At 46.9% G+C, this 61750-nt stretch overlaps 1 protein-coding gene and 2 pseudogenes across 1 annotated transcript; 2 read left to right on the forward strand and 1 right to left on the reverse strand.

Annotated features, from left to right (window-relative positions):
- Positions 1-517: 517 nt before the first annotated feature.
- On the reverse strand, positions 518-47646 carry ANKDD1A (ankyrin repeat and death domain containing 1A). The gene is made up of 15 exons (XM_066273714.1): positions 47604-47646; positions 44259-44362; positions 42267-42365; positions 36505-36603; positions 33096-33200; positions 32341-32439; positions 28206-28304; positions 27557-27655; positions 24646-24744; positions 10700-10795; positions 8883-8981; positions 7858-7953; positions 5120-5324; positions 3097-3228; positions 518-1433 (listed from the first exon to the last, which is right to left on the reverse strand). The coding sequence occupies exons 1-15, from the start codon at positions 47635-47637 to the stop codon at positions 1372-1374; spliced, it is 1527 nt and encodes a 508-aa protein (XP_066129811.1). The 5' UTR covers positions 47638-47646; the 3' UTR covers positions 518-1371.
- LOC136333886 (small nuclear ribonucleoprotein Sm D2 pseudogene) lies at positions 15781-21392 on the forward strand (annotated as a pseudogene).
- Positions 22432-23048, forward strand: LOC136335257 (nascent polypeptide-associated complex subunit alpha pseudogene; annotated as a pseudogene).
- Positions 47647-61750: the final 14104 nt, after the last annotated feature.

The following is a 61750-nucleotide window of genomic DNA, read 5'->3' on the forward strand; positions in this document are numbered from 1 at the left end:
ATTAAATAAAATCAAATAGTTCCTCAGTCCTACTTGCCACACGTCAAGTACTCAGTAGCCACAGGCAGCTAGTGATACACATGCTGTGTAGCACAGATCCAGAACACTCCCAGCATCGCAGAACGTTCGGTTGAATAGAGCTGCTCCAGAGAGGTGAGGCTTCACATGGGGCTGTAAAACTGAGGACGATGCCCTTCTGCCGTGGCAGCCATTGAGGAGCAGGGGCCACTGCCGTGGGCCTCAGCAAAGGCCACAGGTGACCAAGAGCGTGAGCAGGCTGTGGCACAGCCGCCGTGGGCACCTCACTAAGCACACCAAGTTCTGTGGGATGTGATCCCAGAGGTGTGTGGCTTTAACCCCTATGAGCGTCATGCCATGGAGCTGCTCAAGGTCTCCAAGGACAGGAAGGCCCTGAAATTCATCAAGAAAAGGATTGGGACACATATCTGTGCCAAGAGGAAGAGAGAGGAGCTGAGCAATGTCCTTGCAGTCATGAGGAAGGCAGCAGCCCAGAAGCGCTGAGCCCCATCCCCTGGGTGTAATAAAACCTGCTCAGAAACTTGAAAAATAAAGAAATGAGAATGACAACTAAATGCGAGGTGTGTTGCTGGACTGCATCCTGGTCCAAAGAAAGGACATGGATGGCTCGACTGACTCAATCTGACTAAGGTCTGAAGATAAGCTGACAGCATTGTATCTGTGATCATTTCCTGGTTTTGGAAATTATGCTCTGGTTATGTAAGCTGTTAATACTTGGGGAAGCTGTACTGCGAAGAGTATTTGGAAATCCTTTGTATTATTTCTGCAACATTTTTGTAAGTCCGGAATGATTTCCAAAAAAAAGTTTTAAAACAAAAAAAAATTTTAAACAAGAGAGAAAAAAATGAGGGTGTGTGCCTCTTGGAACTGTCAAAGTGTACAAGTAAACTTGGGAACAGAAACAGCTGTAGAGTAAGCACAGCATTCCTAAAAGCCAGTGAATGAGTTAAGGGCAGTCCCTTTTTAAGTGATGGATGGAGCCCTTCACCAGCCGGGGAGGCGGGAATGCTGGGTTTGGCCCCTGACCTCACCACCTGATTAGCAGCTTATCCAGCCAGACCACATGTCCTCTCTGAGCTGGAGGCTCTGAGATGATGCAGATGAATGAGCTGAGAGAAGTGAAGGACCATACCTACGGGTCCAGGCCCCCAGACCAATCACTGTCAAAGAAATTACAAACATTTGCCTGTTGGCCCTGCATGACTAGGTGTTTCAGTAAAAACAGCTGGAGGTTTGTTAACAGTGATTTTTTTAAGCCCTTAAATGGTGGTTGTCTTCGGTTCGGTGGTCCCCACTCCAAGGTCCAGGCTCCTAAAGGTCCAGCCCCTCTGGTTACATGGCTGTACACCTCCTTGGGGCACTTGGGTCAGCATTTGCTTTCTTCCTGATGCTTTCTGCAAAAGACAAGACTCCTTTGGCCTCATGTTGCCTAAGCTCTGCCCTACAGGGCTGGTTTTAGGTTTTAATTGGCTGCCAGAATTTGTGTTAAAAGAAGCAACAGCAAAATTTAACTTTTGGGAAGGGAAAGTTATGCCCAATTTCTCCACTCTGAAATGACTCTGTTTTCCTACCTGACCTGTGGCAGATGTGAAATAGCCAGCCTGTCAGGGGCTTTCCTTTTTCCCTCAGTAACACGCCATCAATGTTTTTCCTTGTTGCCACATGACTAATGTAGCCTCCATTACTATTGGTGACTGCCAAATACCCCTTCCTGTGGTTGTTCCATAAAGTACCATGCCAATGAACATTATGGAATTTAAGGATTTGTCACCAGGAGCTGACCTTGTTGTTTGTTTTTTTCTTTTCTTTTTTCTAGTGAGAGAGAGAGAGAGAGAGAGAGAGACAGGAAAGGAGAGAGACAAGAAGCATCAACTCATAGTTGTGTCACTTTAGTTGTTCATTGATTGCTTCTCGTAAGTGCCTTGCCTGGGGAGCTCCAGCAAAGCCAGTGAGTCTTGCTCTAGTGAGAGACTTTTGGGCTGAAGCCAGTGACCATGGGATCATGATCCCACACTTAAGCCCGCGACCTCAGGGTTTCCAACCTGGGACCTCAGCGTCCCAGGTCAATGATCTATCCACTGCCCCACCACTGATCAGGTGAGCTGACCTTGTTTTTAATGAGGGATTAGTACTACAGCCTTTTATCCCTCTTGCCTGATGGTTCCATGGGATGACCTGAATACCAAACCAGGCTTTTGGGATTGACAATTTTTTTCTTTCTTTTTTTTTCTTTCTTTTTGTTTGTTTGTTTGTTTTTCTGAAGTTGGAAACAGGGAGGCAGTCTGACAGACTCCTGCATGTGCCCGACCGGGATCCACCTGGCACACCCACCGGGGGGTGACGCTCTGCCTATCTGGGGCGTCGCTCCGTTGCGACCAGAGCCACTCTAGTGCCTTAGGCAGAGGCCATGGAGCCATCCCCAGCGTCCGAGGGGAAGAGAGAGACAGAGAAGAAGGAGAGGGGGAGGGGTGGAGAAGCAGATGGGCGCTTCTCCTGTGTGCCCTGGCCGGGAATAGAACCCGGGACTCCTGCACGCCAGGCCGACGCTCTACCACTGAGCCAACTGGCCAGGGCTCTTTTTTTTATTTGCAAAATCCATATATTTCATTCTTTTTGTTTAATAGCTGGAATTCAAAAGTTGTGATGGCCTTGGAAAGTTTGAGATCTGACTGGTTCAACTCATATTAAGCCAGTTCTAGCTCATATGTCTTAATGTTTATGAAAAAGAAAGTTTCAGCTTTATTCTAAACTGAAAAGAAAAAATCAAAGTAGAGAGAGCTAGAGATGAAGAGATTGTAGTGTCATTAGCTTTGGGGCTGTGAATATCATAGGGATCAACTGGGCCAACATTCTCCTTGCACAGATGAGGAAACCAGGGCCAGGAAGGGCTGTGATTTGCCCAAGGCTCTGCCTGAGTTCCAGATAGAGGCAAGGCTAGGACCAGGAATCTAGAAAGTTCAGAGCCAGTGCCATGGCATGGTGGTCTGAGCAGCCCTTGGAAAGTCCTGCTGCTCTGACCCTGGGGCTCGGCTCTTACCAGCCAGGGGGCACTCTTACCAGCCAGGTCCCTCCTGCCAATGGCCACGAGGCCCTCGAAGAGCGCTTTGCTGGGGTTCTCACCCACCGTGACCACGCCATGCAGCCAGATGAGCAGCATCCGATGGCCATGCTCCTGGTAGCTCTTGGTGCCTGAGGACCATGAAGAAAAAAGAGAGAGGGAGAAAGCATGAGCCAGGTCTGAGCACACATCTATGCTGCCCTGTAGTGCCTCCTGAACACCAGGCCTTTCTCTGTGCTGTAGCAGAGTTCAGCCCAGAGATGGGCAGGGGAGGGGCAGAGCAGCCTCAGATGGGGTGGGGCTGGAGGTTTTGTGTTGGGGACCCTTGACCTCCCCAGCCCCAGTCTTTCTCCTAAGCATCTACCACACATACTCTTGGTGTCACTCTTAAGAGAAATAATTGGCACCTGTTGTGGTGGTACCAGTGCACATGGCTGTACCCTTCATCTCTGGCTGCTGAAGGTAATCTGTGCCTTGCATGACAGTGACCCTGTTCTGCAGATGAGAAGACGGCTTAGTCAGAGACACAGTTGGCCAGGTTCTTTCCCCTGTACAAGTGGTTCTTTGGTTCTTGACCATAGGTACCCACTGGGAACACTTGGGAAGCTTTAGAAAATACTGACACCTAGGTCCCTCCAGCCCCCAGAGATTACGACAAACTTGGTTCTGGATGCAACCTAGGCCCCAAGCAGTGTTAAAGCTTCCCAGGTGATTCCAGTGTACAACCATGTTTGGAAAATAAGTGTTCACACTTCTCAGTGCCATTGGTGGGGTACACTTGTTATTAAACTGTGATTAGGTCTACTATCCCATCTGGGGACACCAACACTCAGGCACAGCCATCGGGTCCAGGTCAGTCCTTCAATGTGTCCTCTGGCTGTCTGGCCCCTTGTGGGCCCTCTGGCCGCACTTCCGCATGGTGCTGCCCTTGGTGGGCAGTTTCATTGGACCCATTTGCCCACTAGCCTTTACCCCAGGGCTCCTTTATCGTGTATGAGAGCTCTTACCTGTAACAGAGTTTACTTTTGTACACCCTGCTCTAATCCACTAATTGGTTTGCATATTTTTGTGTCAGGTATATATCTATATTATTTTAGCTTTATAAATGATTGAGTCTAGTTGGGTTAGAGCTTCTTCACTTTTCCCCCCAGATATTCATTTATATATTCCCTGTTTTTTCTTTCATGTGAACTGTAGAATCCTTTAGTCAAGTTTTAAAAACCTATGTTCATTTGATTAAAACCAGATCAAAGTTTTTATCTAATTTGGGAAAAATCAATACCTACATGACACTTATTCTAGCCAGAGCTACCTCATGTCACTTCCCCAAGTCTTCTTTTATGATTCAACTAATTTTTATTGCTTTATTCACATGACATTTGTATTTCTTTTTGGAAATGAACACTATTATAAATGTAACATTTTTTAAAAATACCTCTATATATAATATTTTGCCCGCTTATTGATGGTACTTAAGGAATACTTTGGTTTTTGTACATTTTAGTATATATTTAGCCATTTCATTGGATTATTTTATTCTAAGAGTTTTTCGGTTGATTCTTCTGGACTTCCTATGTATATAATCATAGCACCTGAAATTAATAAATCTCTCTCTTCCTTTCCAATATTTGCATTCATTTCTAATTCTGTTTCATGCCTTCATACCAGGACCAAAATTTCCAAATAGATGTTAAATGATAGTGGTGACAGCAGCTCCTCTTCTTTTTACTGGGAGTGCCTTTAGTTTAGCGTATGAACAACAAGTATCAGCTCGGGCTGGTTCATGAAAAAAATGTGAAGCTCACAGGTCAATGGGGAGGGAAAGGCAGAGGGCACAGCTGTGCAAAGGTCTGGAGGAGTGAAAGAACGCCCAGTGTGCTAGAAATGGCATGTGGCTTCGTGCGGCTGGGCTGCGAGTTACACAGGCTTTTTCCCCACAAGCATAAAGAACTGAACACAACAACTCCAGCGCCCCTGCCCCTCCGCCTGCTGGTTGCCTGGGGAGGCAAGGCAAGGTCATACCTGTCCACTGTTGCTTGATGGCGTGGACATGGGCCTCAGTGAACTCCCAGCAATACGCGAGCTTCTCCCATTCATGGGGCCGTAGGTACCTGGAGGCCAGTCGCCACAGCACAGAGCGAAGCTGCTGTGTTTCCTGTCGATGGTCTTGCTTAAAGGTCAAACTCTTCCCAGAGGGATCAGTGGGGTCCCTGAGTGAGAGATGGTCCTGTGGGGAAGATCTCAAAAGTGCAACAACAGTCTGGGAGAGATCCCTGACAGCCTCTCCTTTGTGATCCTGGACTGGGAACTGAAAACTGGCATCATTACCAGCCTGGGGCTTACTGTCCACTACCCTGGTTTCTGCCTCAGTGCTTTGTCTTGACCTCTGGAGCCCAAGCTGCTTACACTGTTCCTCCATCCAGATTTCCTTTTTTACGCCCCTGTCCATCAACCCCATTGCCATAGTCAAAGAAACACCCAAATGCCACCTCTTCCAGGAAGGCTTCCCAATTCCTCTCTTTTCTCTGTGTTTCTATACCATATTGGTATCAATAGAGTGACTCAGCAGTTGTGGCTAAAACCAAGCAGCCAAGAACCAGGCACTGAACTTGCCAAATCCCAACAAGTAATGACAGATAGGGCTATGGAATTCTTTCTATGCAAAGCATGTGATAAGAGGTTACAAAAGAATTATGTAATAGCATAAACTAAACCCACAAAAGCCTCCGTAAGCCCCCTAAAGAAAGTGGCTGCAGAGTTCTGGTTGTGAAAAAGCTCATGGTGAGAAAAATCACCCTGGTGTCTGCATGTTACATCCGGTCAACAGTGTCTGGCCAGGCACCCGTGAGGTGATGACATGGGAGCTTAGCTCTCACCTGGGGTGGTAAAAACCATTCCTTAGCACAGTATTCTCAGCTGCAGCTGTGCACTGGGATCATCTGTGAGTTAAGAACTACAGATGCTTAGTCCCCAAGCCGGAGATTCTGGCTGAATTGGCCTCTCGGATTGAGTTGGTAAAAAGGGGGAATTCGTGATTCTAGCTGCACCTCTGCCCTAGTGTTGAGAACTTTTAAAGAGTGAGAAAGTGAATTAAGCACAAAAATGAATCATTTCATCAAATCCTTGATATTACATTTAGTAGACATCTGTTGTAAAGGGATTATAATGTTTATGAGATTCTTGCATGTACAGTGAAAGAGACTATCTCATGATTCCTATTAAAATTGGTTACCCACCGGCCCTGGCCGGTTGGCTCGGTGGTAGAGCGTCGGCCTGGCATGCGGAAGTCCCGGGTTCGATTCCCAGCCAGGGCACACAGGAGAGGCGACCATCTGCTTCTCCACCCCTCCCCCTCTCCTTCCTCTCTGTCTCTCTCTTCCCCTCCCACAGCCAAGGCTCCATTGGAGCAAAAGATGGCCCGGGCGTTGGGGATGGCTCCTTGGCCTCTGCCCCAGGCGCTAGAGTGGCTCTGGTCGCGGCAGAGCGACGCCCCAGAGGGGCAGAGCATTGCCCCCTGGTGGGCAGAGCATCGCCCCTGGTGGGCGTGCCGGGTGGATCCCCATCGGGCGCATGCGGGAGTCTGTCTGACTGCCTCCCCGTTTCCAGCTTCAGAAAAATACAAAAAAAAACAAAAAAACTGGTTACCCACCAACTGATTTTGGAATAGTGTATTTTATTTGAGAGGGTAGAGAATTTACAAAATTTGTAAACCATATTGGAATATTTAAGGTATTTGAAATTCACTTTATTTATAAGTTTAATTTATTGGATTTACGAGGATAATTTTAAAATTTGGGAAGCATTTGAAATACTTTAAAAGAAAAGCTATTGTATTAAATGTATTCATTTGGTTTAAAATATTTAAGGTTGTTTAACTCAGTGGTTTTCAACCACTGGTCTGCAGACTGGTGCCTGTCCACCAGAAATTTTGTTAGACTCTCTAATCTTTGTACAACATCAGGGTGGTTAACTTTCACAGATCAGCACAAAATTTCTGGTGAACCAGCACTGGTCCGCAGACCGGTGGTTGAAAAACACTGATTTAATTGACTAAATTTATCCATGGGACCAAACACTAGTCAAAAGGCTTCTTTGAAAGTGACCGTTAAAATTTAGAAGGTTGAATACATGGAATAATAAGATTTACAAAATAAATTTTAAAGTTTAAGGAAAATTAGTTTTTAAATTTGTAATTTAGTATTAATTCTTAAAACTGAAGTAAATGCAAAAAGTTACTTTCTGTGCATAAAAACAACCCTCAAAGACACCAAAAAACTCCCTATCCCATCCTCATTTGCTGGCAATTAGAACAGCAAATTCATAGCCACTCTTCTTTTCCAGTTCCACAGCAGACATCACTAATCACTCCCAGCACACTTGCCTTCTGGGCTCAGCAAGTTGCCTGAATACAACACCCCAAGCAGTAATTCCAATCACCTGGGGATGGCAGTGAACTGGAACCAACTTGCCATCTCTTTACCTGTGCACACACGCGTGCATGTATTCCTCCACCAATGAGGAGTGACAGCGGAGTCCAGTGATCTCTCCACAGTGGTGTGGACCTCAGTCAGACTTGTTTCAGGGTGGTTTGGATGCTCCCCCACCTCCAGACCCTCACAAAAAACCTTGGTAGTAGGTAAGGCAGGGATTATCACCCCTTTGGAAATTGAGGGGCCCCTGAATTGGTCACAGCCAGCTCCACCTGGAGCCAAAGGCGCTCCCTTTCCAACATGGAGAGGCCAAGTGCAGGGTCTCAGTACCTTCTCCCATCTGTAGAAGCGATCAGCTTTTATGATCATGTCCACCAGGTTGATGTGGTTGCTGCGGGCGGCCACTGCCAGGGCGGTTTTCCCTTGCTGCAAGTAAGAAACGAGAAGGGAAGCCAGAGTGTCTAGGAGGGGTGGAAAGTGGCTTTTAGCAGTGACTACAAACCCTGCTGCTCAAAGATAGCGTTTTCCCACCATCTACCATGGAGAGCAGAAAGGCTTTCTGGGCAGGACGAGGAGGGTGGAAAAGTCACAGGTAGAATAAGGCAATAATAATAATTCCAGCCACCACCTCCTGTGTTCTATAGAATTAAGGAAGCCTCAATGCTTATGAAACTCAGCCTGCATAACCCTTCAACATCACCTAGGAAATAGATCTTACCAGCCCCATTTCTCAGGTGAAACCAGAGCCCTGAGAAGGGGCTGGGGCTCACTGTCACATTTGCCCACCTCCCCACAAGCCCTCAGCCCTTTGATCTGGGTCTCCTGCACAGTGCTGGCCTCAACCACACCCAGGGACCTATGTGGAGATGGGCAGCTCCTCTTCAAGCTTGGCCAGCTGTCCTGGGGTCCAGCTCAAAGCAAGGAGCCCTTCCCAGGTCCAGCCTCAGAGCCTGATCCTGTCCCCAACCCTCCCCGCACCATCCCAAGGGCTGGTCTTGCTGGGCTACAGGGACAAACACCCTTCCGCTCACAAGCCTCATACTAAGTCCTCACTCTTCTCGGACCTCACCCCAGAGGCACGATGTCCAGAGAAGCTTCCCCCTCCTCACCAAGGGACTCAAGGCGCTCAGAGCCTGATGGGGGCCATGAAACAAAAGACAACCATGTCACAGGCCCGGACCAGAAAATCTGAGGGCCCTCAAAGGAGACAGGGGAAGGTGGCAGAGGAGCAGGAAGTCTTGCTGGAGGAGGCTGCAATGGAGGTGGTAACAAAGGAAGGGAGCCTTCGAACTCTGAGAGCAGGCAGCACTCACAGCAGGGTCTCTGGCAGAGAGGGAGCCTGTGTGCAGAGGTACCTTGTCTCTCAGGTTTAAGTTCACTCCCGCGACCAGGAGCATCTCCGCTATGTCCTGCCAGGCGTGCTCTGCGGCAAGGTGGAGGGGCGTCTGCTGCCGCTGGAAAAGAAGCCAAGGGAGACAGAAAAGCCTGTAGAAATGGCCCGTGGCTGAAAGCCAGGATAGGACCACAGTCAGTACACTACCTAACTTACTGGGCCTTAACACAGTCTCTCTAAGAAGTTATGAAGGAGGGTAAACTGGGTTTAATCATAAACATAATACCAGAGGAAAGTTGGTAAAAACAAAAAAAAAAAGTAGAAAGAACAAAAAAAAAACACTGTTCACTAATCCATCTAAGTCAGGGGTCGGGAACCTATAGCTCGAGAGCCAGATGTGGCTCTTTTGATGGCTGTATCTGACTCGAAGACAAATCTTTAATAAAAAAAATTATAACGGCCTGACCGGGTGGTGGCGCAGTGGATGGAGCGTCGGACTGGGATGCGGAAGGACCCAGGTTCGAGACCCCGAGGTTGCCAGCTTGAGCGCGGGCTCATCTGGCTTGAGCGGGGAGCTCGCCAGCTTGGACCCAAAGTCGCTGGCTCCAGCGGGGGGTTACTCGGTCTGCTGAAGGCCCGCGGTCAGGGCACATGTGAGAAAGCAATCAATAAACAACTAAGAAGTCGCAATGCGCAACGAGAAACTGATGATTGATGCTTCTCATCTCTCTCCGTTCCTGTCTGTCTGTCCCTGTCTATCTCTGCCTCTGTAAAAAAAAAAAAAAAAAAAAAAAAAAAAAAAAAAAAAATTATAACGTTAAAAATAGAAAACATTCTCATGTATTACAATCCATTCATTTCCTACCGCTCATGTTCATGGCTGCGGGTGGCTGGAGCCAATCACAGCTGTCCTCCGGGACAACACCAAATTTTTATTGGATAATGTGTAACGTACACAGGTCATTGTATGGCTCTCACGGAATTACATTTTAAAATATGTGGCGTTCATGGCTCTCTCAGCCAAAAAGGTTTCCAACCCCTGATCTAAGTCAACCTCTGTAATAATATTTTTTCTAGTCTTTTTTTGAAACAGAATGTTCTTTGTTGGTTTTGCATATTTGAAATCATCCCATATGATTTTGCACCTATTTTTCTACCTAACATAACACTTTACACATATTCTGAACTCCGATAAACACCATAGCTCCATAATAATCTATGTCAGTACTGTGATTTACCTAAACACTTGTCTATTAAGTAGTTGGGCCATTTTCAAACTGAAGACTGATAATACTGCGATGAATATCTTTGTGCATGAGCTCTTAATATATTTCTTGAAGCTCAATTCTCAGACGTGAAAATACTAACCATTTTAACTGTATATCCTGCTAAACTGCTTTCCACTGCTAGTGGTTGTGTGTGCTGGCACCGAAGACTATATGGTTAGGAGGCGGATTGTGGGACAGGGATTTAAAAGGGCTCCTCACTGATTAATCACAACTTCAAGACTCAGATGTCTCTTGTTATTACACAAGACTGCTCCAGTCACTCCTGCCCTGGGAACTCTGCCTAAGGGGGCAAAAATCAGTGAAAGGAAAAGGTTGAATGTAAGAAGGTATATATATCATGGCAAAAACTTGGACACAACCAAAATGTTCAAAATAGGGAAATGGTTAATAAAAACGATGCTACCTTCAACAAATAAAACAGCTTTTTAACAAGCTACAGAAGCAATTTTCTTAGCTCTGGGCCACGCTGGTAGACCACGGCCAAGCCCTGCCAGCCTGGGAGGGTGCCCAGAGGCTTCGTGGGATCCAGGTGGTTTCTGCAGCCGCTTACATTGTCGGTGGCGTCCAGGTCACTGCCAGCATCAATGAGAAGCTGCACCAGAGTGGGGAAGTTGTACCTCACGGCAAGGTGCATTGGAGAGGCTCCCTGCTGGGGGGAGGGAGAGACACAAATTAATTGCTGGGTCCCTCCTAGAACTGCCCAGCTGCGGATGGGAGTAGGAAGGGGCATTGATAGTGGCTTGACAGATGTCCTGAGGTATTTATAGCCCCAAAGCCTGAATTCCTAAGTCCAATAACTGAACTTCAAGGTGGATAGGGACCTGAAGACCCAAGTTTGAGATTTTGCTGTGCGAGGAACTCACTATATGACTTTAGGCAAGTCATTTTCCTTCTCTGCTACTTTTCACCTGGCAAGTGATATTTGCTAAGGTCCCTTCCAGCAACAACACCTTCATGTTCTCTAATATCTCATTTAACCCACACATGAACCTGGACAGTATAGAGGGATGGTATTATTACTAGCATTTTAATCTTACAAACAGAAACACTGAGGTTCCGAAAACTTATGCGACTTGCCAAAAGACACACAGCGGCCCTGGCCGGTTGGCTCAGCGGTAGAGCATCGACCTAGCGTGCGGAGGACCCGGGTTTGATTCCCGGCCAGGGCACACAGGAGAAGCGCCCATTAGCTTCTCCACCCCTCCGCCGCGCCTTCCTCTCTGTCTCTCTCTTCCCCTCCCGCAGCCAAGGCTCCATTGGAGCAAAGATGGCCCGGGCGCTGGGGATGGCTCTGTGGCCTCTGCCTCAGGCGCTAGAGTGGCTCTGGTCGCAACATGGCGACACCCAGGATGGGCAGAGCATCGCCCCCTGGTGGGCAGAGCGTCGCCCTGGTGGGCGTGCCGGGTGGATCCCGGTTGGGCGCATGCGGGAGTCTGTCTGACTGTCTCTCCCTGTTTCCAGCTTCAGAAAAATGAAAAAGAAAAAAAAAAAAAAAGACACACAGCTAATAGAGACCATGTGTTATTGAACTTTCTACCCCCAGCACCCAGGTAAACGCCTGATACCTATTTATGTATGAAATGAATGAATGAAAGAGCCAGCCTTGACCAGAACAGATATCTCACTCCAAGTCCAACCCTCATGCAAGACCTTGCTCAAGACTAGAAGACTCCCTCTCCTATGGTCTCCTGTGACCCCTGACTTCATGACAAAGTGGGGATACTTTTCTAGGTAATACAGTAACACACACACTGTGCAATAGTACAAAGCCAGTAAAATTGATAGTATAGATCTATACTGATTGTGGGGAAACACTCTCACATATTGAGTATAAAAAGGTTATAAGAGGCCCTGGCTGGTTGGCTCAGCAGTAGAGCGTTGGCCTGGCGTGCGGGGGACCCGGATTTGATTCCCGGCCAGGGCACATAGGAGAAGCGCCCATTTGCTTCTCCACCCCCACTCCCCTCCTTCCTCTCTGTCTCTCTCTTCCCCTCCCACAGCCAAGGCTCCATTGGAGCAAAGATGGCCCAGGCGCTGGGGATGGCTCCTTGGCCTCTGCCCCAGGCGCTCGAGTGGCTCTGGTCACGGCAGAGCAACACCCCGGAGGGGCAGAGCATGCCCCCTGGTGGGCAGAGCGTCGCCCCCTGGTGGGCGAGCTGGGTGGATCCCGGTCGGGCGCATGAGGGAGTCTGTCTGTCTCTCTCCCCGTTTCCAGCTTCAAAAAGAAAACTAAAAAAAAAAAAAAAAAAAAAAAAAGGTTATAAGACAGAACACACACATACAATAACAAGAATGCCCACTATTGTCATTACTAGTTTAGGACAGGGGGAAAGAAAGGCTTATAAATATTGGAAAAGAAGATTTTAATAATGCCATTATTTGTAGGCAATGTGATTATTTTAACCTAGACAAGTTAAAATAGTTATTATTCCTCCCCCAAAAAACCCTAGTAGAATTAATTTTAAAAATCATATAGAAGATAAAAGCATCCAAGTAATTGTAATGAATGTAGCTCTCTGGTGGGTGATGTTGATAATAAGGGAGGCTATGAATGTGTGGGGGTAGGAAGCATAAGAGAAATCTCTACCTTCTGCTCAATTTTGCTGTGAACTTAAAACTGCTCTAAAAGTAAAGTCTATTAAAAACAAAGAAACAAACAAACCTCCTGACCAGGAGGTGGCGCAGTGGATAGAGTGTCAGCCTGGGATGCTGAGGACCCAGGTTTGAAACCTCAGGCTCGACAGCTTGCGTGCGGGCTCACTCCACTTGAGCATGGAGTTGCTGCCTTGAGTGTAGGCTCATAGATATGACCCTATGATCACTGGCTTGAAGCCCAAGGTCGCTGGCTTGAGCAAGGGGTCACTGGCTCAGCTGGAGCTCCCTGGTTATGGCACATAGGAGAAAGTAATCAATGAACAACTAAGGTGCCACAACTATGAGTTGATGCTTCTCATCTCTCTCCCTTCCTGTCTGTCTCTTTCTCTATCTAAAAAAACAAAACAAAACAATAAATCCACAATGATAAGATTATGTCAAGGGACACAGAAGCCAACTAAAGGGCTCCCAATGGTCAAAAACAATTTGAGCAACAAAATAAAGAAGTATTAGAGTATAATACAAAGTATAAAATAAATGAGTCCATACTGATATAAATAAATGATTGATTGAATAAATAAGTAAATGAAGGAGAATAAACAAATCTCCCACTCAGCAAAGTTCCAGATAATTTATGTAGCTATTTTGCCTTCAAAGAGGTGGAACATGAAACCCCATTCCTTAAATGTGGACTTCGCATGGCAACTTCCTTTCAAAAAGTACAGTTTGGGAAGGGAATAAAGAGTAACCTTATAATAGGGAAACTTGATAAACACTACCTCAGCAAAGTGATTCCGGCCAACATCAACAATGATAAATCATGTTGACAGCACATACTCTTAACTTGGTGTGATGACAATGACTCTTTACCTCTGTGAGCTTCTTCTCAAAGCTCCGAGCCCCAGTCTAATCATGAAAAAAAAAATCAGGTAAATCCCAATTGGGAGACACTCTACAAAATACTTAAGTACTACTCAAAACTGTCAAGGTCATCACAAACAATGAAAGTCTGAGAAACTGTCACAGACAACAGGAGCCTAAGAAGACATGACAATTAAATGTAATGTGGTCTCACCTGACCAGGTGGTGGCGCATGGATAGAGCGTCGGACTGGGATGTGGAGGACCCAGGTTCGAGACCCCGAGGTCGCCAGCTTGAGCGAGGGCTCATCTGGTTTGAGCAAAGCTCACCAGCTTGGACCCAAGGTCGCTGGCTTGAGCAAGGGGTTACTCGGTCTGCTGAAGGCCCACGGTCAAGGCACATATGAGAAAGCAATCAATGAACAACTAAGGTGTCACAACGAAAAACTGATAATTGATGCTTCTCATCTCTCTCCGTTCCTGTCTGTCTGTCCCTATCTATCCCTCCCTCTGTAAAAAAAAAAAAAAAAAAAAAAAAAAAAAAAAAAAGGACTGTGGTCTCCTGGATGGGATCTTGAAACAGAAAAAAACACAGCAGGTAAAAACTAAGGAATCTGGGGAAAGTAGGGATTTTAGTTAATAATGTATTGGCATTGGTTAATTAATTATGACAAGTATACCATACTAATGTAAGATGGTATTAACAGGGGAACTGGTTATGGAGTATCTGAGAACTCTCTGTACTACCTTTGCAACTTTTTTGTAAAACTAAATATATTCTTTTTTTTTTTTTTTCAGTGAGAGGAGGGGAGGCAGAGACAGACTCTCGCATGCACCCTAGCTGGGATCCATTTGGCAAGCCCACTGGATGCTCTGCCCTTCTGGGATGTTGCTCTGTTGCTCAGCAACTGAGCTCTTCTTAGCCCCTGAGGCGAGGCCATGGAGTCATACTCAGAGCCCGAGGCCAACTCGCTCCAATCAAGCCATGGCTGCAGGAGGGGAAGAGAGAAAGAGAGAGAGAGAGAGAAAGAAAAGCGAGAAGGGGAGGGGTAGAGAAGCAGATAGATGCTTCTCCCCCTGACTGGGAATCAAAGCTGAGATATCACACGCTGGGCTGATGCTCTACCACTGAGCCAGCTGGCCAGGGCCAATATATTCTAATATAAAAAGCTTATTAAAAACTACAGTGTGCTCTTCCTCCCAGGAGCACACCCATACCTTTCCCTTCCTCCCTTCTTCCCCCTATGGCATGCATCTCTTAAGCTCTAAGGGTCCCTACAAACTTGCAACCAGGACAGCAATGGGCAGCAGCAGCTCATCCAGAGCTAACCCCCTGGGCATGAATCTGAGGCCCTCTTTTCTCGACTTTCCAATGAGCCAAAGCAGCCCCACCTAGGCTGTCCTGTTGCTTCTTCTCTCCTAAACCCTTCCTTATTTCACTGTCCCCAGTTTTAATAAATGTACTCTCAAAACAAAAGATGAGAAAACAAAACTGCAGAATAGTGTGAATAGTATGCTTAAAAAAGGGGGGGGATGTAGGGAGGCCCACAGAAATATGCCCAACTGATTTTTGACAAAGGTGTAAAAAGCAACTCAGTGGAGGAAGGTTACACAGCCTTTTCAACAAATGGTGCTGGAGCGATTGCACTTCTGCAGGCAAAAAAATAAGAGGTTTGACTGAAACCTCACACCTTATACAAAATTAACTCAAAATGAATCATGTAAAATAGATGTGAAACTATAAAACTTTTGGAAAATATTGATAAAGTGGACCTCATCAAATTAAATGTTTTTATTCAGCAAAAGCTTCTGTTGTTACAAGAATAAAAAGACAAGTCACAGACCAAGAGAAAATATTGGCAAATCACAGAGCTTACAAAGGCTAGTTATAGACTATATAAAGAAATCCTCTTAAAAGTCTACAGTAAAAATAAAAAAAAAAGACATTTTACTGAAGAAGATACATAGATGTCAAATAAATACATGACAAGATGTTCAACTTCATTAGCCATTAGGGAACTGGCCATTAGGAAAATGCCAGTTAAAACTACAATAAGATGTCATTACCTATCTATCATAATGGTTAAAATAAGAAAATAGCAACAACACCAAATGTTAACACGAACGTGGACTGCAGAGGAGATGGGAATATTCCGAGGGCACAGCCACCACCACCATGAGCCTCTTCAATTAGCCCAAGAGTGAGATGACCCCAGGGGAGCTGCAGAAGCGGGAGGAGGAGGAGTTTAACACGGCCCACTCTCCACGCTCATGTAGTCAGTCAAACAACACCCAGGTGCTCATCAACTGTCGCAACAAGCTCCTGGACTGTGTGAAGTCTTTTGACAGGCACTGCAGTACGGTGCTGGAGAATGTGAAGGACATGTGGACCAAGGTCTCGAAAAGTGGCAAGAGCAAGAAGAAGTCCAAACCAATCGACATAAACTGCCACATCTCCAAGATGTTCCTGCGTGGGGATTTGGTCATTGTGGTCCTGGGGAACCACTCCTCGCTGGCAAGTAGGGGATTCCTCTATGTGGTCATAACTCACTCCCCTGTGCTGAAGAGACCTGCCCTTTGGCATGAGAACAGTGAAATCCTGTGTTGTTTTATCTTAAAGATAAAGAATGTGCAGAAACTGAATTACTCATATATTGCTGGTGGGGATGTAAAATGGTATAGCCACTCTGCAAAAACAGTTCTGAAGTTGTTTATAAAACTGAGTACGCTATTCCCGTAGGACATAGCAACCGCATTCTTATTATTGCAGAGAAATTAAAACTTACATTCATACAAAAACCTGTACATAGATGTTCATCACAGCTTTATTCATAATAGCCCCAAACTGAAACAACCCAGATGTCCTCCAAAGGTTCCTACAAATCATTATAAAATAAAAAATAACCCAAGAGAAAAATGGTCAAAGGATATGAACAGATATTGAAAGAAAATGGAATACAGAAGACTCTTAAGAGGAAAGCAAATAAAATTCTTCACTCATCAGATTGGCACAAATCCAAAAATTTTGCCAAATGTGTTGACAAAGCAGTGGGGAAATAGGTACCATTTTATAGTATTGAACTGACTATAAACTGATATAGGTCATACAGACAGCAATTTGGCAATATGTATAGGAAGTGCAAATGTATGTGCCTTTTGACCCAACTAATCTTCTTCTAGACATTTATTCTATAGAAATACTTCCACATATATGGAATGATGTATGTACAGATTTTTGTTGCAGTATTGTTTGTAATAGCAAAAAATTAGAACCCACATTTGCCAAGGGGACAATTTAATAAATTATGGTCCACCCATGCAATGGAATACTATGCAGTTCTAAAAAATGAATATGTTTTGGGAAAAAATATATATATTTACATGGAAATATCTTTTTTTGTGTGATAGAGATGGTTGGGGGGAGACAGACAGACTAAAAGGGAGATGAGAAGCATCAATTCTTTATGGCAGCACCTTAGTTGTTCACTGATTGCTTTCTCAAATGTGCCTTGACCGGGGGGCTTCAGCAGAGCGAGTAAACCCTTGCTCAAGCCAGTGACCTTGGGCTTCAAGCTGAAGACCTTTGGGCTCAAGTCAGCGACAATGGGTCATGTCTATGATACCACACTCAAGCCAGTGATCCTGTGCTCAAGTTGGTGAACCCGTTCGCAAACCGGATGAGCCTGCCCTTAAGCCTGCGACTTCGGAGTTTTGAACCTGGGTCCTCTGCGTCCCAGTCCAATGCTCTATCTATTGCGCCACTGCCTGGTCAGGCATTATATGGAAATATCTTAAAGATGTATTTATGTGAAAATAGCAAGATGTACGTTTTTCAATAAAAGGTACCAGGCCTTCTTGGAGAAATGGCTGATTCTAGCACTGGGGCAGGAAATAATATAGGCTAAGTCTGGAGCATGTTGTAGTGACAAAGTAAAGAAATGCACCATAAAAACACAGTGATGCACACATCTAGTAGAATGGCTAAAAGCCAGGACACTGACAACACCAAATGCTGACAGGGATGTGGAGCAACAAGAACTCTCATTCCTTGCTGCTGGGAATATAAAACTTAATAAACACTTTGGAAGACAGTTTGGTAGTTTCTTAAAACACTAAACATACTCTTACCATATGATCCAACAGTTATGCTTCTTGGTATTTACCCAGAGGAGTTCAAAATTTATATCACATAAAAATGTACTCATGGGTGTTTATGGCAGCCTAATTAATAATTGACAAAAGTTGGAAGTGACCAAGATGTCTTTCAGTAAGTGAATGGATAAGTAAACTGCAGTATATCTAGAGTCTAAAATTTCTAGACAATGAAATATTACTTGGTGCTAAAAAGAAATGAGCTACCAAGCCATGAAAAGACATGAAGGAACTGTAAATGCATATTACTAAGTAAAAGCCAATATGAAAAGCCTACAAATGCATAATTCCAACTAAGTAACATTCTGGTAATGGCAATCCTACAGAGACAGTAAAACAATCAGTGGTTAGGTCCTGGCCAGCAGCTTGGTTGGTTGGAGCGTTATCCTGATGTGCCAAGGTTGTGGGTTGGATCCCCAGTTAGGGCACATACAAAAGTCAACCAATGAATGCATGAAGAGGTGGAACAACAAACTGATCTCTCTCTCTCTCTCTTTCTCTCTCTTTCCTTCCCTCACTCTCTCCTTATATTAAAAAAAAATGAGCCTGACCAGGCGGTGGCACAGTGGATAGAGCATCGGACTGGGATGCAGAAGACCCAGGTTCGAGACCCCGAGGTCGCCAGCTTGAGTGCAGGCTCATCTGGTCTAAGCAAAAGCCCACCAGCTTGAACCCACGGTCGCTGGCTCCAGCAAGGGGTTACTCGGTCTGCTGAAGGCCCACGGTCAAGGCACGTATGAGAAAGCAATCAATGAACGACTAGGTGTTGCAACACGCAATGAAAAACCAATGATTGATGCTTCTCATCTCTCTCCATTCCTATCTGTCTGTCCCTGTCTATCCCTCTCTCTGATTCACTCTCTGTCTCTGTAAAAAATAAATAAATAAATAAAATTTAAAAAAAAAAATGAAAAAGGTCAGTGGTTACCAGAGGTTGGGGCAGAGGTAGGGGGATGAATAGTCACAAATGATTTTTAGGGCAGTGAAAACATTCTGTATAATAGTGGGTACATGTCATCATATTTTTATCCAAAGTTATAGAATATACACCACCAAGAGTGAATCCTAGCCCTGGCCGGCTAGCTCAGTGGTAGAGCATCGTCCTGGCATGTGGAAGTCCCAAGTTCGATTCCCAGCCAGGGCACACAGGAGAAGCATCCATCTGCTTCTCCACCCTTCCCCCTCTCCTTTCTCTCTATCTCTCTCTTCCCCTCCCACAACCAAGTCTCCACTGGAGCAAAGTTGGCCTGGGCGCTGAGGATGGCTCCATGGCTTCCACCTCAGGCACTAGAATGGCTCCAGTTGCAATGGAGCAACACTGTGGATGGGCAGAGCATCGCCTCTTAGTAGGCGTGCCAGGTGGATCCCAGTTGGGCGCATGTGGGAGTCTGTCTCTCCGCCTCCCTGCTTCCCACTTCAGAAAAATACAAAAAAAAAAAAAAAAAAAAGAGTGAATCCTAATGTAAACTATGGAGTTTTTAAAAATAGGTTTTTTAAAACCTAATATACATTGTTGGTGAGAGGTCTAAGAAATGGGCAGCCCACACCCTGCTGTGGCTCTGCATATTGGCACAAGACTTCTTTTTTTTTTTTTTTTTTGTATTTTTCTGAAGCTGGAAACGGGGAGAGACAGTCAGACAGACTCCTGCATGCGCCTGACCGGGATCCACCCGGCACGCCCACCAGGGGCGATGCTCTGCCCACCAGGGGGCGATGCTCTGCCCCTCCGGGGCGTCGCTCTGCCGTGACCAGAGCCACTCTAGCTGCCTGGGGCAGAGGCCAAGGAGCCATCCCCAGTGCCCGGGCCATCTTTGCTCCAATGGAGCCTTAGCTGCGGGAGGGGAAGAGAGAGACAGAGAGGCAGGAGGGGGGGTGGAGAAGCAAATGGGCGCTTCTCCTATGTGCCCTGGCCGGGAATCGAACCCGGGTCCCCCGCACGCCAGGCCGACGCTCTACCACTGAGCCAACAAGACTTCTAGAGAGTGATTCAGTTTATATATCAAGAGCTAGAAAGATATTCACAATATTTGACCTCAAATTTCCACTTCTGGGAATCTTTCCAGAAGAAAAGTTACATGCACGAAGCTGCACTACTTGTACTGGCAAGTAAACTTGATGTTCTGCCATAGTTAGAGGGATCGATAAATCATGGCACCTCCATCATCAGCCCAGATGTCTTCACCAATAGCTATACAGCAACATGGAGGAGCTCATGATTATCTGGGCACAAAATTACATGTAAATCATAATTCTACCTATACCAAGGTAGGTAATTTTTAAAAAGATTGTCACAGAGTAAATAAAAAAGAATATCTGTGGGTAGTAGCAATAAAGATAATTTTATTCTGTTTTCTAAACTTCATTTTATATTTTAGTCCTTTAAAATTTTTTTAAAGTTTAACTTTGTTGGCATATTTAAATTAATATTTGAATATACAGAGATACATATTGTGTTCTATATTGGAAGGCTAAATATTAAAATCATTTTAATTATCTCCAATTAGTTAACATATTACAGTGATTGATCTAAATCTTAAATTAATTTTTTATTTGATAAAATTACTTTAAATTTCAATTGAAAGAATAAACAAAAAGTGAGAATATAAAAGGGTAACCGTTTATACTAACAGAAGAATAATTAAGGGAGACTAGATAATTTTAAAATGAATTATAAGGCAAAAATAAAATAGCATGTTTCTGGCTCAAGATTAGACATACCACTTATTGAAAGAGATTCATTCACTTAGAAATAGAACTCATCATATAACAAAATATAAATGTGTAAGGAATGAAAAGCACCAAATAATGTTAGAATTCTTAATAAATGTACTCGAGATAGATAATATAAAATTTTAGGGGGGAAATCTATTGAGTAATATATCATACCATATGCAAAAGTACATTTTACAAGGATTAAAGAGAAACATCAAAGATTAAATCACAACTAGAAGATTAAATTAAAATTCAAAACTTATGTCAAGAATACCTTTGATCAAATAAAAATTTACATCTTTAGTATGTCAAAAGTTGTAAGAGTAAACAACATAAACAATGGCCCAAGAGCCTGGCCAGGAGGTGGCACAGTGGATAGAGCATTGACCTGGGATGCTGAGGACCCAGGTTTGAAACCCCAAGGTCGCCAGCTTAAGCACAGGTTCACCAACTTGAGTATGAGATCACCACCTTGAGCATGGGATCATAGACATGACCCTATGGCCACTGGTTTGAATCCCAAGGTTGCTGGCTTGAGCCCAAGGTCACTCAGCTGGAGCCCCCGATCAAGGCACAAATGAGAAAGCAATCAATGAACAACTAAAGTGCCACAACTATGAGTTGGATGTTTCTCATCTCTCTCCCTTCCTGTCTGTCTGTCCCTGTCTATTCCTCCCTCTCAAAAACAAAACAAAATAAAATAATGGTCCAAAAGTAATGATCTCATAAAAATTGGTTAAAAAAAAACAAAACAAAATACCCTATCAATATAGACAAAGGATCTAAAGAAATACAAATATTGATCTACTTACGACCTATGCAACTTACGACCATTCAACTTTACGACCACAATTGCTAGCCATGACTGCTCCGCGTCTGGCAGCGCAAGCATTGCCCAGCTGGGCGCACGACAGTGCAGACTAGCTTCTGGCAGCACTACCATCTCTGCGTGCATCATTTCAACTGTTATCCCAGACTCAGTACAGCAATTTGTGTTTTGTGTCTTGGATATTTTTCATCAAACCTCTCCCAAGATGTCTACCAAGAGGAAATTGTCTTTGCAAATATTAAACCAGTTGTACTGGTAATGCAGTGTTTTACTTAAATCTGACGAATGTAAAAATAAGAAACAAAATGGTGTAGAGATGATACAAATGGCATAAAACGAACAAAAAAATTATAATATATAACAATAATGAAAGAAAATTATGATAAAATATGACTTAAAGATTTTTATAACATCATTTCACAGTACTGTACATATAGCCTACTCAACTTACGACCAAATTGTGTTACAACCGAGCTATCGGAACCAATCGTGGTCGTAAGTCGAGCACTAGCTGTAACTCACAACAGAAGAACTTAAAGTTGAAAAATAAATTAATGGGAAAAGTTCAAAATCAATAGTGATCTAAGAGATTCGAAGTAAAACAATAACAAAGAATCATTTAACTATAAAATTGATAAAATAATATATAATATTGGAGAAAGGTTACTCATAAGTGATGGGAAGCAACTTAACAATTTACATCAAGGCCTTGGCCAGTTGGCTCAGTAGTAGAACATCAGCCCAGTATGTAGGTGTCCTGAGTCTGATTCCTGGTCAGGGCACACAGTGGGGGCACCCATCTGCTTCTCCATCTCTCCCCCTCTCGTTTCCCTCTCTCTCTCTCTCCTCTCCCGCCTCCTGCAGCCATGGCTCAATTGGAAGGAGTTGTCCCCAGGCACTGAAGATGGCTCTATGGCCTCTGCCTCAGGCACTGCGAAGAGCTATGTTGCTGAGCAAAGGAGCAATGCCCCAGATGGGCGGAGCATCGCCCCCTGGTGGGCTTGCCAGGTGGATCCCGGTTGGGGCGCATGTAGGAATCTGTTTCTCTGCCTCCTCTCCTCTCACTGAATGATAATAAAAAAAATAGAATTTGCATCAAATCTTAAGACCTTGCTTCTGTGTTCCTCACTCAAAATGCCTGGTGAAGCCAAAGAAACAGTCCCTGCTACAGGGCAGGAGCTGCCACAGCCCCGGGCTGAGACAGGATCTGGAACAGAATCTGACAATGATGAATCAGTACCAGAGCTCCAGGAACAGGACTTCACACAGGCAACCACACAATAAGCCCAGGAGGCAGCAGCTAAAATCAGTGAAGAACCAGCCCAGCAGCTAAGATGAGTGAAGAACCAGCCAGTAAAGCGAAACAGAGAGAAAACATATGAAAGGCTATGTCCAAACTGGGTCTTCGACAGGTTATAGGGGTTACAAGGGTCACTATCCAGAAACCTAAGAATATCCTTTGTCATCACAAAACCAGATGTGTACAAGAGCTCAGCTTCAGATACCTACATAGCTTTGGGGGAGGCCAAGATTGAGGATTTAACTCAGCAAGCCCAGCTAACAGCTGCTGAGAAATGCAAAGTTCAAGGTGAAGCTCTCTCAAACACTCAGAAAACACAGACTGTTTTCCTGTACACACAACTATGCAAGAGGAGAGTGAAGAGAAAGAGGTTGATGAGACAGGTGTGGAAGTTAAGGACATAGAATTGGTCATGTCACAAGCAAATGTGTCAAGAGCAAAGTCAGTCTAAGAAGCCCTGAAGAACAACAGTAATGATATTATAAATGCTATTATAGAATTAACACTGTAACCATCTACCTGACTGGTGGTGGCACAGTGGATAGAGCCTCAGCCTGGGGTGCTGAGGTTCCCAGTTAGAAACCCCAAGGTCACTGGCTACAATGCGCAATCCTCGGCTTGAGTGAGAGCTTGCCAGCCTGAGCGCCAGACGGGCTTGAGCATGAGATCATCGACACTATTCCAAGGTCACTGACTTGAAGCCCAAGGTTGCTAGCTTGAGCAAGGGCTCCACTTGAGCCCCCCAGTCAGGCATGTATGAGAAGCAACCAATGAACAACTAAAGTGAAGCAACTATGAGTTGATGCCTCTCATCTCTCTCCCTTTCTGTCTCTCTCTCTCTCAAAAACAAAAACAGAAAAACAAAGAAAGAAAAATATTGTAACTATCTAAAAACAAGAACTTTTTTTGGTGTTTTAAAGCTGTAATTTCAGCTTTGTTTGAAATGTGGACTGTTTCTGTCATTAATAGTTATAGCTTCTTGTCAGATGGAAAAAAAAATCATAAAAATGTTTTTCCTACCTGATCTAGAAATCCTGTTTGGAGAATTCATATATAATGCAAAAAAAAAAAAGAAAAAAAAAAGTTATGCTATAAAGACATTCATGAATCACTCTTTATAGTAGCAAAGTCAGAACCAACTTAAATATCCAACAGTCGACTATCTGCTAAGTATGCTGTGGACACTGAACCGCATCTGGCATGGTCAGCACCTACAAACTGTCTCCCAGGAAAAGTGCGTAACAACACAGGGGACCTGGGATGGGTAGACTCCACTGGCCTTGAGTCAAGATTCTAGTTGGAGGAAAAACAAAATTCTAGATGGGGAAAAACAAATAAGCATCCTCCTTCCAGAATTCTGCCTTAGCCTGGATTTATTCCACCTGGAGGCGCTACTATACGTATGAGGAGAAACTGAACAGAAATAAAGAAAATTTACTGCCTACGGAGTCAGGATTAAGGATGCTTTTTTTCTCTATATTCCAATGAATTGTGTAACACTGTTTATACAATAATTTTAAATAGAGTATTTATTTCAGCTATATGAAATGACCTCTTTCTAATTTAAACAATAGATAGCTCCTCTATCATGTAATGGGAATAATAATAGAACCTATAGGTATGAAAATATCTGCCCGGGGAGGTCAAAGCTGCTTGTTCAAGGTTGTTCAGTTTGTGAGTGGCAGAGCCAGGTGTCAAAATGAGGTTGTCTGACACTGAAGTCCATGTCTTAACCACAAATTTACACTGTTGCATACAGTATACTGCATGTACTATAATATAACAGAAAGAAAATGAACAACCAAAAGGCTAAATCTGTAATAAGATCATTACTAAGACCCAATGGGTACATAAGAGGAGAATACTAGCAGATATTTTGCTTGGAAGGAAACGCAAGCTTGGTTTTTAACCCTGTTCCACTAGAACCTTCTGTGACTCTCCTACGCGCTGCCAGCTGCCCTGGGCCTGGCCTCCACCACAACCCCACTCAATGAGGTCATGGAAGACTTTGCAGTGGGGACCCCCTTCAGTCCAGGCCCCACACTTACATGATCAGCCACGTTGGTGCAGCCCCCTGAGTGGATGAGGGCACGAGCCACGTCCTCAGAGCCACCGACAGCTGCATAATGGAGGCAGCTCTGCTTCTTCTAGAGGAAAACAGGAATCAGTGCAATGTCCTACGGACCCCTCAGAGTAGGATTTCCAAAGCACTTTGGGATTTGTTATTCCATCTTCTCTCACAACCCCATCCCCACCCCGGGACGATTATCCCCCTTAAACTCAGAGGCTGGAGAAATCAATGACTTGCCCAGGCCTGGCGACTAGTAAAAGGAGCTCACTGTGACCTCAGCCGTTCTTTGCCTATCGTCACAAACTCCATCCAGAACATGTGCTAACGCCTGCACATTTCCTTAGCTGGTAAAGACATGCAGAGTATAGACTCCAAGGAAATGGTTTTTAAAGAAGGGGACAAATAAGATTTGCTAGTTATAGAACAAACCTCTCCCACACACGTTGCCCAGCTGGAGCTGGTGTCAGGGTGCCCTAGCAGGACCTGGCAGGGCCTGAGCAAGGGCCTCACCCTGGACTAGCCTCCCACGTGCACTCTTTCAGTTGGAGCCCACTCCTGGCCCAACGAGAATCTCACAAGACCATCTCCACTCTGTGACAGGCAGGCCCCCCGTGGTGACCAACTGTCTCAGTCTGCCAATACAGGGCAAACCAAGATGAGTTGGTCACCCTCACAAAGTCCTCTCTGAGTGCACAGGGTGGGTGGGAACTAGCCCCACCTCCCAAAGGGACATACAATCACTTTAGGTTGGCTCCCCCCTCAGAGTCCCTGCTGCATGACACTTCAAGGGCTGGGAATTTTGAGATGGAATGTGGCCTCTGTCAGAAACCTCTAGCCAAGGCTAGAGCACAAAGTCCAATGAAGTGGGTGGCTCCAACCCCCCCAGTGACCATCACCTGCTGGACGCAACCTCCACCGTCTCTAAATTCCTAGGCTCCTTCTGTCACAGAACCCTCCCACCCCTGAGTACTGACCTGGGCACAGGGAAAGGGCCTGCTGACCACGAGCAGCATGGAAGAACACAGTGGGGTGCCCCGAGGCAGCTACTTTCCCTCTGCCCCCTGACACCCTAGGCTAGTGGCTCCCACAGCTTCTGAAGAAGTTCTAGACAGTAAGTGTTTTATGGCTCATAAAACATTATTCCCACTTATGGTGGCTTAACACTGACTATGAAATTTATATTTGCCATTTTGCTATTTATTTTCTATATGTCTCCTATCTATTTTGTTCTGTTTCTCCTTGGCTGTTTTTTTTTTGGTAACAAATAAATATTTTTAGCATGCCAGTGTAATACCTATCCCATTTTAAACTATTTTTGCTATTATTTATACTGAATATTTTATTATTTATTAGCAATATTATTTTTGCCTTATTATTAAAATTTAGAACAAATAAAGAATTCCAGACCCTGAAGCAATTTAACCAGCCAAAAAAGATTATTTGTCATTGATTTAAAAATAAAAAGCAAAGCCTGACCAGGTGGTGGCGCAGTGGATAGAGCGTCGGACTGGGATGCGGAAAGACTCAGGTTCGAGACCTCGAGGTCGCCAGCTTGAGCGCGGGCTCATCTGGCTTGAGCAAAGAGCTCACCAGCTTGGACCCAAGGTCGCTGGCTCCAGCAGGGGGTTACTCGGTCTGCTGAAGGCCCACGGTCAAGGCACATGTGAGAAAGCAATCAACGAACAACTAAGAAGTCGCAACGCGCAACGAGAAACTGATGATTGATGGTTCTCATCTCTCTCCATTCCTGTCTGTCTGTCCCTGTCTATCTCTGCCTCTGAAAAAAAAGAAAAATAAATAAATAAAAAGCAAAGCCAAATAAAACAAAACCACCAACTTCCTCCCTAAAGAAAGTCCACAGCCTTCCTGTCCAGGACACACGGGAGAATTTCTAATGGCTGACTGAAGGAGTACTATGAGAAGGGAGAGAATAGGCCTGTCCCAGAGTCACACCCAGGCCAAACTCTGAGGACGGTGTGGCCCCTGCAAAGGTGGGCCTCACAGTGGGGACCCTCCCAGTGGGTGGGTCAAACCTTCCATGCTCTAGAGTCGAGACAATAGGCTTCTCAGACTCAGCTTTGATTCTTATCAGCTTGCGACCTAGGAAAGTCACTGACCCTCTTTAGGCTTTAGTTTCCTCATCTGTAAAATGGGGGACTTTTTCTAAGGCGCTTTGTGAACTATCAAGATACAAATAGGCCTGACCATGAGGTGGCACAGTGGATAAAATGTTGACCAAGGACGCAGAGGAGCCAGGTTCGAAACCCCGAGGCCAGCAACTTGAGCACGGGCTCACCAGCTTGAGTGCGGGGTTGCTGGCTTGAGTGTGGGATCATAGACATGACTCCATGGTCACTGGTTTGGGCCCAAAGGTTGTGGCTTGAAGCCCAAGGTCGCTGGCTTGAGCAAGCGGTCACTCGTTCTGCTGTAGCCCCCCAGTCAAGGCACATATGAGAAAGCAATCAATGAACAAGTAAGGTGCCACAATGAAGAATTGATGCTTCTCATCTCTTCCCTTCCTGTTTGTCTGTTCCTTTCTCTGCTCTCTCTGTCACAAAAAAAATAAAAAGATACAAATAGGTGCTGAGTTTCTATTATGACTTGTGCTAAGTGTTAAGTTAAAGTGTGCTGTGCTAAGTGTTTAATCCTCACAGCAATGTAAAAATGTAAGTATATATTATCCCCATTTTATAGTTGGGAAAAGAGACTCAGAGAGGTTCAGTCACTTGCCCAGATCACAACAGCTCAGCAGTGGAGAAGCCAAGACCAGAACCTGGGCCAGCCCCTGTGCACACAATGTTCAGCAATCATTGATACTGTTACTGTTGACACTGTTACAGCTCAGCAGCCCAGCGCAGATGTCAGTCAGTCAGGGGAGGCCTGGCTACCTGGTTGAGGGCGTTCACACTGCTGCCAGCATCCAGGAGGAGCCGCACACAGTCGGGGTGGAGCCCTTCAGCAGCCGCGTGCAGGGCGCTCAGACCCTCCTGAAACACACGGGAGAGGGATGAGGACAGCAGGGGGTTGCGGCCAGAACCTGAGAGCGGAGGGCACCCCCATGCCAGGCTCCAGGGCCCTTCGAGCTCTCCACTGCCCTGCTACTCAGGATAATGACCTGGTTGTTGGTGGTTCCCTGAGCCCCTCACCTGATCTTCTCACTTGACGGGCATGTGATACATTCATCTAATTCTCCACCCCTCTGTCACGTTCTCCTCACCCTCCAAGCAGCCTCACTGTCCATTCTGTCCTATTCCAGGAAGCCGTCCCTGACTATCCTGGCCACTGAGACTTCTCCCTTCTTTGAGCACACACCTTGTGTAAGACTTCTTGGTAATCCCTCATGCCTGGTGCCCCACGGAGCCTGGAGTCTGTGCCCCTGCTTAGCTTTTCCTGGTGAGCTGTTAGTTCAAGAACGTATCCTCAGCTCCTGGCTTCAAGGCCTCTACCGGGAAAAACAGACTATGCCACAAGCTGTGGGTTCCCTGAAGGCAAGGAGTGAGTGTCACCCATCTGTGCATCATCCAGGTGACAACTCACCGCATTCCTCTCCTCCAAGTCCAGCCCGATGTCCACGAGCTGCTGCAAGACAGCCAGGTGGCCCCGGCCAGCGGCCAGGTGCAGAGCCGTGTTCCCCTCCTGCAAAAAGAGGCTGCTAGAATCACAGAGCTTCCCAGGCTCCGGGACCTGCTGGAGGTCTTACTCTCCTTTCCTTTTTCTTTTTCTTTTCTTTTTCCTTCCCTCCCCTCCCCTCCCCTCCCCTCCCCTCCCCTCCCCTTCTTTTCACTTCCCCACATGGAAACTGCGGTCCAGAGAGGGAAAGTGACTTTCCCAGGGTTCCAGAGGAAGTCCATGACAAGCTGCAGTCCTGAATGCTGACCCAAAGCCATCCTGCCCCTGAGAACTGTGTCAAAAACTATAACCAGGGGCACTTTCAAGGGCCAAGTCCTGGTCTCTTTTTCCTTACACTTCAAGGCAGACACATTATTTAAAAAAAAAAAAAATCTCTACTTTTCATGCTCTTGTCTAAAGCTGGTCCCTCCTGAGGGTCCCTAGATCACCACCCCTTCCCTCTGCTCAAGGCCACAGTTTCAGAGACTCTCCCAGGAGGGCCCACTTGTCACTGGCCTCCTTGTCTTTGTTCAAGACACGATTAGTTTCTTATGTAATAACGTGGCCCACCCTCACCACACAACTTAAAACTGGAACTCCCACCCCTGTCCTTCTGATCCCTTTATCTTACTCAACATCTCCTTTCTCTCCATAGCACTGATAGCCTTCTAATACCTTTATAATTTACTAGTATACGATGCTTGTTTGTTGTCTGACTCAATCATAAGCATTGCAGGGTGGGAATTTCTATTCTGTTCTCTGAAGTTTTCCCAAGTCCCTAGAATAGGACCTGGGGCACCTGGCAGACACGCAATAGATATTTGTTCAATGAGTAGATACTGTGATGAGAGCTTGATGTGTGTTTCCTGGCACTTAAGAGCCAGAGGCTCTCAGTGTTCTCTGGTAGTTGCCTCACACTTGAGAAGTCCAAAGGTGACAGTGACAGAAGCTAAGAGAGCTGGCTCCATAGGATGAGGGGAGGGGATGGGGGGCAAAGGCACAAGTGTTCCTTGTATTAGCAGTGGTCCCACCAAGGGCAGCCTGCTTGGGGTTATCCTTAAAGGGATCTTACTGCAGAGAACACCTGGAGGGTGAAGGGGCCCCAGCAAAGAGGATGACAACTGGAAGTGGCCAGAGATAAGGTATGTCCCTGAAGAGAAACCACAGATGAAAGACCAGGGCAAGGACCCCTGAGGAACGCACAGAAGCATCCAGAAAGGAAGATGCAGCTGTGGCCATTGCTCACACCCTGAAGGCCCTTGGGACACGGCTAGCTGAACCAGTCAGGGGATCTCCTAGCCCAAGCTCTCTTCTCACTCTGGCCTGTCTCATTACCTTCCTGGGGAGGGGCCAGTCACCGGCTCAGATATTTAAAGGACCTGATGAGGATGTGAATATATACAAAAGCCGAAGCAGTACTTAAAAGAGTTAAAAACCAGCCCTGGTCGGTTGGCTCAGTGGATAGAGCATGGGCCTGGCGTGCGAACGTCCTGGGTTTGGTCCCCAGTCAGGGCACACACACGAGAAGCGACCATCTGCTTCTCTTTCCCTCCCTCTCCCCCTTCTCTCTCTCTGCCCCCCTCGAAGCCAGTGGCTCAATGGGTCCCAGTGTCAGCCTCAGGCACTGAGGATGGCTCGGTTGATTGGAGCATTGGCCCCAGACAAGGATTGCCAGGTGGATCCTGGTGTGAGGGGGGGACACATGCGAGATTCTGTCTCTCTATCTCCCCTGCTCTCACTTAAAAAGGAGCCCTGGCCGGTTGGCTCAGCGGTAGAGCGTCGGCCTAGCGTGCGGAGGACCCAGGTTCGATTCCCGGCCAGGGCACACAGGAGAAGCGCCCATTTGCTTCTCCACCCCACCCCCCTCCTTCCTCTCTGTCTCTCTCTTCCCCTCCCGCAGCCAAGGCTCCATTGGAGCAAAGATGGCCCGGGCGCTGGGGATGGCTCTGTGGCCTCTGCCTCAGGCGCTAGAGTGGCTCTGGTCGCAACATGGCGACGCCCAGGATGGGCAGAGCATCGCCCCCTGGTGGGCAGAGCCTCGCCCCCTAGTGGGCGTGCCGAGTGGATCCCGGTCGGGCGCATGCGGGAGTCTGTCTGACTGTCTCTCCCTGTTTCCAGCTTCAGAAAAATGGAAAAAAAAAAAAAAAAAGAAAGGAAAAAAAAAAAGAGTATAAAACATATGTTTTATACCCCCTCCTCTACAATAGATCCACACATACATAAAACAGCTATAACTATCTAAGGGATCAAGGATGAAACATTTAAGTTTCCTTTACAACAATAGCCATTTTATATTAATAAATAAAAACCAACTTTTAAAAAAGTCCCAACAGCTTTGTCCTGCTTCTCTCCCTGCTCCATGCAGGTGCACACGTGGTGGCCTAGTCAGCTCTTTGCAGCAAGTGAGGCTCAGGCTGCGGAAAGGTGGCCACAGGGTGAAGTCTCTGTGTTCAAAGAAACGCAAATGAACAAAGGGGGCTCACATGTGCCCCCAGCTAGCAGGGCTACAGGACACAGGGCAGGGCTTTCTTCTTCCTTCTAGATTATAAATATCCACATCCTGCCCTTTGAAGCTGCAGGTGGCAGGGACCCCCTAACAGGGCACTGCAGTTCTGCCTGGGCTAGGCCAGGCAGGGGTTCAGAGGCAGGAGAGTCAGGCAGAAGGAGGACTTGGCCTTGGGCCCAGTGCCCGCTGCCCTCCGCTGTGGGGATGCCCATCCTCCCAGCTCTGTGAGACCCTGTCAGCATCTCCTCAATGTTCCTTCTGGAACTTCTAACTGTAAGGTTCTGAGCAAGCTCATCAGAGCCGGGTTCTGGTGCCCTTGCTCTGCTTGGGCCCTGAGTACAATTATTTGTTGCCTCCTGGGTAGAGGTGTGCTGGCAGGGGGCTGTCTTTTACCCTTTTCTGTAACCCTGCTTCCTGGCCGGAGCCTGGCGCAGAGTACAACCATTTCCAGTCACGTTTCCGAAATCAGCCTAATCTGATTCTCAGACTTTTTATCTCAAAATGGTGAAATGAATGTGGGCATTCAGGCTCAGTGTGGACCTGAGGGTCAGTGCCCAGGAGGCAGCCTGGAGAGAGGGAGAAGCACAGCATCATCAGGATGCTTGTTCTAAACCAGCTTCACCAGTGTCACGCTGTGTGACCGTGGCTAAAGCATTACCCTCCCTGGCCCTCAGTTTCCACATCCGTAAAGTGAGAAGCTTGAACTGCCCCTTGATGAGGATGCCTTCCAGTTCTGAGACCCTGTGGTATATTTGTGAGCTCTCTGTCACTGGCTTAGAAACAGGACTCCTATTCTGGCCAAGCGCCCTGCCCAGCTGCTCTCTGCTTCCCCAGCCCCTTTGGGCTTGCAGTGGCCTCTCCCACCCAGACACTTTCCCCTCCCCTCACCCCATCACCCTACTCCTATTCTGACCAAGCACAGGAATCAGAGGATTAAAATTGGGGTTCACCCCTTTGTTAGAAGCATTGTTTAGAACTTGCTGCAGCATATCTGCCAAATGATTTGCAAGGGTCCATTGATATGAGTCATTTGCGGGTTAGTCCCTTCCAGTCCCCATCCCTCACCCCTTCCCAGATTCGTGAAATCCACCCGAATGAAGTGCTCCAGCCTCAGTGCTCTCACCCTACTTTTGCCATAATCACTGTAGCTTACTAAACCACAAAGAAAGCAAATAAGCACAGGGGTGTGGCTACCATCCCCCTAACTCTTCCCATCCCCCCAGCAACAGAAGGAATCACAGTTCCCTCAAACCCATAGCAGGCAGCACTACTGACCTGTCCAATTTATCATCACGCTTGCCACACTGGATCACAGCTCTTTGCTAGAATTGTGGCAGAGTTCCCTGGGTATCTCTGCGCTCCTCACCCATAGCACAGGGTTGGCCCATAGCGTGCACTCAAACAATGCTTGCTGGATAAACATCAGGCACACTCTGGTCTTTGGGCCACCTGCTCCTCTAGCAACTTGGTATCAGAAGTAGGCCCAGGTGAGCAGCCAGCGCCCACCTGGTCAGGAGCCCAGAGCCTGGCCCTCCCCGGGACCCACAGTCACAGTACCTTGTCTTTGACGCTGTGGTCACAGCCAGAGCCCACAAGAAAGTCCAGAGCATCCAGCTGCCCGTGCTCAGCAGCCCGGTGAAATGCTGTCCTTCCCAGCTGGCCAGGAAGAGAAGACAGCCTCCGTGCCCTGCCCAGCTGCTCTCTGCTTCCCCAGCCCCTCTGGGCTTGCAGTGGCCTCTCCCGCCCCAGACACTCTCCCCTCCCCTCGCCCCACACACCCTGCCTGGAAAGCCCAGACCCAAGTTCCCAATAATACCCCCCTGAGGGGCGGGGCTCCCCTGCTGCCTACTGAATAAAGGACAGAGTCCCAAGGCTGGTGGTTGAGATCACCACGAGGGACCCCAGCAACCCTTCAGGCTCGTACTCTCAATATTCTGACACACAAAGGGCCCTTTCCCACATCTAAGTCTCTAGCGATGCTCTCTTCTCCTTTTGGAATGACCCCCTGCTTTCCAATCTTACTGACAGAATTCAATTAATTCACCAAATGCCACCTCCTCCAGGAAGCAAAAAGCAGCTCCCTTCTCTAACCTGTCTAGTCCCTATTAGAGCCTGCCTCCCTGAAGGAACTGACCATGTTTCTGCCTGTGTCTTGCTCATTTGTTCCCGAATGCCTCTTTGAGACTAGCAGTTCCCCGAGGTGGGGTCCAGCCTGCCCTGGCCATAGCTCAAAGGACACACCAAGGAATGGGCACAAGGGGCCCCAGAAGCCCCAGGCCCAATGGAAAAGACAGGCTTGATGCCACTCTCACCTTGTCAGCATGGTCCAGGGCCACATCTTCCAGGTCTTCCATTATGAATGCCAGCACCGGCACGTGGCCTTTTTGGGCTGCACAGTGCAGTAAGGTTAGGCCGTCCTGGAAACAAGCCCAGGGTGGTCCCTGCAGTCTGTGAAGGGAAGCCCTTCTCACACACTGTGAGGAAGGAGGTCTCTTGGCCCCAGAAGCAACTTAAGTGAGGGAGGTTTACAAATCCTGATTACAGCCCAGAACCTCTACTCTGGCTTTGCATTACAGCTAGGTTGTTTAAAGCACTGTTTTTCAAATAGATTGCAAAAATCAACAGGTCAATCTGACCAGTGGTGGTGCAGTGTCATCCCGGAATGCTGAGGTCCCCAATTTGAAACCCTGAAATTGCCAGCTTGAGCACGGGTCGCTGGCTTGAGTGCAGGATCACTGATACGATCCCACAGTTGCTGGCTTGAGCTCAAAAGTCGCTGGCTTGAGCCCAAGATTACTGGCTTGAGCCTACTGGCTTGGCTTGAGCCCCCCGGTCAAGGCACATATGAGAAGCAATCAATGAACAACTAAAGTGAAGCAACTATGAGTTGATGCTTCTCATCTCTCTCTCCTTCTCTCTTTTCCTCTCTCTCTCTAAAATCAATAATAATAGGCTGGATCTGTGGTGGCGCAGTGGCTAAAATGTTGACCTGGAACACTGAGGACGCTGGTTCGAAACCCTTAGCTTGCTTGGTCAAGGCACATATGGGAGTTGATGCTTCTTGCTCCTCCCCCATTCTCTCTTTTTCTCACCCTCCCTCTGTCTCTCCCATCTCTAAAATGAATACATTTTTAAAAATCAATAAAAAAAGAATCCTCTCCAAATTATTATTTTTTAATCAACAGGTCATAAAAATCAATAGAACAATGTTTTACATCTTGGCAGTGGTTTGCATTATATAGGAGTAACAGTTGTTAAATCCCAGAGAGTATAAATTTAAGATTTGTGTATTTCTTTGTATATAAAGAAATTGAACCCTAGTTAATGCTGTGCATGCTAAAGTATTTAAAGGGAAGTACAGTGATATCTGTAATCTATTTTTAAATGCATTTAAAATTTATAAAGAACTCTAAAAACTCATCAATGAATAATGAAATGACAATTAAAAAATAATTTGGACATCAAAGAAGAAATATGGGAAGCAAATAAGCATGTGAAAAGGTATCTGACATACTTAGTCATTATTGAAATGCAAATTAAAACCACAAAGAGTTTCTAACAATAGACTATGAAAAGGGGAAAATGCTACCATTACAGTGGAGAAAGCTGGCCCATCTCCTGCAAGGCAGGGAGGAAAGGACTGAGGGTTAAACCAAGCACCAATGGCCAAGGATTGCATGTGTCTATGTAATGAAGCCTCCACAAAAACCCAAGAGAAGGGGCTTCAGAGAGCTTCCAGGCTGGTGAACCACAATGCATCCATGTGCTGGGCCCCAACCCCACAAGCACAAGAAGCTCCTTTGTTGAGAACCTGATCCTATGTTATCTCTTCATTTGGCTATTGATGATTCCTATCCATTAATATCCTTTATAATAAGCCAGTAATCTAGTAAGTAAATGAGTTTCCTGAGTTTTGAGAGCCAGGCTAGCAAATTATTCAAACCCGGGAGAGGGTCACGGGAAGCCCAAAAACCAACCTGGATTTAGGGTTGGCATATGAAATGGAGTTAGTCCTGTAGGGCTGAGCCTTTCACTGTCTTCAAGTAGACAGTGTCAGAATTGAGTTCAATTTACGGGACACCTGGTCAGTGTCTAGAGAATTGAGCTAATTACATGGTGGCATGGAAAAAACACACACATAGCAACTGGTGTCAGAATTGGATTAAAGTAATATATTATCAGTGACAAATCACGTTGGTGTCCTATGTCCCCTGATAGCAGGAGGTGAGAAAGGCACTTGAGCTCTGTGATCTTCCCAAAATTCTATCACCCCAATCTAATCATCAGACAAACCAAAATGAAGGACTTTCCACAGAATACTTGACCAGTACTCTTCAAAAGTGTCAAAGTTGTGAAAAACAAGGAAAGATTGGGAAATTCTCACAAGATTAGAGAAGACTAATGACTAAATGTACTGTAGAATATTATCAACAACAAAAAACTGATGAAATTTTAATGCAGTCCGTAGTTTAGTAAGACTTTTAATATTATCGATGACTGTCAAGGTAAGCCAGAGAAAGAAAGCTTCAGGCTGAGCAGACAGAAGTAATGAACAGTTTCCTGACCCAGCCCACAGCTCATCCAAAGGTGAGGAGACTACCTCTGGAGAGGACCTTGACCAAGGGATTGAAAGTAAGACTGGGTGGATTGTTTGCAAAGATGGCCATACAATTCTTCCCACCTCTGGAAACACCCTAAGTGGTGAGACTGTACTGCTCTTTTCAAGAGGGGAATCCAATATTCTCCAACCCCCACACCTAGGCTGGCTCTGTGATGGGCTTTGAGCAATAGAAGGTGGTGAACAAAGTATCATGTGACTTTCCAGCTTCGATCTCAAGAGACTGATCCACTTCCACCCCTATGTTAATTCATCATTGAAAGAAATACTAAATTTTCAAGCAGAAGTCAGTGAAAAAAAATGTTTTCCCCATCCAAATTGCTGAATCCCTAAATTCTAAGGACCCAGGTTGAGAATCCCTGGCCGATAGCATTCCGCCAAGATGTTTGCATTTTCTTTAGAACCACCGTAAGGGGATTCCAGGCACTCTGCCTGGCTGGGCCTTCCTCACTGGAACCACAGCGCACTCCAGTGAGCAGCGAGGGGCCACTGGGCTCCCTGCTGTGCCAGACGCTGAGCCAGGAACTTTATATACAGCACTGCCCTTGCTTCTCCCACAGCTCGGAGGTGGGAGAAGGGGAAAACTGAGGCTCGGGGAGTAAAGGAACTTGCCCAAGATCCCAGAGATTGGTAACCATCACTTCCTGTCCCACCAGCCTGAGCACAAGGGAGGCAGGGCCTTTGGGGAGTTGGGAGGAGGCCCCACCTCTGTCTCATTTAAAATCTTCCTAACCACCCTCTGAGCACTTGCATTCCTCTTCTGTGAATAAGGACACAGTCAGACAACTGGGGACAGTCCTAACACCTAGAGTGGTAAAAGCTGGGGGCATCAGGGGAAAGAGGGGTTCAATGTTGATGGAAGAGTTCCCTCAGCCCTCTCCCAGAGCCAGAGGGGGCAGCGAGGGTCCCAGCTTCACAGGGATGAACTCAGCTGGGTTTTCAGCAGGCAAGCTGGGGCAGGCAGAGGCATGTGGGGGACCAGAGGGGGTAGTGGTGGAGCAGGTGGCAGAGGTAGGGGCAGACCCGTGCAATTAGGGGCCGGGGAAACAGAGGGGACAGGGGCAGGGCAGTGGGGTCCAGCGGGCTGCCAGCTGAGTCCTTACCTTGTTCTCACAGTGGATCTTGGCCCCCGAGTTAACCAGGATCTGAAGAATCCTTAAGTGGCCGAACCAGGCAGACAGGAGAAGGGCGTTCATACCAAACTAGAGGAGAGGACGCAGGGGAGGAGGGGAGGAGCATGTGAGGAAGTGTGGCCACACTGTAAAATCACACAACCATAGGGGACCATAGCGCCACCCAGGCCAAGGAGCTCCCAGCTTTAGGAATTTAAAGTCCTGAAAAATTGTTTTTTAATTTTTATTTATTTATTTATTTTAGAGAGGAGAGAGAGAGAAAAAAAGAAAGGGGGAGGAGCAGGAAGCATCAACTCCCATATGTGCCTTGACCAGATGAGTGCAGCATTTTGAACCAGCAACCTCAGCATTCTAGGTTGATGCTTTATCCACTGTGCAACCACAGGTCAGGCCTGAAAATTTTTTGAAATAGATACTGTGCCTGACCTGTGGTGGCGCAGTGGATAAAGCGTCAACCTGGAAATGCTGAGGTTGCTGGTTTGAAACCCTGGGCTTGCCTGGTCAAGGCACATATGGGAGTTGATGCTTCCAGCTCCTCCCCCCTTCTCTCTCTCTCTCTCTCTCTCTTCTCTAAAATGAATAAATAAAAATTGAAAAAAAAGTTTTATAAAAAAAACCTTGGGCTTGCCCGGTCAAGGGACATATGGGAGTTGATGCTCCCTGCTCCTCCCCCCTTCTCTCTCTCTTTCTCCCTCTCTCTCCTCTAAAATAAATAAATAAATAAAAAATTTAAAAAAAAAAAAAAAGAAATAGATACTGCAAACTTGGGGGGAGAGGGTTGCTAAAGAAAATTTAAAAATAAAACAGCTACCATCTACTGTTGCCATCATTCCATAAAGAGGGACCATTTAATAAAAAATTTGGAAGGAGTCAATCTCAGAATATACTCTCTCCAAATACAGTCACGAAAAACACACTACAGGGGGTCTTCAGGTTATGACAGTCTCGATATACAACATTTTGAGTCGACGACGCTCATTCCCATAAAAACTTTAAAAAATTGAGACATGAGTGTTTTCAGCTTACGTCGTTAGCATCATGCTTACGGACGATGTGGGAGAGCTATGTCATTTGGTTGCGCACAGTGGAAGAATACGCAGTAATGCGGCATGAGTGAGGGAGTTGAGATTTTTCTGTAGCTTAGTTGTGTTTTTATGTTCTAGATTATGATTTTAAAACCATTTTAGGATAGGTAAGTGACTTAGGCTAGGGTGTGTTTCGACCTACACCAAAATTCAGGTTATGTCACTGTCATAGGAATGGAGCTGTGTCGTAACCCAAGGACCCCCTATACATTGTTTTTATTTTCTGGTTTGCCATGACTGGTGAAGACCTCTTCCTAGACTGGTGTTTGAGAATCAATTATTTGAATCTTCGACAGAACATCCTTCAGGCTGATGGCTTCAATGTTCACACGTGCCGGGACAGCAGCTCGCCATCGCACGAGTGTCCATGGTCCAACACTGCTCACCAGGTGAAGGCCCCTCCCTACAGCCTACTGAGCTCTGCAGCCCCGTGCGCTCCACCCCACGGGCCCTCTTGAGCAGCTGAGAATATGTGGGATTCTTCTGATCGCCTCCCAGCACGTTTGCAGGATGCTCCTCCTCAACACCCGCGAAGTGCCACAGGACCATCAGAGCCCCTTCACGGACCTTGGTCCTCGTGGGGTTCTGCATCTGAGGGCAGCCCTCATCCCCACCTCCCCTGAGTCTTCACTGCTCTGTGACGAGCACCCCCACGCCTCCAAACTCACCTCCCAGGATGCATCGACAGCTAGCCACACTCCCTGCAATGGTTTTTCACTGTCTTTCCTTGGCTGTGGTGGTAACAGGCCAGGTTTGAGCAGAAGAGAGGCCTGGGAAACTATCATCACTTTTGGCCTAGAGGCTGTGTTGTCCTCCCTCAGTTTGAGGCACCCCCAAAGTGTGTCTGTTAGTCAGGTATTCACAGACCAGAAACAGGGTCATGTGTGGTTTTAGGCTCCCCAGCGAGGCCAAAGGCCTGTCATATATAGAATGAGCCCACAATACGGTCTCATTCTGATGGGCCAAAGAATCTCCCATAAGCATAAGGGGCAGGCCTTTAGTGGGCAAATGCTTACCTGTCCAGCTGGGAGCAAAAACGCAGAGCCTACCCTAAGAAGAACTAAGGGGTGAGTGTCCCCCTAATCTGCTCCCACCCCAACATGCTCAAAGCTCCCTAGGGGCCAGAGGACGGGGCTGGCCAGTTCCAAGTCCTGAATCAATTTTAGTCTGGACCTGGACAGAGGGAGGGGGGGCATTCCAGAACCTGCACGGAACACCCCTGTCACAGCTGCCTTTCCACTGTCTCCACGAGAAGGGGTGACAGGAAAGGGGCCTTAGTGGCTGGCACCAGATTTCCTCATAGGGACTGCTTTGACCAGTGGTTGGGGTGAAAGGTGAAACCCAGAGTGAACGGACTGATCAGCAGGCACCCAAACACCCAAAGACCACAGCTCTGCTTAGAAACAGGCAAGAATTGACGGTGGTTGTCAGAAGACAAGAACAGCATTGGGAGAGGTTGAGCCCAAGACAAGAAAAGTGCCAAAGGACTTTAAAGAACAGAAGTATAAAAGAGGATTTTAGGATTTTTATATTGTTTTCATATAAATCCCCTCATCTCTTATTTTGGACACAGCCTGTCCCACATCAAAAGCCTTGTGTATGGGGTCTCTATGGAAACCAGGTAGAAGGACTGAGATTTATGTTAGGGGTGATGCCGGGGTAGACACAAAGGGTTATTTTTTTAAAATAACTTTTTAATTTTCAATTATGCTTCACATATAAAATTATATTAGTTTCAGGTGTACACCCTAGAGATTAGACATTATATAACTTACAAAGTAATCACCTGATAATTCTAGTACCCATCTGACACCATACATAGTTATTACAGTATTATTGACTGTATTCCCTAGGCTATACTTTACATCCCATGACTATTCTGTAACTACCAATTTGTATTTCTTACTCCCTTCACCGTTTTCACCCACCCTCCCAACTCCCTTCCCATCTGGCAACCTTCCAAATGTTCTTTGTATCTACTAGAGACAAAGGGTTATTTGCAAATTTCAAGAGGAGGAAAAATTGGCCCTGGCCGGTTGGCTCAGCGGTAGAGCGTCGGCCTGGTGTGCGGGGCACCCGGGTTCGATTCCCGGCCAGGGCACATAGGAGAAGCGCCCATTTGCTTCTCCACCCCCCCCTTCCTCTCTGTCTCTCTCTTCCCTTCCCGCAGCCAAGGCTCCATTGGAGCAAAGATGGCCCGGGCGCTGGGGATGGCTCCTTGGCCTCTGCCCCAGGCGCTAGAGTGGCTTTGGTCGCGGCAGAGCGACGCCCCGGAGGGGCAGAGCATCGCCCCCTGGTGGGCAGAGCTTTTCCCCTGGTGGGCGTGCCGGGTGGATCCCGGTTGGGCACATGCGGGAGTCTGTCTGACTGTCTCTCCCCGTTTCCAGCTTTAGAAAAATAAAAAAAAAAAAAAAAATGAGGAGGAAAAATTGAGCAGAAGCAGAAAGAAAGAGCCAGCAGTGACCATAAGAAATTAAGGCCTCTCTCCTGAAATCTTAGGGAAGGTGCTGAACCTGCCATAGCGCCTCAAACGGGGACTAGCGCCGGTGTTAGCGCTAGAACCAGAGAGGCGAGGAGACCCAGCTCTGACTCAGGACTCAGCCCCTGGTAAAACATCGGTAACTGTGGTCTGGCTGGATGAGAGAGGGGAATAAGCACAGGGCAGAGTCCAGGTGGAAAGCCTATGGGAGGAAAGCCTACAGAAGCGTGGGAATTAAAAGGGCAAGGCTGGTGGTCGGGGAAGGAGAGTCATGGTAGCCACAGCCTCCTGCCATTGGGGACTCCAGGGATACCTCACATTCCTAGTTCCAGGAACTTCCCAGGACAGAGCCCTGTGGCATGTCACTAGAGACAATAGATTTCTTTTCTCCAGTGTCTCCTCCACCCTCTTGTCTTCCAAGTATATTCACTGCTATTTGCAAAGGAAATAGATTTATAAAAGCTCTCTCATACCCTTGTATTTTTTTTCTCAATCCCTTAAGAAAAAAATCAGAGAGCACAGCAGTGATAGTGGGGGAGGGGGACTTTGTGGGCAAAGGGCTGTCAAAAGAGGCTCCAGAGTTTTATTGGGAAACTCAGACTAAGGATCCCAGACATTCTCCTTCAAGGGTCACCTCTAAATGAGGCCTAAGCAGGTGCAGGGAGGAGTGGGGAGGTGGGTTGTAATCAAGCTCTCCTTGCGGCAGGGCCTGGGAGCAGAGAGAAGCCAGGGCGAAGAAAAGTAGTTCCATGAAAACTAAGTATCTGCCAGAAAGTTTATGATTTTTTTGTTTTGTTTTGTTTGGGGTTTTTAAATTTTGAACTCAAATGATTTTAATTTTACTGTTATACTTAACGGTCTTAATAGCATATGCATTTGAAGGAATTTTAGATTACAAAGAAAAACAACTGTGATAATCTTTTTTCTTTTTTTTTTTAGCGAGAGAATGAGAGAGGAGGACAAACAGGGACAGACAGACAGGAAGGGAGAGAGATGAAAAGCATCAACTCGTAGTTGCGGCACTTTAGTTGTTCATTGATTGCTTCTCATATGTGCCTTGACCCCGGTGGGCTCCAGCTGAGCCAGTGACCCCTTGCTCAAGCCAGTGACCTTGGGCTCAAGCCAGCAACCATGGGGTCATGTCTATGATCCTACACTCAGGCCCAAGCTGGCAACCCTGCACTCAAGCCTGATGAGCCCGCGCTCAAGCTGGCGACCTCGGGTTTTCCAACCTGGGTCCTCTGCCTCCCAGGTTGACACTCTATCCAGGCACCACCACCTGGTCAGGCCAATGATGATAATCATTTAAATAATAATCATTATTTAAATTGTAATGTGGTACTGAGCCCTGGCCAGTAACTCAGCTATTTAGAGCATTGTCCCAATATGCCAAGATTGCTGTTTGATCCCTGGTCAGGGCAGATACAAGAATCAACCAATGAATGAATAAATAAGTGCAACAACAAGTCAATGTTTCTCTCTCTCTCTCTCTCTCAAAATCAATCAATAAAAATTTTTTAAAATTAAAATTTTTAAAAATTATAATGTGATACCTACGGATTTATTTCAATAAATTTTTTTAAATTTAAATTTAGACTCTTAAATGTATCCCTGTCAAAATGTCATTATCAGATTCATCTCTTTCCCCAAAACTGTAAAACTAATTTTATAGATCCTGCCATTCTTTAGTGCTCTATCTCAGCAACGTGCTGCTGCCAATCTGTCAGGTGAGACTGTGAGTCTTCATGCAAAGTGTTGGTTCAAGGATTAGCCAGGACAGAGCCTCGTGGCGTATCATGAGAGACCTGCCTCCTGATGACTTTACTAATAAGGCCTTTATTAATCCACCCAATTATCTGTCCAACAGCCCATATCTCTCCTTGCTCACATGATTATCCGGAGGAAGTGAAAAGGCTCTCTGAGAATTGAAAGGCTCTTGAAAATAGAGAGATCTTTATGACTGTGCAAAGAATAAGTGAGATCGGTGCAGTGCCAAAGCCCCTGAAGACTGTCTGCCCACGCTGCACCTGTGCATCTGCGCATCAGCAGCACCCTTGGCAACAGCTGGCTCATAGATCCAGAGAGAGCTCCAGTGCCCCTCGCCCACCCTGAGACAGACAGACAGACAGACATGCACACAAAGACACGCCTCCACAGGGGTCCAGTACCGCATCCTCGTCGTCCACAGCAGCCTCGTGCTCCAGGAGCAGCCGCACAGCTTGCTCGTGCCCTGCGCCTGCAGCCCAGTGCAGGGCCACCCTGCCCACCTGCCGGGAGTGAAAGGAATCCTGTGAGGCTCTGGCTGGCTGCCTGGCCCAGCTCCCACCCCTTCCCCACCACCCGGCTAGGAAGCTGGTCTGCAGCGCGAAAGGGCCTTTGCTAGCTCTGATGACCAGTAGCTGGGGCTCCAGCCCCACTCTGGACCCCTCCTCCACATGGCAGAAGCTGTACTGGATGTAGTAAAACACAACTAGATCCACCTGTCTCACACCTAAAACTCTTACAGCTCCCAGCTGCTTTGGGAACAAACTGAATGGCCTGGCCCCGCCTACCACTGCTTCTCAGAAATGCCAGCTTCCCCCACCTGTCTGTTCCCGAGGCCTATGATGATTCTCCAAGTCCCTGAGGGCCCCTGAGAACCTGGGTTCTGTCCCCTCCTTCCCTCTGATTGCGGTTCCGCCAGAGTTTTCTGCTTGTGAGGGGACAATGAAAGGAAACACTAGTTTTCTGTGTGGTGTCTCTGGGGATCAGCTGTTCCTTCCTCAAGGCTTTGCCCATGCTGTCGCCTCTGCCTGGAACATTGTCCTTTGCCTTCCCTGAACCCTCAGGTGGGATGGCTTCCCCACCCCTACACATTTTCAACTTACCACAGTGGGAATCAACTGTGTGATGATACTCTGTGTAATGTCAGTCCTGCCCCACCAGAATATCAGCTCCAAGATGGTAGGTATCATGTCTTCCATGGGTTCTTCTCTGTCCCTAGCACCTAGCACAGTGCTGGCACAGAGTAGTAAACCCTTAACAAATACTTATCCGTTGACTGAATGAATGAATGAGCCTAGCATTAGCATCCTATCATCCAACAAGTCCATGCTTCCTTGCTAGTGCTTGTGCAGGAGTTTAGACCAAGGCTGCAGGCACCAATAACCTGCAGTGCGACCTAAGGTGACTTGATGGCCCTGTGTGCCTGCCTCAAACTATAAGCAGAACTAATATCTCCTCACCCCTCCAGGGGTGAGTGAGGACCACCAGGAAAGAGGTGGACAAGAGTTGCGAAAACCAAAGTATTCTGAAAACTCCAGAATTCCTGTTACTACTGCTGAGTCCCAGGAAGACTCTGAAGACCCAAGTCACACCCTGTCATGTCACCCCAGACATAGCAGCCTCTGCTGCGCCAGAAATCCTGCATCTTAACTTTTCAGCCTCCACTGACTCAGCACCCAAGCTGGCATCTCCTCTCTGGTGCTCCTGGACCCGAAGGTGGGAGATGCTGCCCTGGATGGTACTCAGGTCTATCCTCAGTGTCCCCCACCAGAAGGAATGGCTTTTCCCTCTGCCCCCTCCCCCAGCAGGGCTGTGGACCATCTCACCTGCAGCCTTCCCTGAGACCTGAGCAGCCGGGCTGGTCTGCCTCCCGGCCTGGCCTTTGAGCCCCCGGGGCAGGCAGGGTCCCACAGCTTTTACATGTTCGATGGACACAGAGGGCCCTCAGAGAAATGAGTTAAACTGCTGCCTCATGCATGCTCATCCTCTCTTGGTCTGGTCTCTTTGGGTCTCACACCCCTGGACTTCTGACCACAGGCACCACTCCACCTCTGTCCCTCTGGTGTCTGCCCCTATCTGCCTATCTGCCACCCTCTGACTCCTCACCTTTGACCCGCTGGTCTCCTGACTCTGACTTTTGTTCCTTGGGTACGCCTTTCAGATGAGTCACGGGGGTTAAAAGTATAAGCTTTGAAATTGCCCAAGCCTGGCTCAGAATCCTGACTCTGAACTTGATTTGAGTGAGGCCTCAGAAACCCTGAGCCAATGTGGACGACCTGGGCCTCCCCCAAGTTAACACAGGCAAATGCGGGCTCCATGAACTGTCCCTCCTGGGCGGAGGCATCCCCACCACACTGTCCCTAAACCAGCCCAGTTGGAGGAGCCCGTTTACGCACATGGTTTCTGGCCCTGACGTTGACTCTTCTCCCAATCAGCTCCTTCATCCTCACGATGTTATTCCGGCGGGCAGCTTCCTGGAGCTGCCTCTCCAGAGGAAGCACTGCGGGGAGAAAAGGGGGTGTCAGGAGGAGCAGCGAACAGCCCCACCCTGGCCCTGAATGTTTCCTGGGCCGGTGTCCTCTGGACTCTGGAGGAATGACGGGAAGATGTTTCGCCTCCTTCTCTACGTCAGGACTTCCCCAGACAGGTTGCTTTTCCTTCTAACTCACCACATGTCCACATAGCCAGGACTTGGCAAAACTCTGAAGATGGGAGACCATGGCAAGACCATCCCCAGAGCTCAGAGGTACCCCATCGTCCAGGTATCATGTCTGCTCCCCAAGAGCTGCTCTTGGGAAGGGACTGGAATTCATTCCACTGGAGCCGATAGCTATGTTTTCCACAGCGCAGTATAGAAAGCAGTCAGGATCCACTGAGCCACCTACGGCATCAGGCCCGGCAGGGCTGGCAGAAGCCAGAAGCATGTTCACCTGGCTTCTTTGTCCTCGTCCCTCCACCTCTTCTCCTCTCCTCTCCCAGTTAGGAGGCACACTCTGATTGGCTTTCTCTGTGGTCTCTCTGCATGTCTCCTCATTGCACCTTTAACCTCAGACAGTCACAGCCTGGAGAGAACCTCAGAGCTCCCCTGCCAGCCCCCTGTCATGGGTAGCGGTGGGCTCAGGTGGCTAGCGGCCAAGTGAGGAGGAATCAGGCCTGGTGACCCCCATGCTGCTGTCATCCTGTCTTCTCTTGGCTTGTGAGGATGTCTGATCTCCTTGGCTGGACCTCAATCTCCTTTCTAATCTACTGGACCCTTCCCTATCTACCTGCAGCTCACAGCAGGCCCAAAGCTGGGCACAGGGAGGAATCCATGAAACTCTGCTTCCATGAGTGACACTAATAATCCCCAGACAAACAGATGCCCATCCCTTCTCCAGAAAAGCTTAGACACACTAGCACAAGAGACAAATATTTCCTAGCCCTTTGTACAGTCATTATAGTCTTGTGATTTTATTGCTGCCAAACCCACATCCTGTATGTGTGGTCCAGTGTGAATATCCAAACCCAGCCTCTCTGTCTATCTAGGGACAGGTGGCCAGTGTCTGGCAGGGAAGGCTAATAATGAAGCAAAGAGGTGACAGACAACCCAGCCATCAGTTTGTTTTTCCATAGCTTTCCAGATGTGGGAGAGGGTCTTCTGCTTTCTGATGCCTCACAGGTACAACGTGTGGACCTCAGAGCTGCTGTCCACAGGCAGTCAGCTCTGGCTGAGTCACTTCCCGGCCTGTATGACTTAGTTACTTAATTTTCCTGTGCCTCAGTTTCCTCATATTCTAAATGGAGATGCAAGTTGCCCTATAGGATTATTGTAACGATTAGATATAAGATATGAAAGCCTCTAGCATGCTGTCTGGCAAATACATAGTGTCATAATCATCGTCACTACTCCTCCTCCAAGGCAGAGTCAGAGATTAAATTCTGATGGCCAAACACCTAGAAGTGGTAAGGCCTCCTTCATTCAGGGCCCTCTGAGTCAGTGAAGCCCCAACCCAACAAGCACCCTCCCTACCCACCTCCCTGCATTATTTTTCTCCATAGCATCTCTCACCATTGACACATTTAAGTCTATTGTCTGCTGCCCCCATTATAATACCTATAAGCCCATGAGGGGAGAGATTTTTGCCTGATTTGTTAACTACTATATCCCCAAATTCAGACCCCTAGCGATATATATATATTTTTTAATTCAGGCCCTGGCATATATTTGCTGAATGAATGAGTAATACACAAATCATTAAATCTTTTCAGAGGCCTGTGAACTATAAAATGCTGCCCTGATTAAGAATCATTAGCCCCATGAAAAAGCAAGCCATAAGCTCAGGTAAATGATAGGAAAGAAGCCCCAGGGGAGGGAGGTTCCTGGCAATACTTCAGGGGATAGAGAAAACACCACCTTCCAAGTGTGGTCCACATTGATAACTCCATCCTTCCCTGTTCCAAAGGGGTCTGCCTTTCCCGCAGGTAAGGAGAGGGCCCTTCTGGAAGACCCCCTCTCAGATCTCAAAGATCTCCAGGAAGCACTGTGTTCCCAGCTTTTCTTTCTTCAACCTCTTTGCTGAAAACCACCACAATCCAGGTTTGGGGGAAGAGCTGGCCTTTCTGGTGAGAGAGCTTAGGGAAGCTGGGGTTCTAGTAATCACTTTGCCACTTTCTAGCAGCAGGATTCTGGGCTAGTCTATCTCCCTTGGGGTCTCAATTCCTTCAGTTGTAAAATTGGGGGAGGGTGAAGAAAGTGATGTGAAGAGATCTCTTCCAGCTCTGCCTCCCCTTCTCTTAGCTGAAGTCTAGGTGAAGTAGGCTGGTTTGTGTCGGCAAACAGCCAAGAGTCCACATGGGAGCAAGCAGACCCTGCATAGTGCGATAAAAATGAGTCTCATCTCTTCCATCCACCTCTTTGGCCACTTCAAATACAAACTGCACTCTGGTCTCTGAGCCTTTGCCCAAGCTGGGTCCTTTGTGAAGAATTCCATCCCACACACCCCAAAGCACCTTGCTGTACAGAGTTAAGGTCCTGATCATGTGATCTTCTCTCCAGAACCCCATTCCCTTTGAAATGGCACCTTGATAGAGCTCCTCACCCCACCCCCATCCCAGTAAGGACACTGGCACCACCCTTCTCTCCCCTCTTCCAGCCAAAGCCCCCTAAGGGAACTGATGCCCACATGCATGCTGCTGCCTGGGCTCAAGGTCCAGGCACTGGGCTTACTCCTGGATCAGGCTCTGAGGTGCCCTCACCCCGCAGTGCCTGTCCTCTGGGCTTCTGTTTCCCCACCTGATATGGTCTCCACTCTCCATCCAGCTCCAACACGCTGGGGGAACTGGGTCCTTCAGCATGTCTACCACTTAATGACTACGTAACCTTGAGCCACTTACTTAACCACCCTGTGCCTCAGCTTTCTCTTCTGCACAAACGGAGATAGCAATAGGTCCTACCGATAGGGCCTTTATGAAGATCAAATAGTGTGCCAATCCTGGTTCGGCCTGGCATACAAAGTAAGTACGTACTCAATAAAGGATCGCATTAACATCTTATTTTTAGCTAATGTCTCAGGCACACGGCCAGTGTCCTCTCGGCCGGGTGTGCTCTCCTCTGGGCGCCACAAAGGAGCCCAAGACGGAGGTGGATAAGCGGACAGTGCCGATGCCATCCAGGGTCGCCCCCGTGGGAGTGCGGGGGATGCTCTTGGCCTCTGCCCGCACCCGCCCTCCGGCCCCCCGGCTCCCCAGCGCCGCGGACTCACGGCAGTAGGTCTCCCATGGCAGGTGCTCCTCCATGCCACCGCTCCGCAGCCCCTGCGCGCGCGCGTGCGCGGTCTGGCCCAGCGCCAGCCCACCAGCTGCGCGTCGGCCGGGCGGGCGAGGAGCGGAGGGGAGGGTCCCGGAGCTGGGGCGGGGAGCATCGAGATGCGGGCGGCAGCGGCTCCTCCAGACCCCTTGCCTTAGCCTCGGCCCTAGGGGACCTGGTGGGCCAAGCTCTGTGGCCTGTCCCCTACCCCCTACCCCTATCCCGAACCAGGCGGCGGTCGGTCCTCGGGCTCGCTGGACCTGCCCAGCCCTCGGTGTCTTTCACACTCTTGTCGGGCGGGTCGGGGCCTCTCCGGGCCCGCTGGTCCATCTGGGCTTATTCCCCACCCCCCAACTTTCTGAGCCTCTCGCGCCCCGAGGTGCGTGCAAGGCCTCCAGCAGGCCCCATCCTTGGGAACTTGGGCAGGTTCTTAAGGAACAGAGAAACCCCAGCAAGTCTGCAAGCATACGAAAAGATGGTCAGATTTTTTCATGATCAGAAAAAAATACAGGTTAAAATGATTGTGAGATAGCACACCAATTAGACTGGCAGAAATGAGAAAGCCGAATAATGCCAAATGTTGGTGGGGAGGAGCTGTCAGGTCCCAGTCACTGCTGGTGGAAGTAGCCTGGGCAGCGGAACAGCCATTCTGAAAAACAGTCTGGCAACAATGAGGGAAATAATACACAGTAAAATGTGACCCTAAAATCCAGTTCTTTCTCTTCCTCTTCATCTGCAAAGCCCATGGGTTGGAGGTAGGGTGTGTGAGTGGTCCGGCTTGACGGTCCCTGGTCGGGTGCAGTGGTCTTTCTCGAGGTCACTCAGGAGGACTTGCGGGTCCCCCAGCACTGGTGGCAGGTTTCTCCACAAGTTGGCTCTCCTGGCTTCTCTCTGTCTTTACTTCACATCTTGAGAAATTAGAGTTTTTTGTTTTCTTAACAAAATAGAACTGTGACTTGTGCTTTGCAGTCTGCTTAGTTGCTTTCATGCTTTTTGCTATTTGAGTGGCGTTCTGCTAGAAAGGAGGCATCCCGGGCCCCAGCCCAGAACTGTTGAGTCAGAATCTGCATTTCAACAAGATCCCTGGTGATTCCTGTTGACACTAAAGTATGAGAAGCCCTGCTCTAAGCTATCCACACCACTTGATTCCAGCCCACTTTTTTATAAGCTTTTATTTTGGCCTCTTCCACAAGCAGATCTAATCTCCGCTGTCTTCATTGATTGAACATCAGCTGGGATGCGGCCACTGTGTCAGTCCTGGATCAGCATTATCTCCTGTACTCTTCCCACCCGCCCGCAAGGTAAATACTGTTATCAACCTTTTTTTTTCCAGGGAGAAAACTGTTGTGCACAGATAATCACAAGACCTGAGGGACCACATGCCTGAGGTCCCTCAGCCAGTTAGTGGCTGATTCAAACACAGCACATAAGCTACACAGCTGCTGCTCTCATTGAGGGCAAGGTTATTATGCTGCTTCTGTCCATCCCCTGCAAGAAGATGGACACATGCCAGTGTCAGGACACAGTACACAATGGCCCTTGTCACCATACCGTGGTGGGTGCCTTTCCCTCAGAGTCGCAGGGCCACTCATTAGGAGTCTGGGGGTCTCTGCTGGCACCTTCAGAGAAACCCAGGCCTGCAGTGCATGCTGCCTCCTTCCCCTTCTGAGATGCCCTGGTTCTGCACATCTCAAACTGGGGTGCCCATACTCTGGGGTACATAGTGATGGGCAAGGGGCACAGGAAAACCACAATCAAAACCGCAATTTTTGCCTGAGCAGGCGGTGGCGCAGCGGATAGAGCATTGGACTGGGATGCAGAGGACCCGGGTTCGAGGCCCCGAGGTCGCCAGATTGAGCGCGGGCAAAAAGCCCACCAGCTTGAACCCAAGGTTGCTGGCTCCAGCAAGGGGCTACTGGGTCTGCTGAAGGCCCGCAGTCAAGGCACATATGAGAAAGCAATCAATGAACAACTAAGGTGTTGCAACACGCTATGAAAAACTAATGATTGATGCTTCTCATCTCTCTTCGTTCCCTTCTGTCTGTCCCTGTCTATCCCCCTCTCTCTCTGAAAAAAAAAAAAACCAAAAAACCCTCAATTTTATATGATGCCTGGGAGGGGATTAAAAAGTTTCGTTTTGGCCTGACCTGTGGTGGCACAGTGGATAAAGCGTCAACCTGGAAACGCTGAGGTTGCCGGTTCAAAACCCTGGGCTTGCCTGGTCAAGGCACATATGGGAGTTGATGCTTCCTGCTCCTTCCCCCCTTCTCTCTCTCTCTCTCTCTCCCCTCTCTATAATGAATAAATAAAATCTAAAAAAAAAATTTTTTTTTCGTTTTTATTAAAACAACCATGGTTTTACAAGTAAGAGTATAGATGCTAAATTCATTGGGTCACTTCCAACAAAGCCACAAAGTTTTGGGTGTTCCCACTACTCTATCTCTGGGGGTATTTGGAAGGAAATATTTGGGGGAGCCAAATATTGGCTCTGCCCTTTTTCTGTCCCTGCCAGGACGCAGAGCCCATTTCACCGTGCATCTCTAGCCCTCACCACACACACACACACACACACACACACACACACACACACACCTAGCCATCTCTATGTTATTCTCAAAGTAGATGGTACCCAGCTTCACATATGTGCTGCCTCCACCCTTTTGGCATCAGGGACTGTGAGGTCAAGGGACAAGAAGGACATGTACTTCGGAGACCACCAGGGATGACATGGATGGACAGAGCACCTGAGAGCACAGTGCTGGGCCTTGGGGTAAAGGATGGAGTAGGGGATAGGGGTGTTTCGGAACCTGTCTGAGTCTGTGTGACCGAGGGAAGTGATTGACTTTAACACTGATTAAAAATGAGGAGGAAATATGGAAGTAAGGGAAAACAGATGAAAACCTTGGTTTGACTGTGGAAAAATAATGCCAATTTGTGTGTGTGTGTGTGTGTGTGTGTGTGTCATTTAGGAGTTCTACATATCCTTTTACCCTATTAACTTTGTAGCTTAGGAATGCATACATTACAAATATCTTTTATTTTAATCCTCAGGGAGGGGGAAAACAATAAAGTTAAACTTGTTAAAGTTCTTCCAGCAGAATGATATTTCCTCCGTCCTGTCTCAGAGCCTTTGCACTTGCTATTCTCTTTTGCCTGGAACAGCTCTTACCCACCCTTTTTCCATGGCTGGCTCCTTGTCATTTTTCAAGACTGGCCCAAGTGTCAGTCTCCCAGAGTAATTGTGCTACCCCTACCCTCACTGTCCCTCTCATAGCAGCCTTTTCCTCCAAAGCACAATCATAATGTGTAATACTGTCACATACAAATAACACTGGGCTCACCTGTTCCCACTCAGAGCCCACTGCCCTGTCATTTCATTGTCCAAAGAAACACTAGTCTGATTCCAAAGCCTTGGAAAAAAAATACAGGTCATTGTTTTTAAAGTGGCAAGAAATTCAAGAAAATTCAGACACAGCAAAGCATCCTAAAAATCTTATATCTTTTACCAAAGGGTCCAGTCATCTCAGTAGGGCCCCCAACTCTCCTCCCAAGTCTCCTTTGCCTCTCTTCTCCCTCCAACAAAACTGTGTGTGTGTATGTGTGTGTGTGTGTGTGTGTGTGTAATACCTAAATGTCCTCTGCCTACCTTTGTATTTTCATACAGAATAACTTTGTCTACTCACCCCTTCTGCCATTGGACTCTCCTCACCACCCTAACAGCCCTATGGGGTGCCCACAAACAGTCATCTCCTTCAGAGGATGTAAAGATTCATAGTTTAATACTTTTGAATATGACACGTGAGTATCATGGATGAAAAAGAGGCACAGAAATAAATTTGAGTGAAAGTGACCCCACAGAACAATCTGATCATAAATTCCTAACAGGGCAGGTCATGGTGGGTAATCATACCTCAGGCCTATCTCCCCTAGTAAAAGGTTATCTTTGCCTTAAGCTATCCCCATCCGTTGTCTAGGTCAGCAATTTTCAACCAGTGTGCTCTAACAATTTTTAAAATATGCAATACTGGCCCTGGCCAGTTGATTCAGTGGTAGAATGTCGGCCTAGCACGGCCTAGCACGTGGATGTCTTGGGTTCGACTCCCAGTCAGGGCACACAGGCAAAGCCCCTATCTGTTTCTCCGCCCTTTCCCCCTCCCATTCCTTCTCTCTCTCTCTCTCTCTCTCTCTCTACCCCTCTCCTCCACCTCCTCCTACTTCCACAGGCATGGCTCAGTTGTTTCAGGCAAGTTGGCCTCAGGCTCTGAGAATTGTTTAATGGCCTCTACCATAGGTGCTAAAAAATGGCTCAGTCTCTGAGCAATGGGAAAACAGCCCCAGATGGGCGGACCATAGCACCCTAGTGGTCTTGCTGGGTAGATTCTGGTCCAGGTGCATGCATGAGTCTGTCTCTCTGCCTCCCCTCCTCTCACTAAAAAAAAAAAAAATATATATATATATATATATATATACACACACACACACACACACACACACACACACACACACACGCAATACCTGACTATTGACTATTTAGTCAGGGGCACTGACCTCTTTTCCCTTAGACTGTCAAATAAAAACATGACAATAACCAATACAATAATAGCCATCTAGTATGAATGAATCAAATTTATACCTATTTTTTTGGTCAGATCAGCAAAAATATATATTTTGGTGTGCCACAGAATTTTAGTAATTAGTTGATGTGTGCTATGAGATGATAAAGGTTGAAAATCATTGATCTAGGGCTAACACATCTTTGAAATGCATCTTTTTCAGACCCCTTGGAAGTTTAACCACCTTCAAGAGACCACATAATCCTGTTAATTTACTTTATAATCCAATCCTAGCCCTGCTTTCTCCACACCTTCATGTAATCTTCCTTACTTCTCTCCTTAATTCCAAATGCAATTTCTTTTAAAAATCTGCAAAATGCGCCCTGGCCGGTTGGCTCAGCGGTAGAGCGTCGGCCTAGCGTGCGGAGGACCCGGGTTCGATTCCTGGCCAGGGCACACAGGAGAAGCGCCCATTTGCTTCTCCACCCCTCCGCCGCACTTTCCTCTCTGTCTCTCTCTTCCCCTCCCGCAGCCAAGGCTCCATTGGAGCAAAGATGGCCCGGGCGCTGGGGATGGCTCTGTGGCCTCTGCCCCAGGCGCTAGAGTGGCTCTGGTCGCAATATGGCGACGCCCAGGATGGGCAGAGCATCGCCCCCTGGTGGGCAGAGCATCGCCCCTGGTGGGCGTGCCGGGTGGATCCCGGTCGGGCGCATGCGGGAGTCTGTCTGACTGTCTCTCCCTGTTTCCAGCTTCAGAAAAATGAAAAAAAAAAAAAAAAAAAATCTGCAAAATGCTGTAGAAATGTTTACCTGAAAGCTATGTACTCTTATTTATTAATGTCACCCTTTTAAATTTAATTTTATAAATAAAAATTTTTTAAACCCTGCAAACTGTTATTTTGGGAAGCATTTTTCTCAGTCTACTGAGATTGGCTTCAAAGCATAACCTCTGTTTAGTTCAAATAAACTAATAAACTATTATTTTAAAATTCTTCAGGTTTGGACACTTCTTATGTCGACAATATATTTTTGTTTACTTGCTTATTATCCACTTCCCTCGCTTTCCTTTAAGCACTTTTGTTCACCATTAAATCACAGGGAGAGAAGGAAGGAGGGGAGGACAGTGGAAGGCAAATCTCAATGGCATGTGATTCCCCAGTTGATGGGAGCGCTGAACATGTAGGTCTGAAGTGCCAGGTGCCCCAGGTAACATTTGAAAGGAGTCTAGATACCCCTCGGTTGTATTCCTACCTCTGACCTTTCTGGGTTTGGGGATTGCTCCATATTTATTTTTATTTTGCTTTTTAGATACCTTTAACATTAATTTTGTTTTATAATTCTGTAAAATATTTACACATTTCAAAGTCAAGTCTCTGAAAGTTGTCGTAGTCAGTTGTCATAGACCAGCAGTTTCCAGCTTGTTCTCGCTCTCCTTTACTCCATATCTGTTTTTATTCCCAACTGATGATGCAGCTGACTGACTAACAGTGGCCCCGGCCCACCACAGATGCTCAATGGCCAACCCAGAGGCATTCACTACGCTGAGGAAACAGCTTCCCACATAGACCTTGTTGGTAGCTTCCCGTGGTTCCATGTCAGCAGCTGGACATACTTGGTTTCTCAGAATGAGTGGTTAGCGACGCCTCTGAGTCTCTAACTCCCTTTCTGATGACTGCCTTTGCCAGCTCCCTCTACAATTGTGTAAAGCAAATTACTATAATAAAGCCCCATCCCACCACTCAAAGCGGTTCTGCTCCCCAACTGAATCCTAACTGACAACGGTAACATTTTTATTGTTGTTGCTTACCCTTATATTATTTAATTCTATCATACACATGCACATATGATATAACATATATATTTTTTTCTCTTTCCTATAGTCACATATGACACACAATTTTTCTCAGCTTGCCTTTTTTTTTTTTTTGGTAACAGCTTTCTTGAGATGTAAGTCACATACCACACAATTCACTCATTTAAGTGTATGTATAAAATATAAAAATCAATGGTTTTAGTATTGTTCAGAGTTGTATAAACATTACCACAATATTTTAGAACATTTTCATCACCCAGGAAAGAAACCCCATACCAACCTGGCCTGTGGTGGCGCAGTGCATAAAGTGATGACCTGGAACGCTGAGGTTGCCGGTTCAAAGCCCCAGGCTTGCCCGGTCGAGGCACATAACGAGGAGCAACTACTATGAGTTGATGCTTCCCACTCCTTCTCCCCTCTTCTCTCTCTCTCCTCCCTCTCTAAAATCAATAAATAAAATCTTTAAAAAACACACACACAAAAAAAAAAAGGAAAGAAAGAAACCCCATACCCTCTAGTGTTACTCCCTGGCTACCACCACCACCAGTCTTCCATCCCCTTACAGCCCCAGGCAACCACTCATCTACTTCCTGTCTCTACAAATCTGCCTGTTCTGGACACCCACGTGGCTTTATTCACCAAACAACCCACCCGGGATCTCTCCACAGGAGTATGTTGAGCTTGCTCTTCCTCATTCCTTTTGTGGTCTCAGAATCCTTCATCGTGTGGCTTATTCACCCAGAACCTGCTGGTGAACTTTTCCCTACTTCCAGTCTTTGGCCATTACCACAGATTTATAGTGAGTAGCCTTGTCGATGCATCAGTTGGTATTTCTTACCAATGCAGAGCTGTATAGGCCTTTTCTTAGAGGTAGATTTCTGGGTCAAAGGATAAATGGACACATGATTTTGCTAGCTATTGCCAAATCCCCCTCCACATGTCTGGACTATTTTGGACTCCCATCAGCAATCAGTGGATGAGAGTGCCTGTTTCTCACGGCTTCCCAACAGACTCTCAAACTTGGATTTTTGCCAATCTGATAGGTAAAAAATGGTAACAGTCTACTTTTAATTTCCATCTTTATCATTATAAGCAAAGTTGTTGATCTTTTTCTATGTTTAAGAACCATTTTCATATTTTTCCCTGAGAACAATCTGTTCTTTAGCTTGTTTTCCTTTATGATTGTTGGCCCTTTTCTTAAGAGAATTTTAGAATAACTTTTATTTCTTGTCCTATTAATAAAGTAATGTTTGTTGGTTACCAAAGAAAATTTAAAATACAGTCAAGGAGGCTAGTCCAAGTGCCACGGTGTCTACAATTAAAATACAGCCAAATTTAAAAAATAGCCACAATTTATCTACTCAAAGATGCCACTGGGAATCACTCCTTATATTTTATGCTAGACCCTTTCTAACAAAAGAAAAAGATACACGCACTGTTGTGATTAGGTTTCATATGATTTCAAATCTATTTGTTTATGACTTAAGTGAAGTTCTTTTAATCCACTTGTTTATGACAAAGAGAAAAAAATGCTTTCATATAAGTATGAAGTCGTGCAAGGATGTTATCATTCTACCTCTGTTGTCACTTATAAGCATTCAGTAGTCCAGCAGCCCTGGGATCCCCATGGGCTTATTGATAAAAAAACGTGTAGAAGCAACAATGACAAGGAGACATTTACACTGTAAATACTGATCGTTTGTGAAGACTATTTCAGTTTTGGCTTGGGCAAGGCAACTCTTCACTAGCCTAAACACTTTTGGAAGACCCTTGGGGCCTTTGCTCCTGTCCTGGCCACGCACTCCTTATAGAAACATTGATGATAAACCATAGGGCTGCCCAGTGAAAAAGATCAGCTCGCCTACTAAAACTGGCATCGTCATTCCCTAGCAACATGCTCTAGCGATAGAGGACTTTTACTTTAGCACTGGCAGCTGGAAATCATTTCTGGTTGGTCTACTCCATGTCTGTTGGTATGAAAAGGCACACCTCATATTAAAATTGGACTTGATTCCTTCATTTCCCCTTGCCTGAAACAACAGTGTGATTAATTTGTTTGGAGTATGTTATTTTTATATTTAGCTTATTAAGAGATATTATCCTGCATGCTGTTGGCTTATGAAATTATTATAAATCCCACAACAAGCTTGTGCTAAATAAATTGCTGGAGCCTGACCTGTGGTGGCGCAGTGGATAAAACATCGACCTGGAAATGCTGAGGTTGCCAGTTCGAAACCCTGGGCTTGCCTGGTCAAGGCACATATGGGAGTTGAAGCTTCCAGCTCCTCCCCTCCCTTCTCTTTCTCTGTCTCTCTCCTCTCTAAAAATGAATAAATAAATAAATAATTGATTTAAAAAAAAAAAAGATTCACTTCCTAAATTAAAAAAATAATAATAATAAATAAACAAATTGCTGGAAAAGACAACTCAGTCTCATCATTTTTGCTGCCCCAAAACAAAACACACATGCACACACACATGCACACAGTGGTAAAATATTTGCCTGTCTTGTGCCAGCACTTGGGATTCATAGGCTGCCCAAATCTCTCTGCTTAGAGCATTGGTAGTCAACCTGGTCCCTACCGCCCACTAGCGGGCATTCCAGCTTTCATGGTGGGCAGTAGCGGAGCAACCAAAGTATAAATAAAAAGACAGATTTAACTATAGTAAGTTGTTTTATAAAGATTTATTCTGGCCCTGGCTGGTTGGCTCAGCGGTAGAGCATCGGCCTGGCGTGCGGGGGGCCCGGGTTCGATTCCCGGCCAGGGTACATAGGAGAAGCGCTCATTTGCTTCTCCACCGCCCCCCTCCTTCCTCTCTGTCTCTCTCTTCCCCTCCCACAGCCAAGGCTCCATTGGAGCAAAGATGGCCCGGGCGCTGGGGATGGCTCCTTGGCCTCTGCCCCAGGCGCTAGAGTGGCTCTGGTCATGGCAGAGCGACGCCCCGGAGGGGCAGAGCATCGCCCCCTGGTGGGCAGAGCTTGGCCCCTGGTGGGTGTGCCGGGATCCGCATGCGGGAGTCTGTCTGACTATCTCTCCCCGTTTCCAGCTTCAGAAAAATACAAAAAAAAAAAAGTAAAAATATATATATATATTTATTCTGCCAAACTTAGCAAAAATCCAACATAAAGTACTCGGTAAATAATTATTACTGCCTGACCTGTGATGGCGCACTGGATAAAGCGTTGACCTGGAAATGCTGAGGTCGCTGGTTCGAAACCCTGGGCTTGCCTGGTCAAGGCACATATGGGAGTTGATGCTTCCAGCTCCTCCCCACCTTCTCTCTCTGTCTCTCTCTCTCCTTTTCTCTCTCCTCTCTAAAATGAATAAATAAAATTTAAAAAAGAAAAAAGAAAAAAATTATTATTATATGCTTTATCTTGCTGTTACTCTGCTTTATAAATTTTATAAAGTAAAGTTACTTCCCTACTTTATAAATCACCATTACTGTGGAACCAGTGGGCGGTTAGAAAATTTTACTACTAACAGAGATACAAAAGTGGGCGGTAGGTATAAAAAGGTTGACTACCCTTGGCTTAGAGTATCAGCTCTGTGAGGGGAGAGAGGCCTGGAGTGCTCAGTGGAGGGAAGGGCGAGGAGGAACGGCAGAAGGTTCTGGCCAAGTGTGGTAAGGAGCAGCCAGTGCACAGCCCCTGGAGAGGTGCCTGTACTGAGTGGGCAATGTGATTGTTTGTGGGAAGGAGCATCACTCTGCAGAATTGCTCACCCAAACCGGAGGGGTGGGGAGTGGGGGGGGGGGGGGACAGCAGGACTAAAACTGAGGCTCCAGTCCAGTTCTGAGCTGCCCAGATGTGTGACCATGGACAAGTCTCTTAATCTAGAAAATGGGCCTAGATAGTCTTTTAGGTCTTCTCATGAAGGAATTACTGTATACTAAAACGAGGTGAATAATCCATTAGAGGAAGAAAGCATTGATTAATGACCCAAAGAAAGGCAGGGCTGAATTATTTTCGGGCCTCTGGACACGCCCTACATTCGCAAACCTTAGACTCCCACCCACACTTCCCAGCACTTGTGTATCCATGTCTTTCTGAGTCTAGCCCCAGCTCTGCCCATCTCGTGCTGTGTGGCTCTGGACAGATCACTAAATGTCAATTTCTTCCTTCAATTTCTTCCCTGGGATGATACTTTTTTACAGTCATTTCAAAATGTCTAGGGCAGTCCGCGGCATACAGCGAATGCCCCGTCATGGTGGTGATCCCTATCCTTCTGCCCTCCACCTGCCACCTATACTATCCCAATGGATCATCTTGACAACCTTGTGAGGCAAGTGCCAATAAATCTAAACTCCATTTTGCAGAGGAGGCAAGTGAAGTTCAGAGAGGTAAATGACTCGACCAGGACACGCTGCCAGCAGCTGAGAGAGATGAAAGTGGAATCCAGATGTGCCTCTTTCCAAAGTGAGCTCCCTGGTCCCCAAGGTGCTGAACCCGCTGAGTCCAGGCCGGGGCCACGCCCGCGGGTGAGACCCGAAGACATCTATCAGACCAGCGCCCGTGTGGGCACCCCGACTCTAGGGGCGACGCTCTCATCGAGAAGGAAGGAGATTTGGGGGCGGGAGGGGAAGCCTCAAACACAGTGTAAACAGGTACCCGGGTGTGAAGAAGCCAGAAGAGAAGGCGGACGCCCCGCTTCTCCAGGCTGAGCCTCCTCCCAGAACTCTGCCCCGAGGGGGCGGAGCCGGTTGGGCCTCACTGAAGTTCTTCTTATCGACACGCGGGGGAGCCAGAGCTGCCAAAATACCGTAATTTCCGCGGGTGTTCGCGCACGTCATCTGTATCCATCGTGGTTATGACAGAGACACAGGCCCGAGGGGCGCGAAGAGGGAGAAGCTGGGGACACAGGCTGTAGACTGACCTGGGGTTGGCTAGGTCCGCGGGTGAAGAAGGAAGCACAATGCGGAGAAGCGTGCGCCCGCCCGCTCTGACTCTCGCCCGGCTAGGCCCTCCATCCAGCTGCTCTGTTTCCGGAGGGTTTTCCTGAATTGCCGGTGGAGGTCCTTGAATACCAGGCTAAGGGCTTGGCGCATGAGAGCGGGGTGAGGGAGGAAGAGTTGAGCGGAGATATAAGTAAATGTGGGGTTTATTGCCTTAGGCCTTTGAAAACCACATGGAGAAGGTGGAATAACTATTCCCATCGAAACTTTGGGAATTGACTACAGGTTCCTGTTAGAGTAATGTACATTTTTAAAAGATGCAGAACAGGGCCAACTCTTAACCCAAATGAACTTCTAAAGGCCTAATTTCTGAGAGGTGTTGCCTGGAGAAGAGATGAAATGACCTGGCATTCGTGGGTTGGGAAGTGAAAGCAGCTTCGTGTGGTCTGGGCCCTGGAGCGGGACCTGGGCCAGTCCATGCCAGCACATGGGGTCCGAGTCCCAATCAGTCCTCTGTAAGAAGGTTGCCCACCCATAAGCAGGGTCCATAGGCTGTGCCCACCACCCAGGGTTTTGCCAACCCAGCCAGTATGGTTCAGGGTAGGGAGTGAGGGATGGGATGGGGAGTGGCCAGAAGGGGAGATGATGAGGGAAACACAGGAGCTGGGCAGGACTTCCCTTCTCCAGGCCTCAGTTTCCTCGCCTGGAAGGTGGAGATAATAACACTACCTAATGCAAAGAGCTGTTGTGAGAATTTAACGAGCAGGTATTCTAAACAGTGCTCTGTAACCAGTACAAAGGCTAGGCAGGAAACCTCTGTGAATGCCTCCCAGATTGCCCCAGATCCAAAATGCTGCGCTTTCCTGGGGGCTCTCAGAACCCACGGTCCAGCCTTTGATGCCAGCCCTGGCCTCAATGGGGGTAACTGTTTGTTTTACATCTGTCACCCCCACTACACGGCTATGCCCACTCCAATCCCTGCCGGACTATGAACATTTTAAGGCAGGTATAGTGGCTGATTCATCCTTTTCTTCATTCAAAACAAGGCCTCATAAAACTTGGCAAAATGATACTAAGTTCAGCTTTAAAAAACAAAACAAAAACATGTGCAAACAAACAGCAAAATTATGAAAACAAAACTGTGGAAGGGAAAAGGGACTTGATATGGAAACATCAGACTTTTAAAAAATGTACATGAGACTATACTCCACGACTCCATTCCTAAATCTACACCACAGAAATAAGAGCAGTGATAAGGCAAAGATAAATATGCAAGGGTGTTTACTGTAGTATTATTTGTAACTATAGCAAAGTACTGGAACCAACCCAAGAGTCCATCAAGAGAGTATGGTGAAAGCCTGACCTGTGGTGGCACAGTGGATAAAGCGTCGACCTGGAAATGCTGAGGTCGCCGGTTCGAAACCCTGGGTTTGCCTGGTCAAGGCACATATGGGAGTTGATGCTTCCAGCTCCTCCCCCCTGTCTCTCTCTCTCTCTCTCTCTCTCTCCCTCTCTCTCTCCTCTCTATTTAAAATGAATAAATAAAATAAAAATTAAAAAAAAAAAAGAGAGAGTATGGTGAAATAAATTGAGGTGCAGCCATACAATGCAATGCTGAGCAATGGTTAAAAAGAACTGAGTGGGTAAGTGCTGAGGTAGGAAGGATCTCTAAAAGATAGCAAGATGCAGAACAGGAAGTACAATATGAGCCCATTTCTTTAAAAACATTCTCCCACCACTGCCTCAAGCCTTTATTTGTCAAAGCTCCCTTCCCTGTCCCACCCAGGATGTCAATCTGGCAGATCCTTTGCTACACAATCCCTTTAGGTTTAAGATATGAAAAGTCTGATCTACCACAATTTAAATTCCAAGCTCTTTCCAGCTTCAAAATACATATATCAGAGATACATACCAGGCTTGTCATTTTAACTCATGTATTTCTCACCACAGCCATCTGAAGTAGTTACTGTGATTACTTACCATCCCCATTTTGCAGATATGGTATAGAGAGAAATTAAACATTTTCCTAAAGTCACACAGATCATAAATGGCAGAGCCAGAGTCTCTGGCTCCAGAACTACTCTGTTATGTCACCCTAGGCCTGAGCCTAGGGTGAAAAGAACCACAAATGGAACTTTTTCTTGGCTCAGCACTTCAACAAGCATAGTATATATCATTAACTACATATATTAGAATTAATTTAGCCATTCCCCTAATGATGGACAGATAAATTGTTTCCAGTCTTGTTTTCTTACAAACAGTGCTACAATGAATGTCTTTGGGTGTTTTTGGACACTATGCAAACATTTCAGTAGGTTAGATTCATAGAATCTATGCAATTTCTGGGTCAAAGGGTAAATTTAAATTTGGAGAGCTATTTCAGATACCTATGGCTGTATAACACACTACTCCAAAACCTGGTGCTTAAAACTATTTTATTTTATTCATGATTTTGTGGGTCAGGAATTCAGGAAGGGCTCAGCTAAATGGTTCATCTTTGATTCTGTTCCAGACTGGTTTCATCACTCACGTGACTGGGCCTCAGTGCTGTTGACCTCTCTCTCTCTCTCCATGTAGTGTCATGCCCTCCAGGGCTTCCCTACCTGGTTTGGTTGCTTCAGAGCATGGTGATGTCAGCTAATTGCAGTTCAGATAATCTGGCAGTTGGCTTGCGAGAGATAAGACGTGAAACCCAGAGGGCAAGTTAAGGGATACACACTTGGAACTAGGACATTATAACTTTTGCTGAATTTTACTGGTCGGAGAACTCAGAAGCCCAAATTCAAGAGAAGGGAACCCACATCTCTATTTGAGGACTGTCAAAGAATGTTTGGCTGGCCCT

This window comes from Saccopteryx bilineata, chromosome 4, assembly GCF_036850765.1.
Source record: "Saccopteryx bilineata isolate mSacBil1 chromosome 4, mSacBil1_pri_phased_curated, whole genome shotgun sequence".
In the NCBI taxonomy this organism is placed as follows: Eukaryota; Metazoa; Chordata; class Mammalia; order Chiroptera; family Emballonuridae; genus Saccopteryx; species Saccopteryx bilineata.

What these genes read in the sequence shown, in the direction of transcription:
- ANKDD1A (XM_066273714.1), bottom strand. Translation starts at nt 47,637, where the DNA reads ATGGAGGAGCACCTGCCATGGGAGACCTACTGCC. An exon ending in ACGTCAGGGCCAGAAACCAT is followed by an intron (nt 42,366 to 44,258) that starts GTGCGTAAACGG and finishes CACTCCCGGCAG; the next exon opens with GTGGGCAGGGTGGCCCTGCA. An exon ending in GCTTCTACAGATGGGAGAAG is followed by an intron (nt 5,325 to 7,857) that starts GTACTGAGACCC and finishes TCTTCCCCACAG; the next exon opens with GACCATCTCTCACTCAGGGA.